Source organism: Salvelinus namaycush, chromosome 34, assembly GCF_016432855.1.
Source record: "Salvelinus namaycush isolate Seneca chromosome 34, SaNama_1.0, whole genome shotgun sequence".
Lineage (NCBI taxonomy): Eukaryota > Metazoa > Chordata > Actinopteri > Salmoniformes > Salmonidae > Salvelinus > Salvelinus namaycush.
In genome coordinates this window covers 9,778,632-9,849,577 of record NC_052340.1, presented here as the reverse complement: position 1 = coordinate 9,849,577, position 70,946 = coordinate 9,778,632, and the positions used below count along the sequence as shown (strand labels likewise).

At 43.6% G+C, this 70,946-nt stretch overlaps 5 protein-coding genes and 2 pseudogenes across 11 annotated transcripts in view; 3 read left to right on the top strand and 4 right to left on the bottom strand.

Moving 5' to 3' along the window:
• The window catches only part of LOC120028901 (rap1 GTPase-activating protein 2-like), an 81,688-nt gene extending 74,000 nt beyond the window's left edge, over positions 1-7,688 (bottom strand). Inside the window, exons 1-2 of the mRNA XM_038974173.1 lie at positions 7,519-7,688; positions 4,241-4,276 (exon numbers count right to left, since the gene is read on the bottom strand). Of these exons, the coding sequence (XP_038830101.1) occupies positions 4,241-4,276; positions 7,519-7,562 (80 nt within the window). The 5' untranslated portion in view covers positions 7,563-7,688. The remainder of the gene's footprint in view (positions 1-4,240; positions 4,277-7,518) is intronic.
• A 12,339-nt stretch (positions 7,689-20,027) lies between these two features.
• Positions 20,028-42,469, bottom strand: LOC120029163 (vacuolar protein sorting-associated protein 4A-like). The gene is made up of 7 exons (XM_038974465.1): positions 42,447-42,469; positions 41,212-41,380; positions 40,997-41,125; positions 40,712-40,809; positions 21,070-21,124; positions 20,874-20,906; positions 20,028-20,090 (listed from the first exon to the last, which is right to left on the bottom strand). The coding sequence occupies exons 1-7, from the start codon at positions 42,467-42,469 to the stop codon at positions 20,028-20,030; spliced, it is 570 nt and encodes a 189-aa protein (XP_038830393.1).
• Positions 42,470-42,545: 76 nt separating this feature from the next.
• Positions 42,546-46,277, top strand: LOC120028831 (XIAP-associated factor 1-like). The gene is made up of 7 exons (XM_038974079.1): positions 42,546-42,688; positions 44,451-44,586; positions 44,704-44,760; positions 44,931-45,135; positions 45,290-45,360; positions 45,541-45,756; positions 45,918-46,277. The coding sequence occupies exons 1-7, from the start codon at positions 42,645-42,647 to the stop codon at positions 45,948-45,950; spliced, it is 762 nt and encodes a 253-aa protein (XP_038830007.1). The 5' UTR covers positions 42,546-42,644; the 3' UTR covers positions 45,951-46,277.
• Positions 46,278-46,868: 591 nt separating this feature from the next.
• LOC120029162 (F-box only protein 39-like) lies at positions 46,869-49,731 on the top strand. Its single transcript, XM_038974464.1, has 3 exons — positions 46,869-48,023; positions 49,046-49,222; positions 49,595-49,731. The coding sequence occupies exons 1-3, from the start codon at positions 46,869-46,871 to the stop codon at positions 49,721-49,723; spliced, it is 1,461 nt and encodes a 486-aa protein (XP_038830392.1). The 3' UTR covers positions 49,724-49,731.
• Positions 49,732-49,959: 228 nt separating this feature from the next.
• Positions 49,960-55,151, bottom strand: LOC120029161 (annotated as a pseudogene).
• A 608-nt stretch (positions 55,152-55,759) lies between these two features.
• LOC120029160 lies at positions 55,760-57,213 on the top strand (annotated as a pseudogene).
• A 688-nt stretch (positions 57,214-57,901) lies between these two features.
• Positions 57,902-70,729, bottom strand: LOC120028326 (inositol polyphosphate 5-phosphatase K-like). Of its 7 annotated transcripts, none has more exons than XM_038973533.1 (14): positions 70,709-70,729; positions 67,342-67,447; positions 64,930-65,034; positions 64,497-64,605; positions 64,067-64,183; positions 63,729-63,904; positions 63,427-63,538; positions 62,990-63,099; positions 62,707-62,733; positions 60,159-60,399; positions 59,688-59,825; positions 59,521-59,604; positions 59,340-59,444; positions 57,902-59,149 (listed from the first exon to the last, which is right to left on the bottom strand). In XM_038973533.1, exons 2-14 carry the CDS (start codon positions 67,434-67,436, stop codon positions 59,087-59,089), a joined length of 1,482 nt encoding a protein of 493 aa, XP_038829461.1. In that variant the 5' UTR covers positions 67,437-67,447; positions 70,709-70,729; the 3' UTR covers positions 57,902-59,086. The 7 variants fall into 7 exon arrangements, with proteins under 7 accessions (XP_038829461.1, XP_038829463.1, XP_038829460.1 ...); XM_038973535.1 differs by lacking the exon at positions 70,709-70,729 and adding an exon at positions 68,544-68,695 and having other exon boundaries at positions 64,497-64,575; XM_038973532.1 differs by lacking the exon at positions 70,709-70,729 and adding an exon at positions 68,544-68,694.
• Positions 70,730-70,946: the final 217 nt, after the last annotated feature.

Below are 70,946 nucleotides of genomic sequence, written 5' to 3'. Positions count from 1 at the left end.
TCCTCCCTATCCCCCCATAAACACACACACACTCTCAGTCCTGATTATGGCGTTATTAATGAGGTGGTGTGCTTTTGGTGCAAATTGAATGCAGAGGGCTCACTTTGTAGTGGCAGGGGAGCGAGGGTGAGAGAAAGGAGGGAGAGAGAGGGGGGAGGGAGTTGTTGCCAGCCTCTCATATCCCCAGGAGCATCGCCCGCTTGGTCCATCAGTAAATCCACACTGACATGCTCTGACATGCAAGTAAGCCAGCGCACACACACACACACACACACACACACACACACACACACACACACACACACACACACACACACACACACACACACACACACACACACACACACACACACACACACACACACACACACACACACAGTACTAAATAGGCTTTGACTGTCCAGAATTTGTTGAATGATTTCAGAGAAATGGGCAAGCGCACAAAAAAACTAATAATTCCACACAAAAACACACACACACACAGGGCTCTAATGAGGGCTGTGAGAGAGGGGGAGAGCTACAGCACTACAGCAGTCTGTGAACAACAGACACCTGCAACCAGCTGCTTTGAAGTTCCCCCTCTCCCTCCCACTCCCTCCACCACGGCCCCCTGTTCTCTCACCAACATGCCCGGTATACGTGACCTCGCTTGGAGGGGCCTTCGACAGACAGACACACACAGACACGCAACCCAGCAGCCCAACAACCCAGCCAGCCAGCTGACCAGCACTAGTCAGTGCCGTTACAGCAGGAGCATGGCCCACAGTCACAGTCACGACTACCTCATTCATATTCAGGCCCACTCCAAACAGCATAATACACTTGGACCGCCACAGACTAAACAGATAGGCAACAGGCCAACCTTATTTAGCATATCCTGTGTGGGGCGGCATGTTAAAATACACCTTGTGTGCGTCCCAAATGGCGCCCTATTCCCTACGTAGTGCACTACTTATAGTGCACTACCACAGCCCTCTGGTCAAAAGTAGTGCACTATGTAGGGAAATAGGGTTCCATTTGGAAGGCAGCCCTTGATTTGGAGGTCTCTAATGGATCACAGAGCAGGGTACACTCCTTTTTAACTCCACCTCCTGTTGCTACTCAACATCAAGGTGACAGAGACAGTGGAAAGGGTAGATGTATAAATGAGAGGACAAGGAGGAGAAAGAGAAGAAGAGAGAAACAAATAATTGATGAGAGTGTTTATTTGTGCGTGGCAGTGAACTCGGTCATCCCAGGGGTGGCTATGAATAGCTATGGGGTTGTGAGGCAGAATCAGGATCCATGTTCTTGTCCAACGGGAGACTAACCCAGACTAACACATCTCTAGCACATCTCTACCGCAAAATGCTCCTCTCATCGCTACGGCAACCTCTATTACAGGGGTGGGCAAACCTTTTGGCTTGAGGGCCACATCGGGATTTCAAAATTCACAGATATTTTGGCACCGATTTGTCTGTCAAAATGAATTGTGGGCCAGAAAGAGGGCAGTTATTTGAAAATATATAGGTCCATTATAATTTATATAAATATATAGGTCCATTATAAGTTATATAAATATATAGGTCCATTATAATTTATATAAATATATAGGTCCATCATCAGATATATAAATATATAGGTCCATTACAATTTATATAAATATATAGGTCCATTATAATTTATATAAATATATAGGTCCATTATAATTTATATAAATATATAGGTCCATTATAATTTATATAAATATATAGGTCCATTAAAATGTATATAAATATACTGTATACTAGTTGCAGATGTTGAAGTGGCCTCAAGTGTTTTTTTTAACCCATAATAATCATTCCCACACAAAAAAGGAATATACAGTATATTATTGACCTTTCTTTAATAAGTCACCATTGAGACCAGCGCGTCTTTTACAAGGGAGCCTTGAATATACAATTTCATAAAACACAAGATACACTCTATATAAACTCAGCAAAAAAAGAAACGTCCCTTTTTCAGGACCGTGTCTTTCAAAGATAATTCATAAAAATCCAAATAACTTCACAGATCTTCATTGTAAAGGGTTTAAAAACGGTTTCCCATGCTTGTTCAATGAACCCTAAACAATTAATGAACATGCACCTGTGGAACAGTCATTAAGACAATAACAGCTTACAGACGGTAGGCAATTAAGGTCACAGTTATGAAAACTTAGGACACTAAAAAGGCCTTTCTACTGACTCTGAAAAACACCCAAAGAAAGATGCCCAGGGTCCCTGCTCATCTGCGTGAATGTGCCTTAGGCATGCTGCAAGGAGGCACGAGGACTGCAGATGTGGCCAGGGCAATAAATTGCAATGTCTGTACTGTGAGACGCCTAAGACAGTGCTACAGGGAGACAGGACGGACAGCTGATCGTCCTCGCAGTGGCAGACCATGTGTAACAACACCTGCACAGGATCGGTACATCCGAACATCACACCTGCGGGACAGGTACAGGATGGCAACAACTGCCCGAGTTACACCAGGAACGCACAATCCCTCCATCAGTGCTCAGGCTGTCCGCAATAGGCTGAGAGAGGCTGGACTGAGGGCTTGTAGGCCTGTTGTAAGACAGGTCCTCACCAGAAATTACCGGCAACAACGTCGCCTATGGGCACAAACCCACCATCGCTGGACCAGACAGGACTGGCAAAAAGTGCTTTTCACGGACGAGTCGCAGTTTTGTCTCACCAGGGGTGATGGTCGGATTCACATTTATTGTTGAAGGATCAAGCGTTACACCGAGGCCTGTACTCTGGAGCAGGATCGATTTGGAGGTGGAGGGTCCGTCATGGTTTGGAGCTGTGTGTCACAGCATCATCGGACTGAGCTTGTTGTCATTGCAGGTAATCTCAATGCTGTGTGTTACAGGGAAGACATCCTCCTCCCTTCCTGCAGGTTCATCCTGACATGACCCTCCATCATGACAATGCCACCAGCCATACTGCTCGTTCTGTGCGTGATTTCCTGCAAGACAGGAATGTCAGTGTTCTGTGTTCTCAATCCCATTGAGCACGTCTGGGACCTGTTGGATCGGTGGGTGAGGGCTAGGGCCATTCCCCCCAGAAATGTCCGGGAACTTGCAGGTGCCTTGGTGGAAGAGTGGGGCAACATCTCACAGCAAGAACTGGCAAATCTGGTGCAGTTCACGAGGAGGAGATGCACTGCAGTACTCAATGCAGCTGGTGGCCACACCAGATACTGACTGTTACTCTTGATTTTGACCCCCGCTTTGTTAAGGTACACATTACTCAATTTCTGTTGGTCACATGTCTGTGGAACTTGTTCAGTTTATGTCTCAGTTGTTGAATCTTATGTTCATACAAATATTTACACATGTTAAGTTTGCTGAAAATAAACGCAGTTGACAGTGAGAGGACGTTTCTTTTTTTGCTGAGTTTATATATAAAAAATGTTACTCAAACCTCCTGCGGCCCGGATTGAATGGGCCACCCATGCCCTATTAGCAAAACTCTCTAAACCAGTCCTCCTCCACTCAGGTAGGCCCATACACACACAGTGGCTCAGTCTGTGTGTGCCTGGCTGCCTGCTATGCTCATCATAACGGGAGAGACGGCTAGGTAAATGGGGAAGTGAGTCAGCAAGTCCGAAATCGCTTCCTACCCCTTTCCCTCAGCACTGTTGGGTCAAGCCCGTATTCCAATATGTGGAGCCAACCGTGGAGGAGGTTGGAACTACTAAGAGCGGAGCTTCACACAGTCCTGAACTCTAACGCTGGGAAAGCACGGCTGTCACTAACCACGCATGGAGTGTGCCAGCATTTCTCCGCCAACCCACGCATTTTTAGGCAAGCATGTGCTATTGCTGCCCAAGCTCTCTCTCTCTTCTTACATTTACATCATTTAACAGACACTCTTATCCAGAAGAGTTCATAAATGTTCATACTTTTTTCATACTGTTGCCCCGTGGGAATCGAACCCACAACCCTGGCGTTGCAAGCGCCATGCTCTACCAACTAAGCCACACGGGACCTTCTTCTCAGCTCTTCTCGCTCTCCTCCTCCTTTTAACGCTCTCTGTGAATGCAGATGTTCTGCGACAGCCCCTGCATCACAGTTTATGAACTCCCACAAGGCAGTCAGCGAAAGGGGGGAAACAGTTGCAAAAAGGGAAGGTAGAATAGATACAGTACATGACTGTGGATAAATACATAGTGTATAGATCAGTGGAGGTTAAATCGGCTCCTCTAATCTCAGTGTCAATGGAACACTTACCGGCCTTTCAGCGCTGCGACGGTAGACTTGTCAATCCTAGAGAGAGAGAAAGAGAGAGAAAAAGAGAAAGAAAGAAAGAAAGAAAAAAGAAGGAGAGAAAGAGAGAGGGTGGGGTTAGGGGAGAGGGGGGAGAGAGAGGGAGGTTACTGGTCATGAAACAAAATATGATGTTGTCCATGTTATCACTTAATTATGTGTCGCTAACAGGCGCAACATGGATGGTACCTTCCAATGTAATAGATTAAATAATTAGTGCTGTAAAAAAAAAAGCATTTTAGATGCATGGAGTTCAAACACGAACACATTTACAGTAAACAAGAATGAACTCTGAGCGGATTCCAATAACAGACATACATAAACCATCCACAACATTTACATCTATATTAGAAAGCTTTTAAAACAGCCATTCACCCCCTACTGCTCACACAGTGACTGTGGCTCTAGTTGTTGGACCTTTTTAAGAGCAGTTGTTATCCTACTTCGTTCACTTCAGTCCCAGACTCCCGTGATTAAAATAGAAATCCACAAAGAAAAAATAAATTTCAACATTTTCTATAAGGAAACACCGAAAAGAAAAAAAAACGATTGAAGGATTTTAATGATGGTTAATGATTTAAAACCACTGCCTGTTACTTTGATCATTCTAAAGGTTGAAAATCACTTTGGTTTTACTTTGTAAAAACAAATAAGATAAATTATATATATTTGGTAGTGATATTGGTGGGCGTTGTGTTTTGTCTGTGTGTGGTGAAGCCTGCATAATGCCATCATAGACATGAGTGGACACCTCTCACAACCATGAATGACCTTCATGACAACTGACCTGAAAATGTCAAGACTCCTAGTACAGTACACCTATGCTCCCTAACTACAAGCCCTATGTCACTTAGCCTAGTAGTATCTATGCATCTCAAATGGTACCCTTGTCCCTACATAGTGCACTACTTTTTACCAGGGCCCTATGGGCCTTGTTCAAAAGTAGTGCACTCTGTAGGTAATCGGATGCCAGTTGATGTCTATTCCAACTTCCTTGTCATCTCAGACATAAACAAATATCAGTTGAATGTTGTCCAGTGCTTTGAATATCATCATCACAATCTTTCTGGATGCTTCTATGAATGGCCTCTCTGTGATCATCATCATCACTGGTCAACAACAACCATAAATCCCCCCCCCCCCCCCCCATGTAAGAGGCATCACAGTGTGGTCATTCTATAGCCTAGTCAGCCTCCCCACCCTCCTCTGCTGTCTCCACCCTGCCAGCCTTACACTGGCTGTGTACCATGAGGCTGAGGGACAATGATGTAGGCTTTATTGGGCTGTATCTCTGGAGGCTTGTATAGTGAGGGGAAGTGGCCCTGCCCTGACCACAAAGCTGATACATACACCAACTCAAGAACATTGACTGATAAGAAGCCTGCACACACCCTGTGACTACATCTCTCCATGTGGTGTGTGTGTGTGTGTGTGTGTGTGTGTGTGTGTGTGTGTGTGTGTGTGTGTGTGTGTGTGTGTGTGTGTGTGTGTGTGTGTGTGTGTGTGTGTGTGTGTGTGTGTGTGTGTGTGTGTGTGTGTGTGTGTGTGTGTGTGTGCGTCTGTGTGTGTGTGTGTGTGTGTGTGTGTGCGTGCAGGCGTGTGCCTTACTATAAATACACAGAGATGCAGTGGAGAGTGGAGGTACTCCTCCATCAAAAACAACATTGTGTCTCAGCACCACAGATGGCATGGATGAATAATGCCATGATATATGCCTCTCCTCCACTAACTCTCCTTATGCTACCTCTTCTTCTCCTCATCCCTCATTACTTTCCCTCTCTCCTTCACCATCTGATGGGCCTGACACCTCCCTCCCTCAGTCTCTAATGTCCAGCCTGATCTTCAGAAATGCCACCACAACAGCAAACTGGCATAGCTGGCATAGACCTGACAGGCCACAGATAACCGTGTTCCCAGCTCTAGAGCAACAGTAGAAAGCTGTAACTTAGCAAAAATCCAAACAGCCATTACTTGATAGTGGATGCAGTAATTCATTTCAGCACCATTCAACCTCTGCTGGGTTTACTGCAGTCAACACTGTGCCTGCTTGGCAGCAGCCAGCCTGTTTCAGCGTGAGGACGTGGTTTGAGTGTATTAAATGATTGACTACATGGTGGGTTAACAGCATCAATACCGTAAAACATTGAGGTGAGCTGTGCGAGGGTAGTTCAAAAGCTGTCTTTCTACGCTGTCTCATGGTCTCTCTACAGCGGTGTTTCCCAACCCTGGTCCTCCGGTTCACCCAACAGTACACATGTCCATTGTAGCCCTGGATAAACACCTAATTTAACTCATTGAGGGCTTGATGATTAGTTGAATCAGGTGTGCTTATCCAGAGGTACAATAAAAATGTGTCCTGTTGGGTGTACCAGTGTTGGGAAGAAACACTGCTTTTACAGCATCAGTAACACACAAAATGCATGCGTGCGTGTGCGTGCGTTTGTGTTCGTGTGTACCTGAAGCTAAGCTCCATTCACCACACGTTGTCAGCCTTTCTCTCTTCTGAGGCGATTGCCTTTTCAGTTCTCACAGAGAAATATCCAGACAAAAAACTAACTCTCACACATGAAAAGCTCATACGGGCCTTGCAAACTGAGATCATACATGCATTCATGAGCTGACACAAGTAGTGTAACAAATTCACTTAAAAGTGGCAATCTGGTATTTACTTTTTAATTAATATTACTTAGAAATTCCTCATGAGCTTAGTTCAACTGTCTTCCCCAAAATATGAGTTTGTTTGACACAAACAATATAATTATAAACCAAAACTGTTTAGCTTAGAAACATTTGATCATTTGGATCTCATGGATGGTCCCATTCCTCAGCTGTTTACCAAAAAAGTGACAGGGTGTCTGCTTTGTGTCATTAGACATAAAGCTATCACATTTTCTGCATTCCAGACGTAAATATCGAGATTAAAAAAACGACACTGGAGAAACACAAACAGAGTTCTACAGATGAGAGGACAATAACACAAAGCAACTCATTGACAACCGTCTGTGATCATTCCCCCTGGTAGAGACCGCACCGAGACAGAACAGCAGCCTGTCAAAGTGCTGCAGAAGTGTTGCACACACACACACACACACAAAGTGGAACAGACAAAGCCCTCCACCCATCCTTCCTTTCAAAACACATTCAGCTCTAGTCTGAACAGCGGCAGCCTGCTCAATTCACACACCCACGTTCACATACACACACCGCCAGCCACCAGCCGTACGAGAGTTAAGGTAACGTACCAGCCAAATCCTCCAAAGGATACACTCCTCTTCCTTCTCAGCATTCTGACAGGGGCACTGGGATTGTCACTCTCACTGTCTTTTGTCTCGCTCCTCTCTCTTTCACTCTCTCGGTCTTTGAAGAAGTCTAGGCAGTCCTGCTCTGTTCCCTCCTCCCTCACCTGTCCTGCCGCTGCACACAGTTTGGCACTTCAGCTTCTCAGCACACAACTCAACTCCACTCCACACAGAGGGGAGGAGAGAGCCTGGGGCTGGGAGGGGCCAGGCGAAGGGTAAGACTTTCTCATCTGTTGTGTGTGTCTCTCTATCTCCTCTTTCTCTTTCACCCTCACAATTAGCCACACTGGACTCCACCCTCACACTTACTTACACAGATTCCAACACACACACACCACATATGCCTACGTACCCACACACATCCATACTGACTTCACACTCTGTGTATTCATTTGTTGTGTAACTATCAGTCTTTTATATTTGATTTTTAGCACTGCATTGTTGGAAAAAGACGCGTCAGGTTCACTATTAGTCTACACCTGTTGTCTACGAAGCTGTGAGAAAGAACTGAACTGAAATCTCTCTCACACCCACATCTCACACATTCCCTCCTCTCGGAGCCACCCAACCTGCCCACAAGAAGGAAGGAAGTGTTGCCACAGCCGGTGTCACTTCCTCTGTTCTGGACTTACCAGAGCTGTCTTCATCAGGGAACTACTATATTTATTTATATCAATGTGGTCCTTGCCAATACAGTCACATACAATGATACACACCGCGAATATGTACCGTACATTCAAATGTACTGTTTATTCATTGCTTCAGACATATCTGAATAATGGATGTACTGTCGATTTTGCATTTTAAAAGGAAGCCTGGTCTGGTCTGATTCACGGTCTGGTCTGATGAAGCCAAGACAGAACTATTTTGGCCTGAACACCAAGCGTCACATCTGGAGGAAACCTGGTACCATCCCTACGGTGAAGCATGGTGGTGGCAGCATCATGCTGGGCAGATGTTTTTCAGCGGCAGGGACTGAGAGACTAGTCAGGATCGAGGTAAAGATGAACGGAGCAAAGTACAGAGAGATCCTTGATGAAAACCTGCTCTAGAGCGCTAAGGACCTCAGACTGGGGTGAAGGTTCAACTTCCAACAGGACAACAACCCTAAGCACACAGCCAAGACAATGCAGGAGTGGCTTCGGGACAAGTCTCTGAATGTTCTTGAGTGGCCCAGTCAGAGCCCGGACTTAAACCCGATCGAACATCTCTGGAGAGGCCTGAAAATAGCTGTGAGCGACGCTTCCCATCCAGCCTGACAGAGCTTGAGAGGATCTTCAGAGAAGAATGGGAGAAAATCCCCAAGTACAGGTGTGCCATGCTTGTAGCGTCATACCCAAGAAGACTCGAGGCTGTAATTACTGCCAAAGGTGCTTCAACAAAGTACTGAGTAAAGCGTCTGAATACTTATGTAAAAGTTCATTATAAATTAGCAAACATTTATAAAATCCTGTTTTTGCTTTTTCATTATGGGGTATTGTGTGTAGATTGATGAGGGAAAAAACTATTTAATACATTTTAGAATAAGGCTGTAACGTAACAAAATGTGGAAAAAGTCAAGTGGTCTGAATAGTTTCCGAAGGCTCTGTATATATATATATATATATATATATATATATATATATATATATATATATATATATATATATATATATATATATATATATATGTAACCATCTACATACAGTACATACTGTAGGAGGTGCAAGGTTGCCGCTCTGAATGAACCAGGACCAGTGAGACAGCCAGGACGCGTAAAAAATGGCACCCTACTCGCTATATATTGCACTACTGTATATAGGGAATAGGTTGCCATTTGGAACACAGCTCCAATGTGACTGTGAACAAAAGGAGGGTCCTTCCTGCTCCAGCTCTGCCACATTCTTAGGACTAAAATAAACAACTATGATTATTACTTGTTTTCTTTGTATTGAAATAAAGGGTTTTTCCAATATTCAACACAAGAAACACTGCAGCCAGTAGCCTTATCCACACTGTCTAGTATCTGGTATCACTGTAAACCCTAATTTTATTTTTAACTCAGTCAATGAAATGTCTTTATTACTTTAAATATTTATGTGGTACTGACTCAAAACTAAATTAGAAGTTTTTAAAAATGTTATGATGCAAATTAACTTTTTTAATTGGTACAACTTTGTCACAGCAAGTTCAAACAACTTGATTGTAAAGTTTAAACCGTTTAAACACAAAACTTGTTTTATTGTCTATTGAACATTAACCTATTAAGTATTTCTAACTCAAAACCTGTCAGGACAACTAGGTACTCGCATTATTTTGGTAATATCACATAGAAATTATACTTTGTTTAAGCAGAGGTTAGTCAAGTCATTGTTTACGTTAATTTAAGAAGAACGAACTATCATATTTTCCAGCATGCTCTACTTCATGTAGATTTTTAAATCGTTTTTAATATCTGTGTTTTTGCATATACAGTGCATTCGGAAAGTATTGAAACCCCTGGACTTTTTCAACATTTTGTTTCGTTACAGCATTTGGTAGTTGTTTGACATTCATACTATACTTGGTGAGGGATACATCAGAGGTAGCCTATACATGAGGGGGATACACTGTACATTGATTGATTGATTCGTCTTATACTACACAAAGATAAATATCATTAAACTATTCCAATCAGTTAGTTAGATTTTTTTTCACCCGCTTCTGAAACGGCTGTTCTATTTTAAATGGCTTAGGTAGTCTCGTCACAATGTTCCTAACCCTGGCAATCATTATGAATGCAGGTTGCGGTTGAATAAAAATTCCAACTGTTGGATATGGTTTTGCAAAATTCCGGGAAAATTTTCCAAATTTGACCAGAAATACCGGTCATTTGATTCCTGGAAACGAGAGGGAATAAGCAGGAAATCCTTCAACCAGGATTTTGTGAAAATCTTGGAATTGTGAGAAAGTTACTTGAATTTTGCAACCCTACTTGCAGGCCTGATGTGGCCTGTAAAACTAGGCCTCAAAATAAGGCCTTATGAGATATGTAATGTATGGTCATATAAAGTTTACAAAAGAGTATTCTAAGTGCAATCAACTTCATATAAAACATTTCTTAACATCTGTTTAGAGTTCAAACCACTGATAACTTTTGTATTTAATTAACAATGAGCTTAAAGTTAAATGTATCTCCAGCCATTTTTGACTTACTCAAACATTTAAAGCTGATACAACTCAAATCTGGACCCCCTACATGGTCACAGTGACTCTATCGGTTTGAGTAATGACTACAAAATCGCATTTAGGAACAACTTTTCCCTCAACGTCAGCAAGACAAAGGAGCTGATCATGGACTACAGGAAACTGAGTGCCGAGCATGTCCCCGTCCACATCGACGGGGCTGAAGTGGAGCGGGTCGAGAGCTTCATGTTCCTCTGTGTCCACATCACTAAGGAATGAACATGGTCCACACAAACCAACACAGTCGTAAAGAAGGAACAACAACGCCTCTTCCCCCTCAGGAGGCTGAAAAGATTTGGCACGGGCCCTCAGATCCTCAAAAAGTTATACAGCTGCACCATTGAGAGCATCTTGACTGGCTGCATCACCGCTAGGTATGGCAACTGCTCGGCATCCGATCACAAGGCCCTACAGAGGGTAGTGCATACAGCCCAGTACATCACTGGGGCTGAGCTCCCTGCCATCCAGGACCTCTATACCAGGCGGTGTCAGAGGAAGATCAATTAAATGAGATGAGCATCACTTGAACTCCAATCTGCAGCGCTCCCAGTGAAACAGTGCTCTGTCTGTCTGTCTTTCTGTGTTTTAGATGAGCCAGATTGGGTGCCCGGTGCCTATTCACATTATGACATGATTCACCATCTCCATCAGGAAAACAGCTCTCATTGAAACCCAATACGATGCTCAAGTAGATTGTTATTGTCTAGTGGACGGCCATGAGCTGTGTCAAAAAATAAATGAGGCAGATAAACTCAAATGTGTTGTGTCACAACTTGTGTCAAATGTGTTGTGTGTCAGTTGTACAACCCGAGGCCCACTTTCCATCCGTAATGTCATTTCCGCTTGAGCCGACATATTATGCAGTGTTTACCATGAATGCCATCTCCGCAGCTGAGGGAACGCTGCTTAAGGCGCATTATCAGTTGTACAGTATAGCACGCCTTGCATTGAATCCCGACTTTAGTCCCCCCAGTAAACCTTCACATGAAGGAGACCAGGCAAGCTCTGACCTGATGACACATACTAATGTGTGTATACTGTACAATACTGGCAGGAGGCAGCTCCTTATCACAAGCTACTTTTACAGTATAGCAGCCCCACACACTTCAGCATTATTTACAGAAGAATGGCCTTTTCAGTTCCTTGACACACATGCTTCAGATATATGATCAGAAACACCCTGAGGTTACAGTGTAACCAGCAACACCATCAGCCCGTTCACGAAACTGACCCAATGTTTTATCCCAAATGTACATTTTCTAACTGTAGATTTTGTGCTCAATGTGGCCTTCTGCCCCAATTGGAATGAAGAAGTATTTGGTGCTTTCTTTTTCCTCGGTAGAAATACCTTCTTTGATGTGAAAGAACGGGACTCAGCCACTGTCATGCAATTCCTCTTGTCCTAACTGGCATCCTATTCCCTTTATTGTGCTGGTCAGAATTAGTGGACTATGAAGAGAACAGGGTGCCATTTGGAACTGTCACGTCTATGCCCCCTCCCCCTCTATACTAACCACCAGTCCTGGCAACCCTTCATTAGGCACACCTGGACTTCATCACGTCCCTGATTACTTCCCCTTTATTTAGCCGTCTGTTGTCATGAGTCCTTAGGTGCTATTGGTTTGTAGAGTTCAGTACGCGGAAAGTTCAGTACGCGGCTCTTGTGTATCTGTTCAGTATTAAAACGCACCTTCTGCACCCGCTTTCTGAGTCCCGGCGTGTACTTTACAGGAACACACACAGTATAAAGCGAGTACGTTACACCATGTTCATGTAATCATCCCACAGAGGGTACAAAGTGCCCGAAGTACGTTGAAGTCCTAAATCAATTAGTTGCAGTAATGGATTAACATTAGAGTTTCTAATATCTCCCCAGTGGTGTGTGTCCTCGCACATTACTAAAGAATATAAAGACATGTGACACGTGGTCAAATAGAATTGTATTTCTTTGCACATGGCAGCACGTGCAAGACGGGATACATTGTTCAAGGCAATATGAAAGTGCTTTTCCACTCCAATCCTGTGTCTCATTATTTGGGCCAGGAGTTTTTCCTGAGCACATGACCTGACCAGAAACAACATCACAAATTAGCTTCACAATGCCAAATAGCCAACGTCAGAATACCCTGACACCCGACAGAGAGCCATCAATAAACCTTTGTTCCAATGTCAACGCCATCAGACACTCAGCCTGATGCCTGCCTGCTCTGTAGGAGTGAGTGACAGTGACAATGCTCAGTACCGATGTTTCAGACTGTTTATTGTCATGGTGTCTTTTTGTCTAGCTTAGGTAAGCAGCTTTATCAAGGCTCTATCAGTCTCTCAACCAGAGTTTTACCCCACCTCCTGCCACTAGAGATTTAAGAGTCATGGGGGGGCAAGCAATACAGAGCAGGGGGGGGGGGCTGAGGGAGAGAGAGAAACAGAGAGAAAACCAATAGATAGAGAGAAAGAAAAAGAGAATCGGGCAAGGGCCAGGCGGCACTGTTGCAATGCACACAAAGTGAAGTGGGTGAAGGGAGGAAGAGAGGGAGAGGGGGACAGACGGAGGAGTGCCGGAGATTAGACTTTAAATCGGGCAAATAATATGTTTCATGAGAGAGCAGTGAAACCCTCATTGACACACATGGGCCAAACCGTTAAATACACAGTTGGACATTAATTAAACCAGCTTTAACATGTCCATAATGACGTTGCACCTGAATATATACTGGAGGCAGTATGTATGGTTATGCCAATACGCTTGGAGCTAAATGGACTGCGGGCTTGCAGTGCTGAATAGGGTGTTGTGTTGATGTCTGGCGGATTGATGGCCTTGCCTTTCTCTCTCTCTCTCGCTCCCTCCCCTCTCTCTTGTTTCTCTCTCTCACACACAAACAGACACACTCGCTCTCTCTCCCTCCCCTCTATTTATCTCTGTTATCCTCCTCCCTCCCCGCTCTCTCTCTCACACACACACACACACACACTCCTCTCTCACACACACACTCCCTCCCCCAATACTGGTCCCCCCCCCCATACTGGTCCCCCCAATACTGGACCCCCAATACTGGACCCCCATCCCACCTCTCTTCTTTCCTGCCACCTCATCCCCCTTTTCACCACCTCATCCTCACCCTTTCATTCTCATCGCTCTTTTTCCTTTATTTCATGCTAATCTACATTTCTTTATCTTAAATCGCCTTCCACCCCCTCCAACCCAATACTGAACCCTTACAAAAAAGGGTTCGCAAAGAGTTCTTTGTGGAGGGTATATAGTGTTCCATGGAACCTTTTTGGTAGAACCTTTTTGGTTCAAGGTAGCACCTATTTTTCCTAAGAATGTTGTCTGACAACTCTCCTCCTTTCTCCCTCATGCCGACCTTACTTCCCATTTCACCCTTGCTCTTTCCTCTCCCCTTTTCCCTCCTTTCATGTGTTGATCCTCTCGTTACCCGTGTTGATCCTCTCGTTACCCGTGTTGATCCTCTCGTTACCCGTGTTGATCCTCTCGTTACCCGTGTTGATCCTCTCGTTACCCGTGTTGATCCTCTCGTTACCCGTGTTGATCCTCTCGTTACCCGTGTTGATCCTCTCGTTACCCATGTTGATCCTCTCGTTACCCGTTTGCGCATAGAGCCCAGTGATTTTCTCCACTGATCTTTCATAAGGCCCAACCATACGCCCACACAAACTGCCTCTGTACCAACCACACGCACCACCATGTCACTTTCTACTGAGCCTTCTGATGCTCATCTGGCATTCATTCTCCCAGACAGAACGCACTGATGAGAGGAGAAAAAAACGACCTTTAACCCATTCAATAAGCAGTTTTGCTGTTTTTCGTCATTATAGCAAGCTGGGTGGGAACGCAGTGCCCCCCCGCCGCTCCAAACACACACACACACACACACACACACACATACACAGCACACACACACTATGTGCTGGATAGCCACATATTATGTGAACGATGAACTTGAGATTTGGAGAGACAACTGCCCTGTGACTCATCTGACAGCTTATCAAAGTTTGCAAGAGAGAGAGGGGGGGGGGATGTGAAGGAGGGAGAAGAGAAGAAGGAGACATTCAGGGTGAAACTACGATAAAGGACAGGGCGAGGTGAAAGGAGAGAGATACAGCGAAAGAGAGACAGAGCGACAGTCAGAGAGAGAATTGAACGAGGGAAAAAGGAAATGAGAGATCCTGAGATTGAATGGAGGCCAATTAATTAGGGGAGGGAATGACAAGCAGGGCGGTGAGGTGGAAAACGGAGCTAGCGGATGATGAGAGGTTAGAGAGAGAGAGAAAGAGATGAGGATGACAGATGGAATTAATGAAAAGAAGAGAGGATCACACGTAGAAGAGAACGAGTTCACTCCAAATGGAACTTTAGACATCCAGGTACAGTGGATTGGGAAAGTATTCAGACCTCTTTACTTTTTCCACATTTCGTTACGTTACAGCCTTATTCTAAAATTGATTCAATAACAAAAAAATCATCATCAATCTACACACAATAACCCATAATGACAAAGCGAAAACAGGTTTTTAGAAATATTTGCAAATGTATAAAAAAAATGAACTTTGTTATGACAATTGAAATTGTGCTCAGGTGCATCCTGTTTCCATTGATCATCCTTAAGATGTTTCTACAACTTCATTGGAGTCCACCTGCGGTAAATTCAATTGATTGGACATGATTGGGAAAGGCACACACCTGTCTATTTAACGTCCCACAGTTGACAGTGCATGTCAGAGTAAAAACCAAGCCATGAGGTCCAAGGAATTGTCCGTAGAGCTCTGAGACAGGATTGTGTCGAGGCACAGATCTGGGGAAGGGTACCAAAAAATGTCTGCAGCATTGAAGGTCCCCAAGAACACAGTGGCCTCCATCATTCTTAAATTATAGAAGTTTGGAAGGACCAAGGCTCTTCCAAGAGCTGGCCGCCCGGCCAAACTATGTAATCTGGGGAGAAGGGCCATGTCAGGGAGGTGACCAAGAACCTGATTGTCACTCTGACAGAGCTCCAGAGTTCCTCTGTGGAGATGGGAGAACCTGCCAGAAAACATCCATCTCTGCATCACTCCACCAATCAGGCCTTTCTGGTAGAGTGGCCAGACGGAAGCCACTCCTCAGTAAAAGGCGCATGACAGCCCGCTTGGAGTTTGCCAAAAGGCACCTAAAGAACTCTCAAACCATTAGAAACAAGACTCTCAAGTCTGATGAAACTCTTTGGCCTGAATGCCAAGCGTCACGTCTGGAGGAAACCTGGCACCATCCCTACGGTGAAGCATGATGGTGACAACATCATGATGTGGGAATGTTTTTCAGCGGCAGGAACTGGGAGACTAGTCAAGATTGACGGAAAGATGAACAGAGTAAAGTATAGAGAGATCCTTGATGAAAACCTGCTCCAGAGTGCTCAGGACCTCAGACTGGGGCGAAGGTTCACCTTCCAACAGGACATAGGCCCTAAGCACACAGCCAAGACAGTGCAGGAGTGGCTTCAGGACAAGTCTCTGAATGTCCTTGAGTGGCCCAGCCAGAACCCGGACTTGAACCCGATCGAACATCTCTGGAGAGACCTGAAAATAGCTGTGCAGCAACGCTCCCCATCCAACCTGACAGAGCTTGAGAGGATCTGCAGAGAAGAATGGGAGAAACTCCCCAAATACAGGTGTGCCAAGCTTGTAGCGTCATACCCAAGAAGACTCGAGGCTGGAATCTCTGCCAAAGGTCCTTCAACAAAGTACTGAGTAAAGTGTCTGAATACTTATGTAAATGTAATTTAAAAAAAAATGCTTTGTCATTATGGAGTATTGTGTGTAGATTGATCAGAGACATTTTTTTGATGTTATCAATTTCTGAAAAAGGCTGTAACGTAACAAAATGTGGGAAAAGTAGGGGTCTGAATACTTTCCAAATGCACTGTACAAATGAAAGGGGGAGAGGGGCTTTATATATAGACTTGTCCCAGATCTGTTTGTGCTACCTTGTCAACTGAAAGACCATAGGAGTTGGCAAGGCAGCACAAACAGACCTGGGACCAGGCTAGGCTGTACAGGCCTACATCAAGTATCAAAGTCTCATCTGCTGTGATTTATAGAAACATGATGCCTGCTTAGAAACAGCCAACACTTTACCAAACGTCTAAATGAATCTCTGGAGCGTATTCCTTATCTATGCCAGTGGAGGCTGGTGGGATGAGCGATCGGAGGACAAGCTCATTGTAAATGCTGGAATGGAATAAATGGAACGATATCAAACACATCAAAAACATATGGATAACACGTTAGACTCCTTTTCATGTATTCCAATTAGAGGTCGACCGATTATGATTTTTCAACGCCGATACCGATACCGATTATTGGAGGCCCAAAAAAAAGCCGATACCGATTAATCTGCCGATTTTATTTATTTATTTGTAATAATGACAATTACAACAATACTGAATGGACACTTATTTTAACTTAATATATTACATCAATAAAATCAATTTAGCCTCAAATAAATAATGAAACATGTTCAATTTGGTTTAAATAATGCAAAAACAAAGTGTTGGAGAAGAAAGTAAAAGTGCAATATGTGCCATGTAAGAAAGCTAACGTTTAAGTTCCTTGCTCAGAACATGAGAACATATGAAAGCTGGTGGTTCCTTTTAACATGAGTCTTTAATATTCCCAGGTAAGAAGTTTTAGGTTGTAGTTATTATAGGAATTATAGGACTATTTCTCTCTCTATACGATTTGTATTTCATATACCTTTGACTATTGGATGTTCTTATAGGCACTTTAGTATTGCCAGTGTAACAGTATAGCTTCCATCCCTCTCCTCGCCGCTACCTGGGCTCGAACCAGGAACACATCAACAACAGCCACCCTCGAAGCAGCGTTACCCATGCAGAGCAAGGGGAACAACTACTCCAAGTCTCCGAGCGAGTGACGTTTGAAACGCTATTAGAGCGCACCCCGCTAACTAGCTAGCCATTTCACATCAGTTACACCAGCCTAATCTCGGGAGTTGATAGGCTTGAAGTCATAAACAGCTCAATGCTTGAAGCATTGCGAAGAGCTGCTGGCAAAACACACGAAAGTGCTGTTTGAATGAATACTTACGAGCCTGCTGGTGCCTACCATCGCTCAGTCAGACTGCTCTATCAAATCATAGACTTAATTATAACATAATAACACACAGAAATACGAGCCTTATGTCATTAATATTGTAATGAAACAGGCAGGGAGCAGGTCTCGAACCCTCGACCTTCTAGCCCGAGGTCCGGCGCGCTATTGACTGTGCCGCAAAAGCATGCTCGTGTGGCAGAGTCGATTTCCGCGCTTATAAACCCAGGGTCGTTACACTATGGTCGAATCTGGAAACTATCATCTCGAAAACAAAATTTTTATTCTTTCAGTGAAATACGGAACCGTTCCGTATTTTATCTAACGGGTGGCATCCATAAGTCTAAATATTCCTGTTACATTGCACAACCTTCAATGTTTGTCATAATTACGTAAAATTCTGGCAAATTAGTTCGACCCAAACTGTTGCATATACCCTGACTCTGCGTGCAATGAACGCAAGAGAAGTGACACAATTTCACCTGGTTAATATTGCCTGCTAACCTGGATTTCTTTTAGCTAAATATGCATGTTTAAAAATATATACTTCTCTGTATTGATTTTAAGAAAGGCATTGATGTTTATGGTTAGGTACACGTTGGAGCAACGACAGTCCTTTTTCGCGAATGCGCACTGCATCGATTATATGCAACGCAGGACACGCTAGATAAACTAGTAATATCATCAACCATGTGTAGTTAACTAGTGATTATGATTGATTGATTGATTGTTTTTTATAAGATAAGTTTAATGCTAGCTAGCAACTTACCTTGGCTTCTTACTGCATTCACGTAACAGGCGGGCTCCTCGTGAGGCAGGTGGTTAGAGCGTTGGACTAGTTAACCGTAAGGTTGCAAGATTGAATCCCTGAGCTGACAAGGTAAAAATCTGTCGTTCTGCCCCTGAACAAGGCAGTTAACCCACCGTTCCTAGGTCGTCATTGAAAATAATAATGTGTTCTTTAACCTCTTGACGCTAGGGGTCAGATTATTATTATTTTTTTTAAATAACGTTCCCAAGGCAAACGGACTATTTCTCAGGTCCAGATCGTAGAATATGCATATAATTTACAGATTAGGATAGAAAACACTCAAATGTTTCCAAAACTGTCAAAATATTGTCTGTGAGTATAACAAAACTGATTCTGCAGGCGAAAACCTGAGGAAATCTAACCCGGAAGTGATTTATTTTTTAAATCTGTGTTTCCTGGCCCGTCTTTCTTCCATTTAAAGGGGTATGAACCAGATTCCTTTATCAATGGCTTCCTCAGGCTGTGACCAGGCTTTAGACATAGTTTCAGGCTTTTAGTTTGAAAAATGAGCGAGATTTTTCAAAACTAGTCAGGTGTCCTCTGATTAGTTCCTGCGCGCGAGAGGGGTAGCTCTCCAATATTTCAACCGGTTACGGTCCGGTTGAAATATTATCGATTACGTTTGTTAAAAACAACCTGAGGATTGATTATAAAAAACATTTGGCATGTTTCTACGAACATTACAGATACTTTTTGGAATTTTCGTCGAACGGAACGAGACTTTGGTTTTCTGAACATAACGCGCAACCCAAATGGCGTTTTTTTGTTATAAAAGTAATATTTATCGAACAAAAAGAACATTTATTGTGTAACTGGGAGTCTCGTGAGTGCAAACATCCGAAGATTATCAAAGGTAAGCGATTAATTTGATTGCTTTTCTGACTTTCGTGACCATGCTAATTTGGGGCTAGCTGTTGTAGCATTGATTGATACACTCACAAAAGCTTGGATTGCTTTCGCTGCAAAGCATATTTTCAAAATCTGACACGATAGGTGGATTAACAACAAGCTAAGCTGTGTTTTGCTATATTTCACTGGTGATTGCATGATTATAAATATTTGTAGTAATATTTTGCGCCCTGCAATTCAGTGGTTGTTTAGGAAAATGATCCCGTAAAAGGGATCCGTAGCGCAGAGAAGTTAACTGACTTGCCTGGTTAAATAAAGGTGTAAAAAAATATATATTATTACCGATTTCCGATTGTTATGAAAACTTGAAATAGGCCCTAATTAATCGGCCATTCCGATTAATCGGTCGACCTCTAATTCCAATCCAGCCATTACAATGAGCCTGTCCTCCTATAGCTCCTCCCACCAGCCTCCACTGATCTACGTATCACCTCTCATAGCTGGAGCCTGGCTGGCTGGCTGGCTGGCTGGCTGGCTGGCTGGCAGAGATCTGAGAGGCAGCAGTACACCTGAGAAGATCCCAATATAGGTCTATTTCCAGCTGTCACCAAGAGGATGACGAGAAAGAAACCAAGACGTTGCAGAACATTACAATGGGAGATTTGCATCTACAGTATCACAGACACAGTGACACACACACACACACACACACACACACACACACACACACACACACACACACGTACAGTGATACACACACGCACAGAGACACACACACAGTGACAGACACATACGCACAGTGACACACACACACACACAGTGATGCACGCGCACGCACAGTGACACACACACACACACACGCACAGTGACACACACACACACGCACAGTGACACACACGCACAGTGACACACATGCACGTGACACACTCACGCACATTCTCTCTTTAGATGAATGACTGGGTGTATATATTAGACAGAGGAAGCTCAATCTGCACTTGATGTACCGGAACGTGGCTAATGTTGTTCATTTCCATTTCCAGAGATGAATCTGTGAACCATCAATCAGGCACTTTATTTATATGGGCTGGCTTTCAAAAGCTAAGAACACTTTATTCCCTCTGTGTCAATGGAAGCTTCTGAGGGAGTGTGCTCATCAAGACACACACACAAGCGTGTGCATGGAATCACACGCACAATCATACACACAGATGAACACACACACGCACACACACACACAAGTAAATACTTCTGCACAGCCAGCGCCTTTGATATGACTGGCAGCTAAGCGGACCCACGTTCTCTCTCTCTCTCTCTCTTTCCATCTCTCTCTCACAGCAGCCAGGCTGCAGCTGGCGGTGCTCTCACACTGACGAACACACAGCAACAGTTTAACACGGTCTCTCATACGCACTCATGCCACCTTCCACTGTCTTCTTGTCACAGCAGTCAGAGAAAACAAAACAGGAATATAGTGTGTATGACACGACTTCTATACTACTGTCCTCCTCAAGGTTCATGTGAAAGCTTACCTTGACTCGCCCACGGATCCCTTGCATGCTGTAGAGAACATGTCTTAGCGAGTGGCTGGTCCAACATTAGCGGATGGAATGGCAGAGCATGAGAGGACAGGGGAGATTGACTGAGTGCGTGAGTGAGTGAGAGAGAGAGAGAGAGAGAGAGAGCGTGAGAGAGAGAGAGAAGAGTGAGAGAGTGAGGGAGAGAGAGAGCGAGAGAGTGAGGGAGAGAGAGAGCGAGAGAGACACACACAAGAGGAGAGTGTGTCAGAATGCAGGATGCGTGGGAAGATGTTGTTGCCATGGTGAGGGATACGCCTAAGCTCTTCCCTGGTTGCACAGACACTCACACACCCCCAGGCACGCACGCACCCACACTCCACGCACACGCCTCACAGCCAAATGAGACTGCACAAAGAAGGGGGGGGGGGGGGGGGGGGGAAGCAGCATTGAAATCAGCGACACCAAAAAAATACACACACTCTTACATCCACACCCTTCCACATACACAGACACACACATACAGAAACAAATACATACGCAGGCACATGCACCCTGGCACACACGCAAACAGGGGACCCATGAAACCAGCTATTTCAACAAAGTTGCCTCTTGCCTGCCTCAGTACATGTATGCCCAAAGAGCAGACCAGCCACAGCAGTGTCCTATCAATACTCTAAACAGAGTTCACACATATCAGCTAGTCTAAACTATTTGCTATTGGTTTTCCCTTTGGCGTTGTAAGAGCTCTCTGGTAATAACAGAGCATGAACCCTGATAAGGTAGTGTGTGTGCGTGCGTGTGTCACACAGTGAGCGGAACAAAGCCTTCGGGACATGTTTAATCAAATCTACTCCCCAAACAGACGTCACATACACACACACACACACACAGTCAGTCAGTTTTTCTGTTTGTTTAATGCTGTGTTCTTTCGGTTGATCTTCCTTCCTCTCTAATCTCCAGGCAGTTTAGTGTTGGGGAGAGCCTTTGTGAGTTCTAATTGGTGCAGGTTCTGGGGTTGCCTTGGAAACCCTTTTGATAGGGTTCTCTGGAGGTCCACCAAAGGTTTGGTTATTGTATAGTATAACAAAACCACAAACACTATACACAATGTGACCTTATTATACAGTACACGATGTGACCTTACTGTCTGTCACCACACTCAAGGTTTCAAAGTGGAGAGACATGTAAATGAACCAAGCCATCAAACTGACGATAAAGTGCAGCACTGCTTTGTCACAGCCATGATGATGTAACTAATGGCCAGTAGTGTGCAACGTTTTTGGAATGCAACACGAGTCGATCCACCCAAATGAGAGATACTATGGCCAGTAGAACAACCTCAACTACATGACTGGCTATAGTGGCGCAGTGGTCTAAGACACTGCATCTCAGTGCACGAGAAGTTACATAGCTGATTTGAAATGACTACAATTCAAATGATATGACTGGAGGAAGGATTTGTTGTTGAAACCTTTCCAGAATACTGAAGCGTTTTGCCTATGCATACTGTATGCCATTAGCTATCAGCAGTGAAGGGCGAAATGATATACAGCACAGCTGTCTGGCTGTGTCGTAAATGTAAGTACTAGTAAAATGAGATTCATCAAGGTTGAACTGTGTGCTTTTAATAAGGTTATGTCAATTGTGGTAGAACCATAAAAGAGCTCCTGTGTGCACAGTACTGGCTGTAATATAGAGAGGTCCATCCCATCCTGGCCTTTAACCTTTACTAAGGGGAGTGGAGATGAGAGGGAGATGAGAGATGGTTGTAAGACAGGAATACTGGAGTCTATGAAACAGGCACATTGAATTGGAAAACGGGTAGAGGACATGAATACACTAGAAAATACAATCACCCATTATTGTAGAGACAATCAATCCCCTCCTGGATAAAGATCCCTGCTGCCTTCATTGGTTTTGTGTGTCAAGTCATTCAGTTTTTTTTGTTGTTGAAAGAAATGGCGCCCTATGTGTGCACTGCCGCTAATACCGTATCCCCCAGTATGGTACAGGGATGGTATGAAAATATGACTACCGTCCTACCCTTTCTCTGTGACTGTGAGAGTTGAGTAGAGCTCTACCCTTTCTCTGTGACTGAGAGAGTTGAGTAGAGCTCTACCCTTTCTCTGTGACTGTGAGGGTAGAGTCCTACCCTTTCTCTGTGACTGTGAGAGTTGAGTAGAGCTCTACCCTTTCTCTGTGACTGAGAGAGTTGAGTAGAGCTCTACCCTTTCTCTGTGACTGTGAGGGTAGAGTCCTACCCTTTCTCTGTGACTGTGAGAGTTGAGTAGAGCTCTACCCTTTTTCTGTGACTGTGAGGCTAGAGTCCTTCCCTTTCTCTGGGACTGTAAGAGTAGAGCTCTACCCTTTCTCTGTGACTGTGAGGGTAGAGTAGATTCCTATCCTGTTTCTGTGACTGTGAGGGTAGAGTAGAGTCCTACCCTTTCTCTGTGACTGTGAGAGTAGAGTAGAGCCCCACCCTTTCTCTGTGACTGTGAGAGTAGAGCCCCACCCTATCTCTGTGACTGTGAGAGTAGAGTAGAGCCCCACCCTTTCTCTGTGACTGTGAGAGTAGAGCCCCACCCTTTCTCTGTGACTGTGAGAGTAGAGCCCCACCCTATCTCTGTGACTGTGAGAGTAGAGTAGAGCCCCACCCTTTCTCTGTGACTGTGAGAGTAGAGTAGAGCCCCACCCTATCTCTGTGACTGTGAGGGTAGAGTAGAGCCCCACCCTATCTCTGTGACTGTGAGGGTAGAGCTAACAGTTGATTACTGAGGCTGAATTAGGAAATGAACCAGCCTGCCACACGTTGATTCACCTACGGCGTCTGTCTGAAGAATATAAATAAGAAAAGTAATACCATTATCAACATAACCTTGGTTGACACGACACACTCAGGCTACATCCTAATCGGCACCCTGTTCACTATTTAGTGCGCTAGTTTTGACCAGGGCACTACGGGCTCTCCATCTCACTGACATGTGCACTGCACTGTCTGGGGTCAATCACCCTCATAACATAATGTTTACTAGACAGGCAAATGGGGGCATGGACATCAATACTGTCATAGCGTCATACATCAACGGAATACTAAACAGCTCTCTCTCTCTCTCTCACACACACACCCACACAGACATGCATGCACGCACCAATAGTCTCGGAAATCCCTAACCTATATTGTTAACATTGTGGGAGCCAACCCCTCTGCCTAGGGAGGCACCAATGCAGGCACACACACACACACACACACACACACACACACACACACACACACACACACACACACACACACACACACACACACACACACATATATATACACGCTTAAAGGTCCAGAACAGTGAAAATCATGTTTTTCATGAAATCGGATGATATTTAGACGAAACCAATTCAAAGTAGGGTGACTCAAGTACGAAAATCAATCAATCAATCAATCAATCAAGTTTATTTTATATAGCCCTTCGTACATCAGCTAATATCTCGAAGTGCTGTACAGAAACCCAGCCTAAAACCCCAAACAGCAAGCAATGCAGGTGTAGAAGCACGGTGGCTAGGAAAAACTCCCTAGAAAGGCCAAAACCTAGGAAGAAACCTAGAGAGGAACCAGGCTATGAGGGGTGGCCAGTCCTCTTCTGGCTGTGCCGGGTGGAGATTATAACAGAACTATGCCAAGATGTTCAAAATGTTCATAAGTGACAAGCATGGTCAAATAATAATCATGAATAATTTTCAGTTGGCTTTTCATAGCCGATCATTAAGAGTTGAAAACAGCAGGTCTGGGACAGGTGGCGGTTCCATAACCGCAGGCAGAACAATTGAAACTGGAATAGCAGCAAGGCCAGGTGGACTGGGGACAGCAAGGAGTCAACATGCCCGGTAGTCCTGACGTATGGTCCTAGGGCTCAGGTCCTCCGAGAGAGAGAAAGAAAGAGAGAAGGAGAAAATTAGAGAGAGCCAAGATTTTCAAAATGTTCATAAATGACAAGCATGGTCAAATAATAAATCAGGAATAAATGTCAGTTGGCTTTTCATAGACGATCATTAAGAGTTGAAAACAGCAGGTCTGGGACAGGTAGGGGTTCCGTAACCGCAGGCAGAACAGTTGAAACTGGAATAGCAGCAAGGCCAGGTGGACTGGGGACAGCAAGGAGTCATCATGCCCGGTAGTCCTGACGTATGGTCCTAGGGCTCAGGTCCTCCGAGAGAGAGAAAGAAAGAGAGAAGGAGAGAATTAGAGAGAGCCAAGATTTTCAAAATGTTCATAAATGACAAGCATGGTCAAATAATAATCAGGAATAAAAGTCAGTTGGCTTTTCATAGCCGATCATTAAGAGTTGAAAGCAGCAGGTCTGGGACAGGTAGGGGTTCCATAACCGCAGGCAGAGCAGTTGAAACTGGAACAGCAGCAAGGCCAGATGGACTGACTGTAGCTGCTAAATAGAAAAATTACTGGTAAAGTTACTCCCCAGGGTTACCTCCCCTGTGTTAAACACTTGGGTTCAGGAGGCATGCATTACCAAGGATTTACTTGCGGCCTTATGCAACGTCACATAAAGCCAGAAATGTTATACACCAATGGTAGCGTCTTATCATCTTTATTTATTTCAATGTATACCGCATCGCATGTGCGCCTACGCCTTGTTTTGGCTTTGTTTACAAATCTTAAGCTAGCTACTAGTAACTAGCTCAAGCAGAAAGTACTAGCAAAGACACTGGTAACCTTTCATTTGTGGTGTGACTGTTACTGTTAGCTAGCGAGCTTCTTACCAGCATGCTTGTGTTGTGACTGGATGCCATATTGTACATTTAACGTTACACTATTTTCCGAAGAACGACGACATCCGAGAGCAGTGGCTGCTTCTCATTTCGGGTGGATGCGTGGCTTTTTATCTTTTTTTATAGATTCTCTTTTAGGAACCTTAACTTTTGAAAGTCAATCCTTGTGATTCTTTTTTTAATATTTTTTTTTTTTACTTTTAATGCTATTTTATGTTTATTCAGAAAAAATATACATGTCGTGATGTCTTATGTTTGTATTGTATTGTAATTTGAAATGTTATATCAATTCAAAATAAAATAGTACCCGCAACAGTGAAGAGGCGACTCCGGGATGCTGGCCTTCTAGGCAGAGTTGCAAAGACAAAGCCATTTCTCAGACTGGCCAATAAAAAGAAAAGATTAAGATGGGCAAAAGAACACCGACACTGGACAGAGGAACTCTGCCTAGAAGGCCAGCATCCCGGGGTTGCCTCTTCACTGTTGACGTTGAGACTGGTGTTTTGCGGGTACTATTCAATGAAGCTGCCAGTTGAGGACTTGTGAGGTGTCTGTTTCTCAAACTAGACACTCTAATGTACTTGTCTTCTTGCTCAGTTGTACACTGGGTCCTCCCACTCCTCTTTCTATTCTGGTTAGGGCCAGTTTGCTCTGTTCTGTGAAGGGAGTAGGACACAGCGTTGTACGACATCTCAGTTTCTTCCATTTCTGACTGACGAGTTTCAGAAGAAAGTTATTTGTTTCTGGCCATTTTGAGCCTGTAATCGAACCCACAAATGCTGATGCTCCAGATACACAAATAGTCTAAAGAAGGCCAGTTTTATTGCTTCTTTATTCAGAACAACAGTTTTCAGCTATGCTAATATAATTGCAAAAGGGTTTTCTAATGATCAATTAGCCTTTTAAAATGATAAACTTGGATTTACTAACACAACGTGCCATTGGAACACAGGAGTGATGGTTGCTGATAATGGGCCTCTGTACGCCTATGTAGATATTCCATAAAAAATCTGCCGTTTCCAGCTACAATAGTAATTTACAACATTAACAATGTCTACACTGTATTTCTGATCAATCTGATGTTATTTTAATGGACCAAAAAATTGCTTTTCTTTCAAAAACATGGACATTTCTAAGTGACCCCAAACTTTTGAACGGCAGTGTAAATATATATATATATTTTTTAATTGGGTGGACGGGCTGCACCGAAAATTACAATCATGTCACGCGTGTGCAGTGCACATTTTGAGAGAAGTTGCTATACCTTTTAAAGGGAGAACATTCGATAAGTATCGCCAGGGAGGAAATTCTAAAGACGGATGCTATAGCGTCATTGACTATTGATCTTACAAGCGCTAACCATAATCTACGTTTCAGAGTTTGATGAGTCAGACACGGTAGCCAACATTTCGGGGAGATCGGGGGGGGTTGTGAAAAAACATTGAGTCAAATAGTTGCACAGATACCGGAACTTGTGAATTCAATTTAGACTTTATTACAAACGTAACATAGCCGAGCCCTTCCATGGAAAATACAAAATTCTCATATTACAGAGTCCTGCCTTTATAGTATGCTGTCTTTGCATAATGTATAGAGTCCCCTCCCTCTATATGAAAATAGCTTCTTTTGACCTTTCTCCACCATTATCTTTCCATCTCAGTTCTTGCTTGTTAACGCCCACATCTGACAGCTGTATAGGTTATAATGGTAGCAGGGCCCTGGTCCTATATGTTCCATTCCTTATATAGCCATTCTGTCTCAGCTCTTCAAAGTGGACAGTCTAAACACTGCCTGCTAATATTGGAGTCATGAGTTTTGCATGAGTTTTGCTACCACAGAGGGGCTAATGTTAATTAATGCAACTGTGGCTGTGGCTGCTTTGACTTGTTAAAAGTACATTTTCTGTAACACACCTGTAAGTCACTGTACAGTTTTTGTTCTTCCATCCCCAAGCCCCCTACATTGAGTCTGAGATGAAGGAATGTTGTCCACAAAAGGAGTTGCGGTGTGTAAAACGTTAGGATTTGTAAAATGCCCTTCAAGTGTGTGGGTTGTGTTCTTACAGTTGATGTAGCTTGTGTCATTGGGGCTAATCACTATCCCTCTCCTTGTGTCTTTCCACTATCATCACGCAGTAATGATAGACATTTTAGAAAATTCAACATCTACTCTGTCTGCACGGCTTCCCAGGCAACCACCGCAGCAGGAGCAATGTGATACAAAACCAGCTTTCCATAAAGGTAAAGAAGCCTGTGATGTGAAGCCTGTGAAGACAAACCCAACCTACTGTAAGTCATATTTATTATCATTTGATCATTAAAAGGCACACAAACTTTTCCAAATACAAACATAGAAAAGTTTAACAAATAAAATGCACAACCAAATACTGCATATTTCAAATTGAGTACTTCGAAAATACCGTAAAACACATTGTAAAATCACTACATCAATTAATTGATAGCGTAGTAAGGAAATTAAATTCACTATCCACTTAAAAAACATTTCCCTTTTCAAAAACATTACAGGCTGCGTAGACAGGGGTGACCTCCTCTTCAGCGAGGTCACCCTTGGTCCACAACCGTATGTGGGGAAGCTGTGTGAGCTGTCCATCCCAGGACCCCTGTCTGCCCAGTGTGAGAGGACCCCTGTCTGCCCAGTGTGAGAGGACCCCTGTCTGCCCAGTGTGAGAGGACCCCTGTCTGCCCAGTGTGAGAGGACCCCTGTCTGCCCAGTGTGAGACGCCTGACAAGGAGGAGGCTATAGCTGGATTTGTCTCCCACTTCAATCTTGGGGGATGACTGAAGCCAAGTGGTTGACTGAAGGCTGTTTGATTGAAGCGGGGGTACATGGGTCCTCTTCCTCTCCCGCTTCCCTCCCCATCAATCTCTGTAGTTGGTTGATTTTCCTAAAGCCTAACACCTGGATCACACCGACAGCTTAATTCAGCAAAATGGAACGCAGCATCAGCTGGATAAGTGTGCAATAAAAGAAAAACATTCCCCTTCTGCTACCATTTCTGTCAAGCCGTCTACGCAGACAGTTTGACGTTTACGTTCGATAGATCCAACGTATGCACCACACAGAACGCACTGCAACTGCCTCTGCAACGCAATGCTTCAAGGCAAACAAAGCATTCCATTGGAATTAAATGTACTTCTGGTGTATCAAAACGCAATGACGCTGTCAGTGTGATCAAGGCGTAAGTAATCCACTTTTACGTGATCTGACATCACATTTTGTTACTTTGCATAGTTTTTTTCAAGCATTCGATGGGACATGAGTGTTACAAATTGTAAGAATCAATGGGTCCTGCACACTGTAGGGTGGCCGGGGGCCTATATCAGGCTTACGGCTCTAATTCTTATATTTACAGAAATTGTGTACAGATTCTTGCGAAATGGGGCCGAGCATTATTATGCTGAAACATGAGGTGATGGCGGCAGATGAATGGCACGACAATGGGCCTCAGGGTCTCGTAAAGTTCTCTGTGCATTCAAATTGCCATCGGTAAAATGCAATTGTGTCCACTGTCCGTAGCTTATGCCTGCCCATACCATAACCCCACCGCCACCATGGGGTACTCTGATCACAACTTTGACATCAGCAAACCGCCCACACGACGCCATACTCGTGGGTCTGCGGTTGTGAGGCCAGTTGGACGTACTGCCAAATTCTCTAAAACGATATTGGAGACGGCTTATGGTAGAAAAATGTACATTTAATTATCTGGCAACAGATCTGGTGGACATTCCTGCAGTCAGCTCCCTCAACACTTGAGACATCTGTGGCATTGTGTTGTGTGACAAAACTTCATATTTTAGTGGCCTTTTATTGTCCCCAGCACAAGGTGCACCTGTGTAATGATTTAATCAGCTTCTTGACATGCCACACCTGTCAGGTGAATTGATTATCTTGGCAAAGGAGAAATGCTCACTAACAGGGATGCAAACAAATGTGTGCATGAAGTTTGAGAGAAATAAGCTTTTTGTGCATATGGAACATTTCTGGGATCTTTTATTTCAGCTCATGAAACATGGACCAACACTTTACATGTTCCGTTTTATATTTTAGTTCAGTGTAGTTACAAAACAATAGAAATGCAATTGTGTATTACTGCTGTTTGTCTGATATCCAGCACATGATCAGCTCTGTTGACCATGAGAGTATTTTGCAGAGAAAATGGGTTGAGGCAAACTACTTAGTCAATGGTTTCCCTTTGTTGGTTATTGGGGTCAGTTAGGACTGGGCCTGAGAAGAAAGATAATCAGATAGGTAGGGCCGGGCTATCCCTACCCACTAAAAAGGGCCATGCATGCACAGTAAAACAACACAGCATCACATTTCAAATTATACCTGGTTTGGATGCACTTGAACATAAGTAGAAAATGTGTTCATTTCCATGTAACGATGTTGGGTAGCACTGCAATGGCACCCCTAAATTACGTTATTACCGTAATTGCCTCGCAACAGGTTCACCAATGACGGGTTATTATAGACGATTTGGTGACGCGCCTCTCACAGCTGCGGAGGAATGGAGAGGGGGAGTCATGGAGTCGATCCTTTCGGTTTCTATTACGATGAACAGGCAAGTGAAACTCCGACTTTATTCACAATCTGTACTTCCCATAGCTCCGTGAAATCAGCGACATTAACGGGTCCAAATGGCGCGAATAGCTTCAAAATAAAAGTCGTCTTATTTTGAACACAATATCACAAATTGTAGGTAGTAGTCTATATTTTGCCTGTTTCGCGATGCAGAGCTTGAAATATTTTCAAAAAGCAGACATTGAATATCACTTTGAGCATGGTCAAGTTATGAATTCAATGTTGGATGGTGTATCAATACAGAGGAAGGAAACCGCTCAGGAAATTCACCAGGAGGCCAATGGTGACTGAAACAGTTAGAGTTTAAAGGCTGTGATAGGAGAAAACATTATAGTTACTCCACAATACTAGCCTAATTGACAGACTAAATAGAAGGAAGCCTGTACAGAATTAAAAATATTCCAAAGCATGCATCCATTTTGCAACATGGCACTAAAGTAATATTGCAAAAAATGTTTCAAAGCAATAAACTTTTTGTCCTGTATACAAAGTATTATATTACTGAGTAACTACCACATTTTCAAACATAGTGGTGGCTGCATCATGTTTTGGGTAAGCTTGTAATCGTTAAGGACTGGGGAGTTTTTCAGGATAAAAAAAAGAAACGGAGGCCTCCCGAGTGGCGCAGCAGTCTAAGGCACTGCATCGTAGTGTTGCGGCGTCACTACAGCCTGGGGTTTGATCCCAGGCTGTAGTGACGCCGTGTCATTACCGGCCGTGACCGGGAGTCCCATAGTGCAGCACACAATTGGCTCAGCGTCGTCCGGGTTAGGGGAGGGTTTGGCCGGGGGGACTTTACTTGGCTCATCGCGCTCTAGCAACTTCTTGTGGCGGGCAGGGTGCCTGGAGGCTGACTTTGGTCGTCGGTTGAATGCCGTTTCCTCCGACACATTGGTGAGGCTGGATTCCAGGTTAAGCGAGCGGGTGTTAAGAACCGCGGTTTGGCGGGTCATGTTTCGGAGGACGCATGACCCGACCTTCACCTCTCCCGAGCCCGTTGGGGAGTTGCAGCGATGAGACAAGTTCGTAATCATGAAATTGGGGAAAGAAATATTTTAAAAAACAAAAATGGAGCTAAGCACAGGCAAAATCCTAGAGGAAAACCTAGTTCAGTCTGCTTTCCACCAGACACTGGGAGATGAATTCACCTTTCAACAGAACAATAACCTAAAACACAAGGCCAAATCTACACTGGAGTTGGTTATCAAGACGACAGTGAATGTTCCACAGTGGCTGAGTTAAAATTTTGACTTAAATCTGCTAGAAAATCTATACCAAGCACTGGTGATTTTAGCATGTAAATCTTGGTGGGGTAAAAAATTACATATCATTATGCATGCCGGCAAAGCCACTACACAACACATGAATTGCACTAACGGTGACTGTTAGGGCCTACATAAGGTCTGATGTAGCTGTCCAACAGCAGAGTCCCAACAGCAGTACCAACACCTTACCACTGCCACACCTGGCTATCAGCGGAGCCTTGTCTGGCAGCGAAACATTTCATTCAGCGTCATTTACTGCCTTTTTGAAAAACATATGTGGTTTCTGACAATTTAGATATACAAACTATGGCATAAGGGAACGACGAGTGGATAAGAGGCATACCGTAATTTTGATTAAGACATTAATGAGTGAGCTAGGATGGACACTAGGACGGAGCGAGCTAGGACGGACGTCAATATAACTATTTGTTCAGCACTTTTAAAATGTACAGCGACAGAATTCAGAACATGGGCCGTTCTTACATTATTCTCCCTGTACAGCAAGTCAGAACCGTAGGATAAATAGCGGTGCATATAAGCAGACAATGAAATCAAATCAAATCAAGTTTATTTTATATAGCCCTTCGTACATCAGCTAATATCTCGAAGTGCTGTACAGAAACCCAGCCTAAAACCCCAAACAGCAAGCAATGCAGGTGTAGAAGCACGGTGGCTAGGAAAAACTCCCTAGAAAGGCCAAAACCTAGGAAGAAACCTAGAGAGGAACCAGGCTATGAGGGGTGGCCAGTCCTCTTCTGGCTGTGCCGGGTGGAGATTATAACAGAACATGGCCAAGATGTTCAAAATGTTCATAAGTGACAAGCATGGTCAAATAATAATCAGGAATAAATGTCAGTTGGCTTTTCATAGCCGATCATTAAGAGTTGAAAACAGCAGGTCTGGGACAGGTAGGGGTTCCATAACCGCAGGCAGAACAGTTGAAACTGGAATAGCAGCAAGGCCAGGTGGACTGGGGACAGCAAGGAGTCATCATGCCCGGTAGTCCTGACGTATGGTCCTAGGGCTCAGGTCCTCCGAGAGAAAGAAAGAGAGGAGAGAATTAGAGAGAGCCAAGATTTTCAAAATGTTCATAAATGACAAGCATGGTCAAATAATAATCAGGAATAAATGTCAGTTGGCTTTTCATAGCCGATCATTAAGAGTTGAAAACAGCAGGTCTGGGACAGGTAGGGGTTCCATAACCGCAGGCAGAACAGTTGAAACTGGAATAGCAGCAAGGCCAGGTGGACTGGGGACAGCAAGGAGTCATCATGCCCGGTAGTCCTGACGTATGGTCCTAGGGCTCAGGTCCTCCGAGAGAGAGAAAGAAAGAGAGAAGGAGAGAATTAGAGAGAGCCAAGATTTTCAAAATATTCATAAATCACAAGCATGGTCAAATAATAATCAGGAATAAATGTCAGTTGGCTTTTCATAGCCGATCATTAAGAGTTGAAAGCAGCAGGTCTGGGACAGGTAGGGGTTCCATAACCGCAGGCAGAACAGTTGAAACTGGAACAGCAGCAAGGCCAGGTGGACTGGGGACAGCAAGGAGTCATCATGCCCGGTAGTCCTGACGTATGGTCCTAGGGCTCAGGTCCTCCGAGAGAGAGAAAGAAAGAGAGAAGGAGAGAATTAGAGAGCGCATACTTAAATTCACACAGGACACCGGATAAGACAGGAGAAGTACTCCAGATATAACAAACTGACCCTAGCCCCCCGACACATAAACTACTGCAGCATAAATACTGGAGGCTGAGACAGGAGGGGTCAGGAGACACTGTGGCCCCATCCGATGATACCCCCGGACAGGGCCAAACAGGAAGGATATAACCCCACCCACTTTGCCAAAGCACAGCCCCCGCACCACTAGAGGGATATCTTCAACCACCAACTTACAATCCTGAGACAAGGCCGAGTATAGCCCACAAAGATCTCCACCACAGCACAAACCAAGGGGGGGCGCCAACCCAGACAGGAAGATCACGTCAGTAACTCAACCCACTCAAGTGACGCACCCCTCCTAGGGACGGCATGAAAGAGCACCAGTAAGCCAGTGACTCAGCCCCTGTAATAGGGTTAGAGGCAGAGAATCCCAGTGGAGAGAGGGGAACCGGCCAGGCAGAGACAGCAAGGGCGGTTCGTTGCTCCAGAGCCTTTCCGTTCACCTTCACACTCCTGGGCCAGACTACACTCAATCATATGACCTACTGAAGAGATAAGTCTTCAGTAAAGACTTAAAGGTTGAGACCGAGTCTGCGTCTCTCACATGGGTAGGCAGACCGTTCCATAAAAATGGAGATCTATAGGAGAAAGCCCTGCCTCCAGCTGTTTGCTTAGAAATTCTAGGGACAATTAGGAGGCCTGCGTCTTGTGACCGTAGCGTACGTGTAGGTATGTACGGCAGGACCAACTCGGAAAGATAGGTAGGAGCAAGCCCATGTAACGCTTTATAGGTTAACAGTAAAACCTTGAAATCAGCCCTTGCCTTAACAGGAAGCCAGTGTAGGGAAGCTAGCACTGGAGTAATATGATCAAATTTCTTGGTTCTAGTCAGGATTCTAGCAGCCGTATTTAGCACTAACTGAAGTTTATTTAGTGCTTTATCCGGGTAGCCGGAAAGTAGAGCATTGCAGTAGTCTAACCTAGAAGTAACAAATGCATGGATTAATTTTTCTGCATCATTTTTGGACAGAAAATTTCAGATTTTTGCAATGTTACGTAGATGGAAAAAAGCTGTCCTTGAAACAGTCTTGATATGTTCGTCAAAAGAGAGATCAGGGTCAAGAGTAACGCCGAGGTTCTTCACAGTTTTATTTGAGACGACTTTACAACCATCAAGATTAATTGTCAGATTTAACAGAAGATCTCTTTGTTTCTTGGGACCTAGAACAAGCATCTCTGTTTTGTCCGAGTTTAAAAGTAGAACGTTTTCAGCCATCCACTTCCTTATGTCTGAAACACAGGCTTCTAGCGGGGGGAATTTTGGGGCTTCACCATGTTTCATTGAAATGTACAGCTGTGTGTCATCCGCATAGCAGTGAAAGTTAACATTATGTTTTCGAATAACATCCCCAAGAGGTAAAATATATAGTGAAAACAATAGTGGTCCTAAAACGGAACCTTGAGGAACACCGAAATGTACAGTTGATTTGTCAGAGGACAAACCATTCACAGAGACAAACTGATATCTTTCCGACAGATAAGATCTAAACCAGGCCAGAACTTGTCCGTGTAGGCCAATTTGGGTTTCCAGTCTCTCCAAAAGAATGTGGTGATCGATGGTGTCAAAGGCAGCACTAAGGTCTAGTAGCACGAGGACAGATGCAGAGCCTCGGTCTGACGCCATTAAAAGGTCCTTTACCACCTTCACAAGTGCAGTCTCAGTGCTATGATGGGGTCTAAAACCAGACTGAAGCATTTCGTATACATTGTTTGTCTTCAGGAAGGCAGTCCGTTGCTGCCAAACAGCTTTTTCTAAAAATTTTGAGAGGAATGGAAGATTCGATATAGGCCGATAGTTTTTTATATTTTCCGGGTCAAGGTTTGGCTTTTTCAAGAGAGGCTTTATTACTGCCACTTTTAGTGAGTTTGGTACACATCCGGTGGATAGAGAGCCGTTTATTATGTTCAACATAGGAGGGCCAAGCACATGAAGCAGCTCTTTCAGTAGTTTAGTTGGAATAGGATCCAGTATGCAGCTTGAAGGTTTAGAGGCCATGATTATTTTCATCATTGTGTCAAGAGATATAGTACTAAAACACTTAAGTGTCTCTCCCGATCCCAGGCCCTGGCAGAGCTGTGCAGATCCAGGACAGCTAAGCCCTGGAGGAATACGCAGATTTAAAGAGGAGTCCGTAATTTGCTTTCTAATGATCATGATCTTTTCCTCAAAGAAGTTCATGAATTTATTACTGCTGAAGTGAAAGCCATCCTCTCTTGGGGAATGCTGCTTTTTAGTTAGCTTTGCAACAGTATCAAAAAGAAATTTTGGATTGTTCTTATTTTCCTCAATTAAGTTGGAAAAGTAGGATGATCGAGCAGCAGTGAGGGCTCTTCGATACTGCACGGTACTGTCTTTCCAAGCTAGTCGGAAGACTTCCAGTTTGGTGTGGCGCCATTTCCGTTCCAATTTTCTGGAAGCTTGCTTCAGAGCTCGGGTATTTTCTGTATACCAGGGAGCTAGTTTCTTATGACAAATGTTTTTCGTTTTTAGGGGTGCAACTGCATCTAGGGTATTGCGCAAGGTTAAATTGAGTTCCTCAGTTAGGTGGTTAACTGATTTTTGTCCTCTGACGTCCTTGGGTAGGCAGAAGGAGTCTGGAAGGGCATCAAGGAATTTTTGTGTTGTCTGAGAATTTATAGCACGACTTTTGATGCTCCTTGGTTGGGGTCTGAGCAGATTATTTGTTGCGATTGCAAACGTAATAAAATGGTGGTCCGATAGTCCAGGATTATGAGGAAAAACATTAAGATCTACAACATTTATTCCATGGGACAAAACTAGGTCCAGAGTATGACTGTGGCAGTGAGTAGGTCCAGAGACATGTTGGACAAAACCCACTGAGTCGATGATGGCTCCGAAAGCCTTTTGGAGTGGGTCTGTGGACTTCTCCATATGAATATTAAAATCACCAAAAATTAGAATATGATCTGCTATGACTACAAGGTCCGATAGGAATTCAGGGAACTCAGAGAGGAACGCTGTATATGGCCCAGGAGGCCTGTAAACAGTAGCTATAAAAAGTGATTGAGTAGGCTGCATAGATTTCATGACTAGAAGCTCAAAAGACGAAAACGTCATTTTTTTTTGTTGTAAATTGACATTTGCTATCGTAAATGTTAGCAACACCTCCGCCTTTGCGGGATGCACGGGGGATATGGTCACTAGTGTAAGCTCTGAAATAAAATGCAAATGAATTATTTAAAAATCAAACAATGTGATTTTCTGGATTTTTGTTTTAGATTCCGTCTCTCACAGTTGAAGTGTACCTATGATAAAAATTACAGACCTCTACATGCTTTGTAAGTAGGAAAACCTGCAAAATCGGCAGTGTATCAAATACTTGTTCTCCCCACTGTATGTGCATGTGCACCACCAATTTAGAACAGTAGGCAAAATTAAGAGGGAAAAAGGGACGAAATTACTAGCGTGAGGCACATGGGCTACTAACAGCTTACTACACAACATACACTTAGTATTACTTGCTTAGCTACAGTATACCTACAGTAGTGCAAAAGTTTTAGGTAGGTGTGAAAAAAATGCTGTAAAGTAAGAATGCTTTCAAAATAAATATTTATAAATTAACTAAACGCAAAGTGAGTGAACAGAAGAAAAATCTACATCAAATCCATATTTGGTGTGACCACCCTTGCCTCCAAAACAGCATAAATTCTTCTAATACACTTGCACAAAGTCAGGGATTTTGTAGGAACATAGTCAGGTGTATGATTAAACAATTATACCAAACTGGTGCTAATATTCATCAAGTCAATATTTAGGTTGAAACACAATCATTAACTGAAACAGAAACAGCTGTGTTGGAGGAAGAAAACTGGGTGAGGAACAGCCAAACTCAGTTAACAAGGAGAGGTTGCTGAAGACAGTTTACTGTCAAAAGTCATACAGCATGGCAAGACTGAGCACAGAAACAAGACACACGGTAGTTCTACTGCATCAGCAAGGTCTCTCCCAGACATACATTTCAAGGCAGATATGGGTTTCCAAATTTGCAGTCTAAGTTCTTTTGAAGAAGCACAAAGAAACAGGCAACGTTGAGGAGCGTAGACGAAAGGAAACTTACTGCAGCAGATGAAAGACACATCATGCTTACTTCCCTTCACAAATGGAAGATGTCCTGCAGTGACATCAGCTCAGAATTTGCAGAAAACCGTGGGATCCTGGTACAACCATCTACTGTCTGGAGAAGTCTGGTAAGAAGTGACCTTCACGGAAGACTTGCGGCCAAAAAGCCATACCTCTGATGTGGAAACAAGTCCAATTTAAATGCATTCCAGGTGACTACCTCATGAAGCTGGTTGAGAGAATGCCAAGAGTGTGCAAAGCTGTCATCAAGTCAAAGGGTGGCTATTTGAAGAATCTCAAATATAACATCTATTTTGATTTGTTTAACACTTTTTTGGTTACTACGTGATTCCATATGTGTTATTTCATAGTTTTGATGTCTTCACTATTATTCTACAATGTAGAAAATAGTAAAAAATAAAGAAAAACCCTTGAATGAGTAGGTGTTATAAAACTTCTGACAGGTAGTGGATGTTGCATTTGCTATAGGCCTATTGTTAACCTTTTTGTTGGTGACACTTTGATATCTTGATGATAATATGCAGCTGTTTAAAGGGCAAATCCAGAGTTAAAACAATAACAAAACGGACACCCCACCTCTGTTTTGGTAAAAATCTGAGGGAAGGGCCTGAAGAAATGTAACCTCTCAGATTAATATTATTTGAACCGTGTTATGAGACTATACTTTGTTTGTTTACATTTACGATGTTTACAAACATTGGAGAAAAACAAGCTTATATTTTGGGTTCTCATGGAGTGTAACAGCTAATATAAGCTCATGAGGCATTTCTAAGTTATATTATATATATACATCCATTGATTCTTAAAGAATATAACGTATAAATGCCTCATGAGTTTATATTAACTGTCACAATTTATAAATCCAAAAATTGGATTTAACAACTACAGATTGCCCCTTTATGTATATCAAAAGTGTGCGAGTTTGAGCATGTGTCCATTAGGCCTATCGAGAGAGAAAAAATGTATCAGCATGAATTAGATTGAGCAATAAAAGCCCCACTTTTATTCGATAGGCTGGGATCCGCACTATGCAGCTGTTGCAGTATCGCATTATTCACTGGCTGTCCACTAGTTTAAAAAACAATGATTGATAGGCAGTTTAAACCTCTTGAATTTAACCATTATTGGGTTCAAATACACATTTGGACTTGTGAACAGCCATCCACAACAACCACAATCCCTAGGCGCAAATAGCTAAATGAGAGCAGCAGTGTGATTCACATCAGTTCGCTATGTAGATATCAATAATACGTGATCGCCGTAGACTACATCACTGCTGTCATCCTTACCTCCAAGCGTTTATTCAAATTGGATAATCTTTGGATGCCGACAGCAGTCGCACCATTGGAAGACATAGCTTGGACTGTAGCCTACACCTATTCCTGCTCTTTTCCCGCGATCCATCAAACACATTTGGTGTGTCATCATAGTGGTCTGATTTGTAGTCAGACTCGTTTAGGTGGAACAAACTTCAATTTGCGCCTTTTTTCAATGGTGATTTGAATGTAATTGAGAAAACAGAAGTGTCAAATGTTTTTTCTCTCGCAAACATCCTTTCTGAATTTAAAAGTAATCCTCGAAGTGACCATCTAGTTTTTCAAAAGTATCTGTAATCTGATTACAATATTTTTGTTGGTAATGTAACGGATTACAGTTACCGTTTTCTGGTAATCCGTTACTCCCCAACCCTGCTGACGCGTTAGTTATATTAGCTATGCTGACTATGACGTTACTTTAGCTAATATCAGTCCCTCCAGGATTCCGCGATCGCATAATTCAATGCAAAATCAACCAATCGAGCGCATATTATGCGAGAGCTCGTAATGTTGACCAATTGCCGCACTTTTAGCGCATAAAGGGTCCAATCGAAAGCGGGTTCGTAATTTTGATCATTTACTGCACTGTTACGGTGGAAAATGGCCCAATCCAACCACACGTCAACAAAGTTTTTTCTCCTGGCCTGTCAGTGTATTCACTTGCGAATATGATGGATGATTGTTGATGGCTGACAGGCAGTACAATGAATAGAAATCAATCTCATTTGCCAACAAAAATAACGTGCGAAACAATTTCCAACTGTTTTTGGAAACAAGAGAAAGTCGACATTAAACAGTAACTTCGAATCAGCAAAGCATATGAGAATGTCAGAACAGTTCCCACAGTAGCGCAGATCACCATGACTGAAGTGGTAGCAGGGAAGACTGTGTGGCAAGCGCTGAAAGAATCATGGTGAGTGGCGTTTTACTCAAACGTTTAATCCTCTAACCTTGGTTTTAGTAGGGTGGTCGGCACTCTGCTCTCCCAGTCTGTCTATGGAGAGCGCTGCTCAAAGCACGGAGTGCAATTTATCACCTTTGCCGTTTTAAACTGTGTAAAACTTAATACGGATCACGAACGCACAATCTTTCTGGATTTTTAAAAATTGTAATACTGTTTTAAAAGTACATATCAACCACAATACACCAAGTTTTCTTTTCTTTTTTTTTTTTAAATCTCCCTTACGACCCTTTCAGAAAAAATCACAATCAAGTATTTTGAAGACAATTTATTGGAAAGAAATATCGATCCTCAAATGGAAAGCGATTGATCAGCTTTGAATCTATTCGGGGTTTTTTAGAGAGAGTGTGAGTGAGAATGGGAGGTGCATCTCGTGTTGATAGCAAGCCCCAAGCCTGATGGAGAGGAATGTGTGAGTGGATTATGACAGAGCTGTTTGTTCAGGAAAATAAACTAAATTCAGCACTTTAGATGTTTCTAATTGTTTTTGTATTATGTGTTCTGCTTAAAATCGTCCTAAAACTGAGCACATATGACTTTTTTTATTGCTTTATATGAAATTAACGTGAAAAAAAACATTGCGAAATGTATCGCAGAATTTCAGAAAAGCTGCCGCAAAATCAAGCATTTTTAGCCGCTACTGTTCGTTCTGAAGGCACTGTAAATGGATCCGAGGCTCCCACGCGTAGGCTTCTTTCTGTCCCTAACACTAAAACTGAAATAAAATCATATAAAAACGAAATAGTTTTTTTATAAAATCTAGTAAAGTGGATCTGAAAACTAACTGAAATTAAACTGATTTCCAAATCAAAGTCGTACAAAGAATAGAAATAAAAACACCTTGATACGAATTGGCCTTGAGAGGAGAGACATTGTAAGGAGTAGTGAAGCCCCGGCTAACCAGTACCTCTCAGCCCCAAGTCCTCTGAACTTCCTGACCTTGAACAAGTCCTCCATTTTGACTGTGGGTTGTGTAGTGGTGGATAGTGAGTGCAGAATGTCAGACTGGAGGACAGAGGGACCCACAAAGAAGACAAAAATCATGAGCATGGTTCAGCAATTACACAAATGTGAGAGTCAGTTTGCAATGCCTGGAGGTGTATGTTGAAACGGCATGTTCCAGTATGTTTGTGAGCAGTGAATGTCAGTGAACATAGGGAGTATGTCTGTGCTGTGAATGTGTGTTTCTCACCATGCAGATGATGGGCTCCAGCAGCTTGTTGCCAGGCACATCCATCCAGGTCAATTCTATGGATGGCAAACACGGGGTAAGAAGGTAATCCACCGTCAATTGACTGTTGGCACAGGATGGCCCTCGCACCTATAGTACCATCACAAACAAAAAAAAGATATCTCCTCAGTAGTAGAGAAAAAACAAACACTTACTATATCACGTGTATAAGTGACCTTTTTGAAGTGTGTGGCCGACTGTACTCTCCTGACAGGCTGCATGAGGGCATCTCGTACGATTATGCTAATGTCGGCCCCAGAGTAGCCTTCTGTCTTTTTGGCGAGCTTATGCAGGTCTGCGTCACTCAGGCTGTGAGTCGTGTTGCCCAGGTGCAGCCGGGAACATCTGCAGTCAATGTGCTTGAAGAAGTTATTCCAGATGAAGGAATGGTAGCTCTCTGGGTGATTCCCAGGAATACTTGCATAGTTTGTTTAGAATGTGAACGCTCGTCAGCGGTGACAGTACATTTTGGCCGAAAAAAGTATCTTAGGCGGTCAATCTATGGTGTGACACTGGAAAATTAGGAGAGGTTCTGAGGATACTAAAATACCCCCCTTTTATGATGACAACTTCTATAGATTAAAAGGTAGAGTAGCAAACAGCTGTATAGGGCTGTAATGAGGACCTGTGTTTTAGTCAGCAGTGACAGTAGATTTCTGCCCGAAAAAGCATCTTACGCTGTCAATCTCAACGGTATTTTACTGGATGTTATTAGAAGAGGTTCTGAGGATACTAAAATGCCCCTCTTGTATGGTGACAACTTCCCCACAAAAGGGCTTTATTACAGACAGGAAGACAACTCAGTTTCATCAGCTGTCTGGGTGGCTGGTCTCAGACGATTCCGCAGGTGAAGAAGCCGGATGTGGAGGTCCTGAGCTGGTCTGGTTACACGTGGTCTGCGGTTGTGAGGCTGGTTGGACATACTGCCAAATTCTCTAAAATGACGTTGGCGGCGGCTTATGGTAGAGAAATGAACATTCAATTCTCTGGTGGAAATTCCTACAGTCAGCGTGTCAATTGCACGCTCCCTCAAAACTTGAGACATCTGTGGCATTGTGGTGTGTCAAAACTGCACATTTTAGTGTCCTTTTATTTTCCCCACCACAAGGTGCACCTGTGTAATGCTGTTTAAATCAGCTTCTTGATATGCCACACCTGTCAGGTGAATGGATTATCTTGGCAAAGGAGAAATGCTCACTAACAGGGATGCAAACAAATTTGTGAGAGAAATAAGCTTTTTGTGCATATGGAAAATTTCAGGGATCTTTTATTTCAGCTCATGAAACATGGGACCAACACTTTACATGTCCGTTTATATTTTCGTTCCGTATATATAGATTATTTTTACAATAAATGTATGTTTATGTAACTTTAAACAATATTTGTTTTGTGATTTTTAAATCAGAAAAACGTTCTGTAACAGCCAAGTAACATTTCGTCAGGTGGACTTTTATTTAGAAAATTTGCCGTATGATCACATGACCTCAATGTTGCTAAATTCACAATGCTATTTACCATGTCACCAGTTGGGCTTAATGAATTTGGTTTCAAATGCTAGGTTGGGCGTTGCAACTTCTATTTTGGGGTCAGAATTTACACCTATTCCGCGATGGCAGACAAGGAAGAAGACACAACCCGTATCTGTGACCAGTGGTGAGACAATTAAAACATTTGAATATTTAAAAAAGTGTTTTAAAAGTTCAAAACAAACTATCAAAGTAGTGGATATTCTTCAGCATGAATTTGAAGGATATACATCGGCTACTAATTTTCCTAAAGACATAGTTTGTTGAGAGAGACTGTTCACTTCATAATAAGATACATTGTCAATAATATTGACTGGGCTACCATAATTTCAGGTTGAGAGGCATTTCTAGAATCTTTGAAAGTGAAAATGCTTGAACAGATCACAGTAGAGCTGGCCTTGACATTCTCTTCAGCTCTATGTTCAGTTTGTTCAGACCATACATCAAACACACACAACACAAAAGTACCACATTTTCATACTTGAGTAAAATTAAAGGTACCAAGGTAGAAAATGACTCAAGTAAAAGTGAAAGTCACTCAGTAAAATACTACTTGAGTAAAAGTATTAGGTTTTACATATACTTAAGTATCAAAAGTAAATATAATTGCAAAAATTTTAAGGGAAAGGGTTATACCTAACGTAAACTCACCCCATTCCGTACAAATGTGCGCAACCGCAACATTCAAACGAGGCTACAAAGAAAACTAATGGGACTGTAGCGAATGTGTTGACTTCAAAATCGGGGGTGTGAACTAGGTTTCTATTCAAGCGTTGATCGACATGGTAATGGCTCTATAGTATTTGAGAAAAGTTGAAAAAACGGACCCTCCGTTACATCTAGACGTGTCATGTCGTAACGTACAGCATGCATAAAGCAACTATTTCTGTCTTACAATCTCTCTCCACCAGGTGTAGCACTTCTCTCATCGTTTAAAAACAAGAAATGGACAGTGACGGGGGTAAGGGGGGGATACCTAGTCATTTTTTGCGTCATCATTGCATGCGATCATCATTCTCAAAGCCGCTGTTTACTTCTAAGATCACTTTAGCACCGCCCTAAAAACCCGACTCAAATTCGACACAAATCTTCAAATAGGTATGTAATGACACATTATATAAACTCTTTATAGTGTTTTATTTACATTTTAGAGGCGGTAAGGTGATAAGTAGGACAGATCGAGTGAAAAAAAGCAATTTTCCCACACAACATCTCTCCTTCTCACTATCACGCATTAGTTTCGCTTCCCCACCCGCCATTTTTAAAAAGACCCGACGGGGCTCATTGCCTGCTTGAATTATGCAGAAACGGGCAGCGTTTAGGTCATGTAATTGATCATGTTGGAAAGGGGAGAAATTGTGCTTTACAATGGTATTGACATTACAGTTGATCTGGAAGTATTACGTTTTTGGGGCGCTAAAATAAGGGCAAGCGGACCAAGGCGATGTACGAGATTATAAATCATTTAAAATTCCTTATACCTTATAAAGCAAACTAGATGGCATCATTTTCTGGACATGCATGTTGGACATCATTTACAAACGAAGCATGTGTTTAGTGAGTCCGCCAGGTCAGAGGCATGTGGGAATGACCAGGGATGTTCTGTTGATAAGTGTGTGAATTAGACAATTTTCCTGTCCTGCTAAGCATTCAAAATGTAACAAGTACTTTTGGGTGTCAGGGAAAATGTATGGAGTAAAAAGTACATTTTATTTAGGAATGAAGTGAAAGTAAAAGTTGTCAAAAATAGAAATAGTCAAGTAAAGTACAGATGCCCAAAACAACTACTTTCAAGTATTTTTACTTAAGTACTTTAAACCACTGCACACACAGGTCTGTGGTCTTGTGGCGCCTCTAACACTTCTCCTGTGCTCATGTCCAACTGTCAGTCACAAGGAGGTGGCTGTGTCCAACTTTGCCTTGCACGAGTCCCACTGCCAGCGGTTCCTATGCCTGTGTCCAGACTGTGATGAGCCGGTTCCCAGAGAGCTATTGGAGCAGCACCATCAGAACCAGCACAGCCAGGTAAACCACTGCTGTAATGAAACCAGGATCACTTCCAAATACCTGAGTAGATGTTGAGAGATCAAGGCCCCCGATTTTGTTTATTTTCAATATATTGTCGCTCTGTCACTCCCACAGGTGAAGTGCACCAAGTGCGACAAAAAGGTGGAGAGTTGCCAGCTCCTGGACCATGAGGTGAGACTATTCAACGGTCACCGGCATTGCCACACATACACCATGACGATGCCGTTTCAGTGAAAGGAGTTAGTTCCTCTACATGATCGTCATAGTCAAACTGTAATTGATACAGGTGTATAATAACGACTGTTATACAGAATGAATCACTCCTCTCTCTGTCGGACTAGTGTAAGGCAAGGCTGCAGCGCTGTGAGTTCTGCCCGGTGGAGCTGCCGCTGTCGGCCATGGCGGAGCACAGCCTGGCGTGTGGCAGGCGCACCGAGCGCTGCTCCGACTGCGGACGCTACGTCACTCTGAGGGACCAGCCGGAGCATGCCCAGATCTGCCCTGACCTCTATGTTCCCGATAACCCCTCCCCACCATCCTCCAACAGTGAGGCTAACCCCTACACTTCAGTTTAAGTTGATTTGCCATATGTAATATTCAACACATTGGAAAATGGAAATCATAATCACTATAGAGTCAGATGAGATTGATACTATGGTGTTCAATGTTATGTTATATTCAAACTGTTTTCTGGATGCAGGCAGGCGAACAGCAGTGGTTTGCAGGAGCTGTATGAGGTCTTTCCCATTGGAGGAGATGGCGGAGCATCAGGTATGTTCTTATTCAACAGCTTGAACCCAAGTCGTCGTCAGATCATCCCTCCTCGTTTTGTCTACTTCCGGTGCCTATATTAAGCCTACTTCCGGACAAGCAAGTATTCTCAATGCAGATTCTCCATGGAAAGAGGTTAGTGTTTAAATCACTTGTTCCATTCTCTTCCCCCACTGCTAGCTGGAGTGTGACCACACATCAGAGGAGTCTAAAGGTGATGATGATGAGGAAAATGGCAGCCACAAACAGGAGCAGGCCAGTCCTCGTTTGACCAGTTCTATGAAGTCTGCATTGTTCTCAGCCCAAGGCAGGAGGCAGGAGCGGGAAGTTGACCAGATCAGCACCTGTCCCCACTGTCACCTGGCTCTCCCCGTAGTCACACTACGATGGCATGAGGTACAGCTCTGTGCCAAAAACACATTACCCTTCTGGGTTGGGTCAATTCCATTTCACTTCAGTCTCCAACCCTGGAATTGACCCAAACCCTGGTCCCCTTTTTTAATAATTTGGAGTGATGAAAAAGAGAGAAACTAACTATCTTTTTTTTCTCCTTTCAGGTCAAATGTCAGATCCATGTCAACTTGAAATGAGAAACATGCTCAGAACTTCTGAAGGAACACTCCATGGTGAATTGGCGTAGTGGATGACAACTTAGTGATGACGTTATTTATTTCAGCAAATTGCAAGTTATTTTTAGCAGAAAATCTGTATTTGAGGCAGTTGAGTTATTTCTGGTGATTGGACAGGTTGGGTAATAGTAAGAGATTATGACTTATTACATTAGTCAGGATTCTTCTCTCTACAAGAGGATAAGAATCCTATTTTACGATTGTTGTATAATTAAGCAATAAGGCCCGAGGAGGTGTGGTAAATGGCCAATATACCACAGCTAAGGGCATATATCACAAAACCCTGAGGTGCCTTGTTGCTATTATAAACTGGTTACCAACGTAATTAGTGCAGTCAAGATAAATGTTTTGTCATACCTGTGGTGTACATTCTGATATACCACGGCTGTCAGTCAATCAGCATTCAGGGCTCGAACCACCCAGTTTTATACATTGCTTACAACAGAAATACAGTATGTTCTGAAAATGGGAATGTTTTCTCCATCATTAAAGTTGTCAAAAGTTGTACATTTTAATATTGGTTTACAAATGTACATAACTGATTTACCAAAAAAAATATTTTTTCATAATAGGTCCAAATGCTGTGAGCGTTTTATCTTCTCCTATTGTGATGTCACAAGGTGTCCCTTTGGATTCATGGTGACAACAATAAAAGCTATCAAGGTTCCAGAGCTTCAGTTTTGGTGTCTAGTCATTTCTAGGTGACAAGTGGGACACATTGATGGCGACCCAACAGACACAAGCATGTGTCCTCTGCTTCTCTGTAGTCCAAGTTAACTCCAGAGTCACATAGTATACATTTCAGACGACAGGCATCTTTACATTTGGTGGATGAATATTGAGAGACGTTAGTGGTTTGGCAACACTTCTTCCCTGTAAATGGATTACCCCGAGGATCCAGAGGAACAGTTCTCGGAGAACAAGAACGTAGAAGAAGAGGGGGATGATAAAGGAATAGAGATAATGGATGAGGATGAGGAAGAAGGCGAGGTGGAGGAAGATAAAAAGCCTAAACTGGGCTGGGCTAATCTCCCGGACGTGTGTCTGCGGCAGGTGTTCTGGTGGCTGCGGGACCGCGACCGTGTCAAGGCGGCCCTGGTGTGTCACCATTGGCACCATGTTATGCGCTCTCCCTCCCTCTGGAGGGTTCGAAACTTCAACTTCTCCGGCCGCATCTCCAGGACCCGCCGCTCGGAGCTGGAGACGGCCGTGTGTTACGTCAAGACCTACGGCTCTTACCTGGAGAACCTGGAGATCCGCTTCTCCCACCCCCTCAACTCTCTGGTGTCCCGGCGCTTCCAGCAGACGCTGAGGACCTTCCTCGCCTCGCTGCGTAAAACCGGCGGCCGACTACGCCGCCTAACTGTCAACCACATGGAGCTGGACCGCGCCGCCTGGTGCCGCAGTGTACGCAAGGCGCTGGTGCGCAGCCTCACCTTCTACCTGCGCCGCGAGGGCTCCCGCCTGGGCTACCTGAGCCTGCGGGGGGCCCGCCTTAACCTGCCCCAGGGCCTGGAGGTGCTGGAAGCCGTGGCTGCAGCTCAGCAGCACACCCACCTGGGCCGCCGGCCCGGCATCACCCACCTCAACCTGGAGGACTTCTTCTCACAGCCGCTGGCCGTCTTCGTCAACCCTGCCTTCCCCCAGGTCATGAACCGCTTCCAGGGCCTCTGTACCCTTACCCTCAACTACAGCTGTGTATCGGACGAGCTGCTGGCGGCCCTGTCCGCGGCGTGTAGGAGCCTGGGCGGGGGAGGGTCCCTGCAGACGTTCACCATACGATGCCATATCCACGAGCCCCACATCCAGGTGGTCTGGGGGGATGCCTGGTCCCATCTGGCTCAGCATTGTCCTGACCTTCGCGTGCAGATCACAGTGGAGCGGATCCTCGACGTGGACAAGCTGGGGAGGATTCTGCTCAGAGAGATCCCGCTGCGCTTGCTCAGTCTCACCAGCTGCTACTTCAGTGAACAGGACTGGAGTGCCAAGCCTGCTCTTACCAACCTAGTTCCCTGCTACAGGAGCTGTTTACAGGTGAGGATTGGTTGCTCTACCCATTGTTGGGTTCTAAATTAACCTTATAAAATTCATGGATGATTAGTAAAGCTTAAACCAAGTTTATTCACCCATTGAGTCAATACAGCTGCATCAGACAAAAATATATTTCCACCAGTGGTAATATATATATATATATATATACCCCAATTTGGACGGAGTCGCCTCCTCTCTAAACATTACATCTTTATTGCTAGGCAGGAAGTTAAGTGATACTGGCAATAAACGGTTCCTTCTCCCTTAATGTGACCTGACCTCGACCCCCTTCATCACTAATCTATGGCTCTCCACCCTTATCAGTGCCTGCCACGTGATCGTTTCCCCTGCACTCAGTACATTCCAAGCTTAATTGCACCCACCATATACATTCCTCCTACATATAACCACTAACTTCTGGTGTAAACCCTCGACTATGGCACCCCTCATGTCTCTAGCATAACTAATGATTCATATTTAAAGTTCAGAAATCCGAACCCATCACCATCAATACACGGTAGTAGTCTGTTATGGAGCAATGATGGCACCGGTTTGTGTGGCGATAAAGTATGTGCAGTATATCAACAGTGTTTATTCATGTACCAACGTTGCCTTTTTATATCCATGCAGTTCAGACTAAGCCGAGTCCTGGAATAAGTGATTCTCCATTGAGAATGTGTTTTATTCCAGGACTAGGCTTAATCTATGTCAGGGAAACCGGCCCCAAGAGACATGACTCTAAGGGCTGGATTCAATCCGTATCGCAGAAGTATCACCGAAAATCCGTGTTACAGCTCGATTTAAAATGAAAGGCAATGTTCCCGCGTTACTGCATCCACAGTAAAACGTTGCATATGTCCTCTCAATTGGAAACAATCTTCACATTTTCACGCGGCTCTTCCGCGATATGGATTGAATCCAGCCCTAAATTGTCAATAGGAAGTCAGTGGCACTCAATCCTTTAACAACATGAATCCATGTTGAAGTGTTGTGAATCTGTCTCCCACCTCAATTCCTTGGTGTAGAAATTGACCCTGGACCTGAACAACAGCCACGAGTCTGTGGACGAGGAGCTGCTGGAGGTGGTGCTGCTGTGCAGCCGGCTGGTCTTCCTGAAGGTCTGGGCCTTCCTGGACATCAGCTTCCTGGACCGGCTGTTGCAGAAACGCCTGGAAAAGAAGACCATCCTCAGGACCATCAAGGTGAGCCAGAGCTCTGGGAACTAGGATAAGGCCATACAGGCCTAGGCCTACACACCTGCGTACCAATCTATGTCCTGGCATTGAAGAGATTTACTAACACAGACCCACACTAGCCTGCTGTGTTCTCCTGCCCAGTGAACTGGGATATTGAAGGCATTATAAAGTTTGTTTGGGTCGTTAAAGAAACAGCCATCAAGCTGGGCAGTCATCTTTGTCCGTTCTTAAAGAGCCCGGTCACATTTCCTTCCTTCTACTTCTTTAAAAGCTACTGATGACACCTCACGTGTTGCACCTAGCTATAGCAATGTGCGTGACTGTATTATGTGAGCAATATACTGTGTGGTTTATAAGCTGCTTGTGTTTGTGTCCCAGGTGCGCATCTACACCAACAAAAATGAGACTCAGGACGAGGATGAGCAGCTGGAGGAGGTGTACTCTCGCTACAGACAACTCATCAACTCAGAGCTCCACTACTTCGCCATCTCCTACCCCATGCTCTGACTCCTGCCTGACAGACACATGGGCCCAAATAGACAGCTTTTAAAAATGATATATATATAATAACACCATTTAAAGTAAGAGGAAGGAAACTTCAATTTGATACACAATCATGATGGGTCTGGCAAATACAGCACACACACGACGCTATCACTGTAGATAAACACGCTCCACAATCTGATCCTCCTTTTCTTCAAACCCAAATATTGTATTAAAATTGCTGCAAACAATATAAGCACTCCAGCTTTCCATCATAATGTATACCTCATATTTTATTCATCAGTGAAAATGCTAGCCCGGGTATGTCAGCATAAGCTAAAGAGCCCCACTATAAAGTCAGTGTGGCCATGGTCTAGGCTTGTCCCAGATCTGTTGATGCAAGTCAGCACAAACAGATCAGGGACCAGGCTTGTCATGGTGGGAGTGGTATTCAGAAGCTGTTGGTGGAGATGTGCTGGCGGAGCTGGGTGCAGATGACCTCGTCGATGTAGAGAGAACGGGACTTGACCTGGATCTCCTCTTCCAGGATCAGCTGTGAGCGGGTCAGGGCCTGCACCTCCATCTCCGACTGGGCCTGGGCGTCTTGTAGTCTGGGGGGGAGGGTCACAGGGTTGATACAGAGCAATGGGAGGCTACTACAACTCATGGCAAAAAGGCAAAACATTAAATATGTCATTCACATAATACATTTAGAAGAGTCTCTTAACCAGAGATGGGTGAACAAAAAAGACTTGAAATGAAAGCTGTGATATCCTGTTTGTGTAACAAAATCATGAGTATGGTGAATCTCTAATCAGTGGGTTGTTAGGATAACTAATCTTATAATTCATACAGAGCTAAAACATGACTGTAAACTACTATAAAATAGCTTGAGTTGTAATGGAAGTGAAAATAGTGGTCAGAGACCCTAGACAAGTAGGAAGAGTTAGGTACAGTAGACAGGAAGGTGGGGTGCATTGTCACCTCTTGATGTGTGCAGTGAGCTACTGGACCTCGGAGAGCAGGCGGACCTGGACCGGGTCATGGTAGAGCTCGATGCTGGGTCTCTGGCTGCGAGCGGACAGCCGTGTCTGAGCCACCTTCAGGGGACCTGCTTTGTCTTTGATGGCATGCATGGTCTTCGCAGGGCCTCCAGGTTCCACTCCTGGCTAGCCACCTCTGACAGAACCTTTTTAGTTTTTAGGGAGAAAGGAGGGGAATCATTCCAGTAACTAATCATGGGGGGATTAATTTCAGTAACACAGTGCGACAGGTAGCCTTCGGCCAGTAACCGAAAGGATTAGTGCGACAGGATCACTAAACCCTAATTGCCCCTGTAAGTCATTCTGGATAAGAGCGTCTGCTACATGATGAAAAAAGAATCACGGGAATGGCCTGGGTTATGCATATAAAGTACGTTTCTCTTCACATTGCTGCTGACCTTTGCCAGGTGGTCCTCCAGTTGTCCTTTGGCTGTCTTGGTCTCCTGGACCTGCAGCCGGAGGGCATTGCCCGTAGCGTTGTGCTGCCTGCACATGTCAGCAGCTGTCTGCTCCAGGAGGCTGTCCACCAGAGCCCTCAGAGACAGGGAGTTGTTCTCGTGCTCTGCTTTGAGGATGTTGATGTTGGAGAAGGTCTCCTACTCCTCTGGTGTCACAGTGGTACTAGGATTGGAGGGATTAAATGTTGTCATTTTTTTTGTTCAGTGTGTCATGAAAGGGAGGCAGGTTAACCTGTAGAAAAGGTTTAGATACACCTTAGCCAAATACATTTCAACTCAGTTTTTCACAATTCCTGACATTTAATCCTAGTAAAATTCCCTGTCTTAGGTCAGTTAGGATCACCACTTTATTTTAAGAATGTGAAATGTCAGAATAATAGTAGAGAGAATGATTTATTTCTGTCACGTTCCTGACCGGTTTTCTGTTATTTTGTATGTGTTTGACGGTCAGGGCGTGAGTTTGGGTGGGTAGTCTATGTTATGTGTTTCTATGTTGGTTAAAGGGTGACCTGATATGGCTCTCAATTAGAGGCAGGTGGTTTTCATTTCCTCTGATTGAGAGCCATATTAAGGTAGGTGTTTTCACATTGATTGTTGTGGGTGGTTGTCTCCTGTGTCTGTGTTTGTCGCGCCACACGGGACTGTCTCGGTTTGTTTGTTCGTTCGGTTTATGTAGTCTGTTCCTGTTTCATGCGTTCTTCGTGTCATGTAAGTTCTTATGTTCAGGTTCGTCTACGTCGTTTATTGTTTTGTAGTTTGTTAAAGTGTTTTCGTGTTTTTCCGTTTTGTTAATAAATATCATGTCATATAACCACGCTGCATTTTGGTCGAATCACTACTCCTCCTTTTCGGATGAAGAGGAGGAGGAACGCCGTTACAATTTCAGCTTTTATTTACTTCATCACATTCCCAGAAGTTTACATACACTCAATTGGTATTTTGTAGCATTGCCTTCAAATTGTTTAACTTGGGTCAAACGTTTCGGGTAGCCTTCCACAAGCTTCCCACAACAAGTTGGGTGAATTTTGGCCCATTCCTCCTGACAGAGCTGGTGTAACTGAGTCAGGTTTGTAGGCCTCCTAGATCGCGCACGCTTTTTTAGTTCTGCCCACAATTTTTCTATGGGATTGAGGTTAGGGCTTTGTGATGGCCACTCCAACAACTTGACTTTGTTGTCCTTAAGCCATTTTGCCACAACTTTGGAAGTATGCTTGGGGTCATTGTCCATTTGGAAGACCCATTTGTGACCAAGCTTTAACTTCCTGACTGATGTCTTGAGATGTTGCTTCAATATATCCACATACTTTTCCTTCCTCATGGTGTCATCTATTTTGTGAAGTGCACCAGTCCCTCCTGCAGCAAAGCACCCCCACAGCATGATCCTGCCACCACCGTGCTTCACGGTTGGGATGGTGTTTTTCAGCTTGCAAGCCTCCCCCTTTACCCTCCAAACATAACAATGGTCATTATGGCCAAACAGTTCTATTTTTGTTTCATCAGACCAGAGGACATTTCTCCAAAAAGTACAATCTTTATCCCCATGTGCAGTTGCAAACCGTAATCTGGCTTTTTTATGGCGGTTTTGGGGCAGTGGCTTCTTCCTTGCTGACCGGCCTTTCAGGTTATGTCAATATTGAACTCGTTTTACTGTGGATATAGATACTTTTGTACCCGTTTCCTCCAGCATCTTCACAAGGTCATTTGCTGTTGTTCTGGGATTGACTTGCAATTTTAGCACCAAAGAACGCGTCTCCTTCCTGAGCGGTATGACGGCTGCGTGGTCCCATGGTGTTTATACTTGCATGCTATTGTTTGTACAGATGAACGTGGTACCTTCAGGCATTTGGAAATTGCTCTCAAGGATGAACCAGACTTGTGGAGTTCTACAAAAAAAATTCTGAAGTCTTGGCTGATTTCTTTAGATTTTCCCATGATGTCAAGCAAAGCACTGAGTTTGAAGGTAGGCCTTGAAATACATTCACAGGTAGACCTTCAATTGACTCAAATTATGTCAATTAGCCTATAAGAAGCTTCTAAAGCCATTACATCATTTTCTGGAATTTTCAAAGCTGTTTAAAGGCACAGTCAACTTAGTGTATGTAAACATGTATGGAATTGTGATACAGTGAATTTATCTGTCTGTAAACAATTGTTGTAAAAATGACTTGTGTCATGCACAAAGTAGATGTCCTAACCGACTTGCCAAAACTATAGTTTGTTAACAAGAAATTTGTGGAGTGGTTGAAAAACGAGTTTTAATGACTCCAACCTAAGTGTATGTAAACTTCCGACTTCAACTGTAAGTAGGGTGGTTAGAGGAGGTATTACACTGATCTCTGCTGGCTGAAGGGAATAATGCTTCTAATGGACCTACTGTATGCAGAATGCACCGACTGTCCATCACAAGGCACTGTGACAGGCCTTCTATTTCTATGTGTAGAATAATGACGTTTGCTGCAGGTCAAACTGCATGCTGGGTGAAGAGAAGGGATTATCTTTAGTTTGAAATAATGACATTTCCTTCATTGAATTTCCTACTGCCCCACATTACACAAAGAGAAAGTGCCATCGTTTTAACCTGGTACTGCGAGGTCTGTCTGACTAGTCACGTTGTCAATATTCGGGGAGGTGTTTGTGAGGATGGAGCAGAAACCATCAATCTGCTCTGCTTGGAACTTGTCCCGTAGGTCCTTCTCTAGGTAGTACTTTGCTGAGCGGTTCAGTCTCCAGAACAGAAACATGCATTAGAAGCATTGTAGAGATCGTGAGACTTGATCGTGTGTGCGTGTGGCGAACCACTTCCTCCCCTCACCCACCTGATCTGTTCATTGGTCTGCTCCAGGGTGCGGTTCAGCAGTGATGCCACTCCCTCGATCACCTCCCTCTCCTTCATCAGTTCCCGCTCCACCTCCTCATGTACCAGGTCAATGGAAACACGCCTCTGCCTGAAACACACATGTTGATGGAGTATATACAATCACTTCCTAAAGGTTGCAAGTTTGAATCTGATGGCGGACAACTTTAGCATTTTAGCAAGTTTTCAACTACTTACTACTTTTTAGCTACTTTGCAACTACTTAGCATGTTAGCTAACCCTTCCCCTAACCTTAAACCTTTTAGCTAACCCTTGTAATTCGTAACATATCATACTAAATGCAGTGTCCTGGATTTACGTACAGAATAATAAGAAATGCTCTGAGGTTGCACTGAAGGATCTCCTTATCTGTTGGTCTTAGTCTGGTGACTCTAGGTCCCTGTTTTCTCCTCCATATATTTACTTAGATTTGTGTGTATTAGGTAGTTGTGGAATTGTTAGATTACATGTTAGATATTGCTGCACTGTCAGAACTAGAAGCACAAGCATTTTGCTACACTCGCAATAACATCTGCTAACCACGTGTATGTGAACAATACAATTTGATTTGTTGGAACAGTGAGCAGACTCCTTCCCACCTAATTGTGTATCACTGCATTTTCCAACTGACTGATTGGGAGTTTACTTCTCACCTCTCAGTCAGGCACTGCAGGGCGACTCTGAGGGGCTCGGCACACCTCTCCACCCGGCTCTTACAGGTTATCAGCACCTTAATCTCCTGACAATCTCCTCCAGCTTCTGGTCCAGGTCTGACTTCCAAAACTTGATGTCATAGATTCTCTGCTCTGAACACAGAGATAGGATGGTATGAATGACATGTGGTTGGGTATTATGAGGGGTGGTAATGTGCTATTATAAAGTGGAACAGACAGACCATTCAGTTGCAGTGATGAATCAACCACTACGTTGACAGGAACGGATTATGTTATAATCTCTATTTATTGATGTCGCTTTACGCAGTCTCTTGTTGGCATCCTGTTGCATGCGTTTGGCTGCCATGCCACTCTCCTCTATCCGCCTCTTACTCTCAGCCGTGAGTCGTTCAGAGCGTGAACGCTCAGCCTCCGCACTCCCATAATGTATTTGGTTTGCAAGCCTCCATTCTGGTAGGAACTTGGGCTGAGGATCCATCAGCCTAGACATTTCTCCACTGCAATTCTTTCAGCCTTAAAAAAAATAATCTTTCCTTTCAATAAAGACACAACAACACAAATGTCACATAAATAGCCTACCAAAGTACCAACTAAATAGCAATTGGTAACAGTAGTTAACTAGTATCAACAGAAAATGGATCTACACAACAGTAACGTTAGCAAGATAGCTAGTTGTCATTTAAAAAAAACGTTAGTAAACTAGCTAACAAACGGGGCTTGCAAGATGCCACTGAAATATAATTAGTGAACCAAACCTCTCTTCTTACCATACCTTTACTGTGCGGTGTGAAACACTGGTTCGTGTTAAAAGTTGCAACAATGTTGCCTGTCTTGTCTGCAATGAAGGAACTCAAGGACAGGTTGTAAACAAACGGTTGCTAGATCAACGCAACACATTGCAATCTTGGCGGGGCCATCAACCGCGGGAAATGTAAAAGGTCAGCGAAGTGTACATTTGGATTCTAACAACATCTGTGCGAGGCAATTTACTAACGTTAGATAGCTAGCCAACGTTAGCTATCTTAGCAACGATGTCATCCAGCAACAAAAACAACTTCGCCGACAAAATAGGCGGAAGGCTGTGTTGCTCTAGTAAGAATATGGAGATCAGTAAACTCAGAAAGGAGAATGCATATCTCAGGAAATCATTGGATGAGCTGTCTCGTCAGAAAGAAGAACCACCAGATTCTGAAAATAACAAGCTTTTATTAGCGAAAATCCTGTCAATGGAGACTACGGGAGAAGAACGCTCAGCAGCTACTGGCCAGGGACCAGGAAATCTGCTCTCTTTGCCAGCAGCCACATGTGGCAGGGGGTGAGACAGTGGCCGGTCTTCAGGCCCAGATAGACCACTATGTCAGGGAGGCGGAGCAGAGAAAAAGACTCTTCCAGTCACTCCAAGCCGAGACAGAGGATGTTAAGAACAAGCTGGTGTCCATGTCTGCTAAGTGGCAGGAGCTGGAGAGTAGTAGAGCTGGCGGTGGGTTGCAGAGCTGCCCATCAGATGGACAGGTGTCCACCACCAGTACTGCAATGAGCCATGACCACCTCAGAGATGCCCTGGAAAAGAACCAGTAGTGGCTGGCCTACGACCAGCAGAGAGAGGCCTATGTGAAGGTGGTGTTGGCCTGGGTGTTTGGGCTGGAACAGCAGCTGAACCAGGCCAAGCAGGCCCTCGCACAGCAGCATAAAGACACCCATTCAGAAGAGAGGTCAGTGCAGATACAGAAGCACTATGAGATATTGTTAATGACGACCAAGAAAGAGCTGGAAACTCAGAGAGAGCAGGTCAATACAGCCCAGAGACAACTGTCTGAGCTGCAGTGTAGGTATGACGAGAAGCAGAGAGAGGTGGGAGAGGTGAGGCAGCAGTTCCAGGCGGAGAGGCTGAGTATCCGGCAGTGTCCAGAAGGAGAAGCGCCGCTCTGGGGACAGAGAGGGCCGTCTGTGGGCTGAGATGGAGGAGCTCCAGGCCCGACTAGAGGAAAAGGAGATCAGGTGTGCTGAGCTCCTAGTAGAGGTGAATCTACTGCAGAAATCCCTACTGAGCCTGCATGAGGAGCAGCAACGCATCACAATTCTGAAGCAGCGGATCCAGGTGTCCGCCAAAGACCTGGAGGATGAGAAGCGAGACTGTCAGTATTTACAACAACAGCTCCACAAGGTGTTGAAGGAGTTACGCAAGGCAAAGGACCACTTCGCCAAACTCGAGTCAGAGAAGGGGCAGAGGGAGTTGTCCTGCCTGTACGATGCCAGCGCTCACAGCAGACCCCCAGCACCCCTGAAGCCGTCCAAAGAGAGCTTCACCTCCCCCTCTCAGGTCGTCAACCAGCTGGACGAGAGCTTCTTAGTGTCCCAGTTGCCGAGCCCAGTACCCCACCAGCACCACCGAGAGCTGCTGGCCCACCTCGAGCACTGTCTGGGCTGTACAGGAGCTGGGAGCATAGAAGTAGGCCTAGATCTATCCTATCTATTTAGATTCTAGTCCTATTTTTATGGCTGGGAGTACCCACCCCAATAAGTAGTACTCTGGAATAGGCTAGAGGTGACATATTACTATTCTAAAACGCACTAAATGTAACTTCCCATTTAAAAATGTTATAGGTGGTGCAAACGCAAGCTGAAATGTCAATGTCACTGCGTCTGTGTGTTTAGAAAAGTAAAACGTCAACCTGTATGTCTATGTACCTTGATTGCTTCTGGACTGGTTTGGCGATCAAACTGGAAATGGCGCTTACTGTATACTGTAAGGAACATTGCTTCAAGCCAATGAGTTGATCAATCAATTTATTTTATAAAGCCCTTCATAACTGTTGGAACTATTTGCTTTTATATTTTTCTCTCTTTGACTTAAGTGTAAATCAGTTGACTGGTTTCAAATACTTGATCATTTTGATGTTCAGAGACTGTTGTGAATTGTTGTTCCTAATGTCCGTTATTATTATTATCATCCTAGCATAAATCTTCCAAATACCCGTTAATAAAATGTTTTAAAAAAGCTTTCTTTTTATATTAAATGTATAGTTCTTGTTTCCAGCTAAGACGATAGTTTGTAGATTAAAGTAAACAATCTTATTACAATAACATAAAAACAGTGTAGACTACATTGTATCAAAGGTTTAAAAATGACTTATTGTATTTCTATTCCAGACTAGTGATAAATGACAGGCATCATCATTTAGAATTTTTTATTTAAGCTTTAAATAGGTTACAGTATAACATTTGTTTTCATTCATTTACCACGTTACTGAGAAAATAGAGCACTCCTAATTTTCACTATACTGTAAAAACAGAATGAAGTGGCTTGAGTAATCTTTACAAGTCAATGTACAAGCGTTTTCAATAAGCAAATAAAGACATTTGAACAGGTCTCGCTTATGCTGAAATTGGTCAAAGAAAAGTACAAGAAGTTCTATAGATTAAATGTTGATGCGTACAGAACAAGAAAGACGTGCATATTTTTTAAGAATAAGAGCAATATAATCCTTTTCAAACGCACCAATAAATAATCAAATAGGAATTCCATTAGTTTTGTACCAAAGCATCTATTGAACAGTTATCTACTGTTGTTAACATTGAGGCACTTGTTGAATCCACTGTTTTCTTAGATAACTTTCCATCCCCAATCACACTTACTTGAACCAAAATTACTTCAATAAATACCTAAACCAGTAACGCACATCTATAAAAAGGGCATGGTCATGAATGTGAACAAGAACAAATTGTGCAATATTTTTCTCGGAATGGCATAGCACAGCATAGCACAAAGCGTTTTCTTAGCAGCGGACTAAGTTGCAAAGGGAAAATGTAAATGTATGAACCATTATTTAAAACAATGTCATATTCATGTATTAACGATACCATTATATGATTGGTCAAATTTTCAAGTGAAACAGCCACGACTCTGAAGTTAATGTTCAACTTCTGTACAACCTACCTGGAACATCTGACAATGTCCAATGAGTTCTGTATCAATCCAGAGACAAAACACACACAAAAAGCATAAATACACGGAACAAAAACACAAGCTTTCCTAAAACGACGCTGCCAATCTCTCTCTGCGACTGATTTTAAAAGCGGGATCAACATCTGAACAGAACTGAAATAACCACTAGGCTACTGTTGCCGCCACAACTGGCAGTGGAGAACAAGACAGAAACAGTTATGATTCATTAAAAACAAAGTGCACTGGCCTATAGTTAAGTAACATTCCATGACTTCAGCAGCACCACAGCTTGCAGACAGGCCACCAAAGGTCAAATGTGTAACAGCATAGACGGACAGACAGTGTTAGCGGGCATGTTTGGTCCAGCAATAAAGTCTGGTCCACTCACAGGTCCTAACTCGCTGTGGCCTTTTCAAGGCCGTCGATGTTCTCCGGTGCTAGACCTTCCCTCAACGGCCACTTTGGACTCTTGTACCTAAAATCAGACGGAGACATTTCTACATTCAAACGGAGAATCTCCAATATTTTTAGTCCAGGAGTTATAGGACTAGGCTGAAGTTGCATCCAGAAAACTGGCCCAAAATGTATGTGAATGCATGAGTGTGCGTATGTATATTCTCTATGTCTGGACTGTTCTTGGTGGCTTACGGTAAACCTGCACTTACCTTAAAGGGTGAGCTAATACCCACAATGCATTGGAGCGTACTGCAGTAATAGCAGAGCACGCACTCCCCTCCCAGCAGCGGAATCTCATCCTTGCTCACATAGACCTGGGTAAACACAGAAACATATTCAAGCATCTCCATGTCATCAAACACAAAAGACACACGCACGCAGTCATATTACCTGGGCGAGCTCGTCATTAAACGAGACCTCGTCATCCTTCACCCAGGTGTAGGTAATGTAGTCCGAAACACTCGTGAATCCCACCTGGAACACAAACCTGTAAAAACGACACATCGACTATACTTCTATGATTCAAAAGAACATCAGAGGGTTAAGTCGACTCTGACCTTGTAGAGGCCTATCCAGTCCCAGGCGCTAGAAGGGAAGGGCTGAAGGGGGCTGTAGATCACTATGGCGTCAAAGTCGGCGCTCCATTCACCCTCGGCACACACGCGCACCAACGGCGTCTCGTACATCTTCCTCAACTACAGTGTGGGGATAGACAGGAGGGAACGACAGAAAATATGGAGGGAAGAGGTAGTCAGGATTGGCTAGAGGGTGAAGGAGTATAAAGCAGTATATTTGCATCATACGGTATCGTTATAAAGAGTCACATTGGAAAAGCAGTCCAGGGCCAGTATTCAAAAAGCGCCTCAGAGTAGGAGTACTGATCTTGGGTCGGTGAGTGTCGCCTCTTAGATCATAATGAATAACATTATATGGACAGGAAGGAACTGATTTTAGATCAGCACTACTACTCTTAAGACTGTTCATATGGTCTCAGATGCGGGAATTGGAAATGCTGCCGTCTCAGTCACCTCCAAGGTAAAGATGCCGATGACAGGCTTGTGGTCGCTGACGCCATACTCCATGTTGCTGGTGTACGAGTCCTGCTTGAGTTTCAGAGGGAACTCTTCCTCCTCCTCCTGCTTCTTCTTGGTGTTCTTCTCGTCCAGAACAGAGTCCCTGTCCTCGTCCTTCTCCTCCTCTGGGGGTGGCTCTTTAGGCTTCACCCGCCACAGGATCCGGTCTGTCCAGGCTGGCTTACGCATCTTACCACTGGGCAGACAGACAGACGGGCGGACGAGAGAAGAGACACGGATTTAGTGAGAGAGCGAGAGAAAGAATGATTAAGTCAGAATGGGAGAGATGGAGAGGAACCGGCAAACGGACAAGCGAAGGGATTTAGCGAGAGACAAACAAGATGTGGAGAAACAGAAAGACTGAGTTCCAAATGAACTAGTATATCACTTAGAATGCATGCCCAATACATTGAATCATTCTAGTAGTCTGCTAGTATGGATATTTGAACAAAGCCTGTGAGAGAATGACATGAGAGAGTGTGTTAGAGATGGAGAAAGTATGATGAGGTATCTCATAAGGTAGCTGGATTTCTTTAGCGTTTCCTCCATCTCCGTGTTATTTCAGTCTGCTCGACATGATGGATCAGATTCCGCAGTGCTTGCTTTGTATCCTCTCATATTCCTCATTAGTAGTCTCTCATAGCGGATTAGTTTTCCATTCGGTCTCACTGGGTGACTCATACAGTGAGTGCCCTCTCTATTGTACTGATTAGTGCACAGCGGTGGAGACCGTAAGTAACGACACTGAAACACACAAACGCAAGGTGATGCACACACAAACACATGCACCCATACAGGAATACATACTGTACAGCTACAGTGCATTGGAAAGTATTCAGACCCCTTTACTTTTGACACACTTTGTTACGTTACAGCCTTATTCTAAAATTGATCAAATGTATCGTTTTCCTCATGAATATACACACACAATACCCCATTATGACAAAGCGAAAACAGGGTTTTAGACATTTTTGCAAATGTATAAAAAAATTAAAACAGAAATACCTTGTTTAAATAAGTATTCAGACCCTTTGCTATGAGACTCAAAATTGATCTCAGGTGCATCCTGTTTCCATTGATCATCCTTGAGATGTTTCTACAACTTGATTGGAGTCCACCTGTGGTAAATTCAATTGATTGGACATGATTTGGAAAGGCTCACACCTGTCTATATAAAGGTCCCACAGTTTGGTGGCAGCATGTCTATATAAAGGTCCCATGAAGCATGGTGGCAGCATCATGCTGTGGTGATGTTTTTCAGCGGTAGGGACTGGGAGACTAGTCAGGATCGAGGGAAAGATGAATGGTGCAAAGTACAGAGAGATCCTTGATGAAAACCTGATCCAGAGCGCTCAGGACCTCAGACTGGGGCGAAGGTTCACCTTCCAATAGGACAATGACCCTAAGCACACAGCCAAGACAATGCAGGAGTGGCTTCAGGACAAGTCTCTGAATGTCCTTGAGTGGCCCAGCCAGAGCCCGATCGAACATCTCTGGAGAGACCTGAAAATAGCTGTGCAGCAACGCTCCCCATCCAACCTGACAGAGCTTGAGAAGATCTGCAGAGAATAATGGGAGAAACTCCCCAAATACAGGTGTGCCAAGCTTGTAGCGTCATACCCAAGAAGAGTCAAGGCTGTAATCTCTGCCAAAGGTGCTTCAACAAAGTACTGAGTAAAGGATCTGAATACTTATGTAAATGTGATATCCATTTTTATTATTTTATAAATTTGCTAAAATTTCTAAAAAACTGTTTTTGCTTTGTCATTATGGGGTATTGTGTGTAGATTGATGAGGGGGAAAAAAACGAATGAATCAATTTTAGAATAAGGCTGTAACGTAACAAAATGTGGAAAAAGTCAAGGGGTCTGAATACTTTTCCGAATGCTCTGCATATAGCGATGCATTACAACTATATAGTGAACAATCCAAGCAGCAGGAAAGGAGGTTGTGCTGTATATAGCTAGTAACCATGCTTGTTAGAAACTGACAGCTGCTTACGCCCACACAGAGCCAACGGTACAGTCGGCTAGCAAAGCTCCTCTCTCTCCGTATGAGTGCAAATGGTATTGTGGGAGTTAAATGAATTAGGCTTAACAAATCCAGAACACTGTGTCCACTGAGAATGGCAGCCACCTCCGCACCATGCTGATACGCTTCAATGGAATTTTCCACCGGCTTCATATGCAGAATAAAGCGACTTTGATATACCGTATGTACTGTTAGACACAACTGTGTTAGCTGTAGACAACTATGGTATTTATCACACAGCATTCACATCAGCAGAAACCCCAGAAGCGCATACACACACACAAAGAGAGAGCAAGGTCTGGGGTTCTGTAGGCACCATTTTGTGGGAGAGAGAGGCATTTTGACTTTCCATTGCAAAAATCTTTCCGTCACTGCCTTGCAACCGTTTTAGTGGGCTTATTGTGCAGGAGCAGAATACTGCTTAAGGGGGATTAGGGGGGGCATTAAGAGAGGGGTGTTTTGAGCAGCTTACTGGAAACCAAGCCATGTCCCGTGGGGCCTGTGAAGTCGAAAGAGAGCAGAGTTGAGCATTTGAAAAAATGGTGTCTTGTAAGGAGAGCAGGAGTCAGCTCAGTAAAAGCAAGCAGAAAAGATGACACAAAAGTGACAAATCTGAAAGAGTGATGCTTTATAGAGCCAAAGAGTAATACACATCAGGAGAGAAAGTGTGTGTGTCAGTGACTGTGTTTGTGCACGCATAACTCGATATGTGTGCGAGTGTTCCCATACGCCTATGACTGCACGTCAGCCATTACCTGCTGTCATAGCAGTCAGAGAACCTGTCGAATTTGTAGGTTGGTTGAAAGTCCAGAGGTCCTTCGTCAAACTCCTGCAGGAGAGCCTCCGTCTTCTTCATCATGGTCAGCTGATACAGCCACACGGAATGACAACAAAAGCATTACATTCAACATCCTCAGGAAATACGATGGCGGCATCCCGAATAGCACCCTATTCCCTTTATAGTGCACTACTTGCACTTCTTTTGGATCAGAGCCCTATGGGCCCTGGTCAAAAGTAGTGCACAATGAAGTGAACAGGGTGCCATTTGTACATCCCATGTCGTACATGCATGAAAACAAGACAACTAACTGTACGTGTGTAAAATGAAAAGCCACGGTCCCTTCTCCAATCTATGTATAGTACTGTATTGTCCAAGATAGAGCAAAACAAATGCATCCCTCATGAGTCTGACCTGGTCTTTGCTCCACAGCAAGTTGAACTTATGGCTGGTGATGCAGTTGCGCAAAAAATGCATGCCGTGATCTTGGATGCGGAAGTTCAAATCCCCAAACCAAAAGACCAGCCTGAGAGAGAGAGAGAGCGAGAGAGAGAGAGAGAGAGAGAGGCCAATGTGAACATTCAACACAGAGAGAGCACAGTAGTACTTAAAATCATATTACAAACAGATGTCAAGCTCCTCCATTTATAATACCGAAGCAGCAACTGTGTGAATATAGGAAAACACACACTCAACTGCGTTTAATGTATACTGACTTGTGGTCGAGGATTTGCGGTGTCTTTTTGGGGTCGAAGGTCTGCGTGTCCAGGATGTACTCGAACTCGTCGACGCGCTGCGAGGCGTACTGCATGTGTGCCGCCAGGTGACAGTTGAGGAAGCAGAGCATGTGGCCGTAGAAAGACAGGCGGATGGACACCCCGCCTTTATTCCCCTGTTGGGCACAAGGTCAATCAATCAAATTTATGAAAAGCCCTTTTTTACGTGAGGCTCACACACAATGCCTTATAGGTGCATTTATGACACTTTTAGTGCATTATAACACTCGCTATAAGCTGTCATAATAACTAATAACATCCCCTGAGCCTGATCTTACCCAGTAGCCGGAGATGCCTGTGCGAGAGTAGGTGTCCTGGATGTCTCTAATGAATGGAACGTGGGCCAGTTTGGAGAAGAACAGCAGTAGGAGGCCCTGCATGCGGATGGAGGACACCTGCAACACAACAAGATAGCAGACACCCTGAGATCGCTTCATCTAAACCTGGCCTATTTTCAGGCTCTTTAAGTATCCTGGAGAAAGACAAAAAGGCAGAATCAGAAGTGTGGAAGCAGAGTGGCACATAACAAGCAAATGATATTACTTTGAAAGACAAGGAGGTGAAAATAAACTGAGGACAAACTATGTTGGGAGCACATTCTTCTGTTGCCTCAGACTAAGGTTGGTGGCATGAAACTAGTTAAAACCGGTCTATGGTGCTGGAGTGGTATTATTAGTGTTATGAAGTCATATTGTCCCAGTGTTGTACCTTCAGGTAGCCTCGTGGTGCCAGGCTGGACATGAAGAGATGGCTCCAGGAGTCCTCAACGGCCATGTCTATGATGAACCTGTGAGGAGCAGAGTACACCTCCTGGAGACTATAAAACACACACACACACACACACACACACACACACACACACACACACACACACACACACACACACACACACACACACACACACACACACACACACACACACCACACACACACACACACCACACACACACACACACACACACACACACACACACACACACACACACACACAATTGTTGCCTGTAACATTAGTATTATACAAATAAACTTACTGAAGCATTTTCACCATACCACTTAGAAAAAAATATATATTTTCCTGTCATGCCATTGTACTGTGTCTTAATCAATATCCAATCAGCATGCAGTAGCTCCGCAACCCCACCCAATCACGTAGAGGTCTGGGGTCTTTGGGGAGTTCAGGTGAAGCAAGGAGCTGATGTCATCTGGAGGATCAGCTGTAGCAACATTCCACGTGACCATGTGAAGCCTGGAGGGATCGAGAGAGAGAGAAAGAGAGGGAGTGGTTAGAGAGGGGGCGATGGAAAGCAAGAGAGAGGAAAAGAAAGAGGGAGCAAGAAAGGGAGAGGGAGCGAGAGAGTACAGCAGATCATGATTCACTTGCACAGCAGTTTTCCACAAAACTCATTTGAGCAAAAGCCTGACAAATGGGACTGCAACTTTCAGAAGCTTATTTAGTTACACAACAACATCATGTTTAGCCAGTCTTGAATGGACAGTGGTGGTTGATGAAGCCTATTCATATCTCTAACCGTAGCCTATATCAATTCAGATACTGTGAATGAAGAACACTTCTCAACGAGAAACTAAGCCAATCCCTTTCCATGTCCTAAGCACAGGATAAATTGAACACTGAACATTGACTTATGATCTCTATGGTTCTAACATCATAACCTTTCAGTTCTGTTAACAAAAGGGCATTTTGTGTTATCAAATCCAAAAAAAGATAAGCATGCCAGAGATTACGATCCAGAACGGAAGAGACCGCCACACACTGCCTGCTCTGAGCTCAAGAGGCTGATCAAACAAGGGTCCACTCCAAAGCCTTAAAATCAAGACATGAAAAACATGTCTAACTTCTCCACCAACTCAGACCCTCTGCACTCAGATAAAGACAGACAAAATTGGACTAAAATGGAGAAGTCATTGCTGTACATTTTAGTCAAGAAGAATCATTAGTATCTAGTCTTACGATACTTTGTGTTCATCAACTAAACCCTTGCAACGAAGAACCATATGCAATGCATTTTGATTAAAAACAAATCATATGATGTTATAAAGACAGAGAAAGTGGAAGTCAAGTTGAAATAAGGCCAAAGAGAACAGAAAAGAGGAACCCTGCAAAGCCTATCATGTCCACCTGAAGTTCTCTTTCTTGAGCCGGTTGGCCCTTTTACCACAGATGAGGAAGGTGTTGTCAAAGCTGCCTACCATCTGCTCTTGGAGCTGGGGCGAGGGGTCCAGGTCATCCACGCAGGTCATGAGCTGGGCGAGGCGCTGGCGCAGCAGCAGGCGGCTGCCCGAGGACAGGTTGGCAGAGCCTCCGGGCGAACCGAACACCCGGCGGATCTCATCCATTGTGGGTGATCTTCTGGAAGGAATCTCAGTGTCGGGAAGAGAGGAGGAAAATATGGAGAACTAAACTGTTGCGATGAGCAGTTCAGAAAGGCAGGTGATTCTTCCTTGTTTACAAGGGGAACATTTCACTGCAGATCATTAGTTTGTCCTTTAATGGAGATTTGGATACTTGAATATTTGCAGAGATCATAGGCAGGGTCTTCTACAGTGGTCTAACTGCAGATGTATGTCCTTGGTGATTCTTTCTTGTTCCAAGATCCATCAAAGGGAGACCCTCATCACAGCACTTCCCCTTGGCATCATGTGAGAGTCTGAATTTGATATGAAAGACCATACCGAACTCCTGCTGTCACAAAAGCACAGAAATGGCTACAGATTCACCAAAGGTCCTGTCTTGGAATTCCTTACGGTATACCAGGTGGAAGAAGAGCAGCTAGGACATATCTAAAGACTAATGTATACTTTAGACGGAGCAATGATGCCTTACATAAAATCCAGCCTCTGGAAGTGAATGAGAGACATGAGAATATTTTTGGAGGGTCTGAAGTAGACTGAGAAGGATTACGGGCTAAGCAGAATCAAGAAGGGGCCACATGAGACCCACTATGTGAAAACAACCCCTTAATGTTAACTTAGTCTGTAATAATTTGCTTAACACCAGTCCACAATGACAAAAACTTTGAGCAAGGCTTAAAGAGAAACACAAAGTGGCAGTGGTAGACTTTGGGGCCCAATCATCTGCTATACTGAACTTTCCTCTGATTTGGAAAGAGTGACGTGGAATATTTCTCTAATATGTGTGGGAATGCAATGCACTGCCAAACCTAATCACAATAATACTAATGTATTATGCTCTCAGCTTTGTATTGGGTGCTGGCACTGGCAGACAATGTGAGGTTAAACTGTGTTCTGTCTGGGGGAATACAGACCTAATAAGGAAATAGTATGCCTGTGTGCATGCACTAGAATGACATTTTTGAATTGCCTGCACAGATATCAGATAACTAACAATCCAACCATGTGCAGTTCTTTGTCAGTTCAAATGCAATGCTGCCTGCATTGCTGAATATGACTCTGGGTGTGCAGTGTCCATTGACCATAAACAAATTAAATGTGCAGTGTCTCCTTAAGCACAAAACATGTTCTCTAATCAAAGTTGTTAGCCGGAGCTCATATGACCACAAGGAGACATTCAAACCTGAAAGTGTCTTCGTTGCAGCAGTTCTTCTCCATGCTGACTGAGTTCTTGACTTGTGACTGGGGGTCTTCTTTGGTATCATCGTTATTCTCCATAATCTCACCAGCTGCAAAATCATGGAATTATGATAACATTACAAACAACAAACTCATGGAATCATGATAACGTTACAAACAACAAACTCATGATATGAAAGCACAGCAATATGTTGTCTGAATAAAATAAAAAAGTATTGAATGTCAAGACAGGAACCCTAGCTTGCTAGCTAGTGTGAAATAGGGTCCACTGCTCATGACGTCATTTCTAGTGGTGTAAAGTACTTAAGTAAAAATACTTTAAAAAGTACTACTTAAGAAGTTTTGGGGGGTATCTGTACTTTACTATTTATATTTTTGACAACTTTTACTTCACTACAATCCTAATGACAATATTGTACTTTTTACTCCATATATTTCCCTGATACCCAAAAGTACTCGTTACATTTTGAATGCTTAGCAGGAGAGGAAAAAGATCAAATTCACACACTTATCAAGAGAACATCCCTAGGTCATCCCTAGTACTGCTTCTGATCTGGAGGACTCACTAAACACAAATGCTTCATTTGTAAATTAATGTCTGAGTGTTGGAGATAGCCTCAGGCTATCCGTAACTTTAAAAATAAAAGAAAATGGTGCTGTCTGGTTTGCTTAATATACGGAATTTGACATTATTTATACTTTTACTAGTACTTTTGATACTTAAGAATATTTCAAAACAGATACTTTTAGACTTTTACTCAAGTAGTATTTTACTGGGTGACTTTCACTTTTACTTGAGTCATTTTCTATTAAGGTATCTTTACTTTTACTCTAGTATGACAATTGGGTACTTTTTTCCACCACTGGTAATTTCGGATATCAATATTTGCTAACCTAACTCCCCTGCTAACTAGCTTGATCGTTACAGTATATAGTAGTTGCATGCAAACAACACTCTGAATTGCAAACGTTCAACGTTACATTGTGTTCTCTGAATTGACATTTCGGAATGTTAGGAATGTTTTTACACATTAGATGAGAAGTTAGCTACCCCAGTTATTAGCTAGCAATTAACGTAGTTCCTTTAAATTAGCTAGCTAACGTTAGCTAGCTATTGTATCTGTGTTTAGGATTACAACCGATTAAAATATAGAACAAATAATACATTTACAATGTTCTTACTACCTGGTAATGCCTGTTGTTTTGTCGTAGCCTACTCTCATTCGGATTACAGACATTTGCACGAAAAATGGAAATTGGGTGAGATTACGCAACACACTTTGTTTACGTTTTGCACATGCACTTCCTCAAAGAAGATAGCCGAGTGGCCGCGCTTCTTCTTCTACTTCTATGGTGTTATGGCAGCCCGCAAACAAGCATTAGAGGTGAATGCCCCCACCTACTGTATGGATGGTAAACTATATAAAAACATATTCATTATAGGAGAGGGATAAAAACGACCTCATACAAAAATAAACACATTCCAATTCGAGTCACATCCCGACACAGGCTCAGGGGCCTGTGAGGGCAGAACATCCTTTGACAGGATTTTATGCAACGCCTTGGCTGAGTCCCAAAAAACATTCTGCTGCACTCACAATGATTCCAATTTTCTCTGATTTCTTCTTTGTTTGTGCTGTGAAGTTTATGACCATTGCAATAAACGCTACGAAGTCCACCTTTTTCACAAGTAATATATCAGGAGCCCTTGATTGCCGAGAAACATTCACTGGTGCAGTCTCCACAGTTGCAGCATATAACCTCATCTGACATTTGATATTCTTCCCATCTGCATACACTTGATACATGCCCAAATCTTTGTAGGGGCTTGTGCACATAAGCGCTTACATGGTATGTCATAAAGCTTTACATGAGAAGGGAGAGACTTATCAAAAACAATAATTTGGATGAAGTGGGTTTCCTTACTCCATCCACCATACATGTCAGTCGGCCTGCACCAATCACTTCACCTACTTCCTCAGGTATATTATCTGCATCCCAAGAGATAACCCCCTTGACCGGCGCCCTGCTTTGGAAATACATATACAAAACATTCCATTCAAAAATCTTTTGGAGGCAGAATGCAAGCTTCTTCCGTTCCGCGGACACACAGAAAATCTGAATAAGATCAGCTCTTGTGACTCTCACATATGCCACCTCACTCTACGCATCCATGATACGTTACTCTTCGTGACTTCAAACGGATCCCCCAGGTAATATTGATCCAAGACTCCTACTATAAACAAATCTAGGAATATCTTAGTTTCTATCACAACTTCACTTGTGATAGTTTCCTTTCTTTTTCACGATTGTAGCCCATTCGTTCTCACGCTCATCTTTACCCACCCGCCATCACTTTCAAACAGAACATACATTTCCGTCAAGTCAAATCAAAGTTTATTTGTCACGTGCGCCGAATACAACAGGTACACCTTACAGTGAAATGCTTACTTACAGGCTCTAAACAATAGTGCGAAAAAAAGGCATGTGTGTTTTTTTTGTGAGTGTGTGTGTGTAGGTAAGTAAAGAAATAAAACAACAGTAAAAAGACATTTGAAAATAACAGTAGCAAGGCTATATACAGACACCGGTTAGTCAGGCTTATTGAGGTAGTATGTACATGTAGGTATGGTTAAAGTGACTATGCATATATGATGAACAGAAAGTAGCAGTAGCGTAAAAAGAGGGGTTGGCGGGTGGTGGGACACAACGCAGATAGCCCGGTTGGCCAATGTGCGGGAGCACTGGTTGGTCGAGCCAATTGAGGTAGTATGTACATGAATGTATAGTTAAAGTGACTATGCATATAAGATAAACAGTCATCTTCCCTACAGTACTTCCTCAATGAGTGAGGGTAAGTGAGGTCAGGTCAGAGGGACCATTCTAGCCAATGAGAGGGCAGGTACGCGTGTGAACAACAGGCACAACAAAGTCGTTTTTCTCAAAGTTGACAAAATGCCACATGCAACCTCTTATATCAGTACATTTTTAACTGACTAAACATTACAAAACCTATACTCTATCAAATAATTTAACACTCTCGCATAGACCTCCATACAAAAAAGGGCTTATCTCACATAGACAGATTTTGGGCGGAGTAAATCCTCTCACTTCGCCTCTTCCTCAACTCCGTCAGTGCCACAATTCTTGAATAAACGCTATGGAGCCAGATAGCTGCCAAAAGGTTGAACGTACGTATTGTTAGGATCGTAAGAAAATCCATACGTAAATTGTTAGGATCGTAAGAAAAACCATTGTGAAACATGAAACGGAACTGTTCAATTAGATCTGTAAAACGTACAAACCTTATGTTACGACTATGAATGAACATTTACAAGATAAATTCTTACTTTATGTCTCCCTTTACTCGGTTACAGATCTTTTTTATACATACAAACTTTTGTCAGGAATGTGGCATCTGCAAAGGACATGAACCGAACGTAGCTAGTTGAAGTTAGCTAGTCAACCAAGCACTTCTAGCCCTGACGTTAGAGTTGCTTTACAGCTTCCGGTTTCATTTCCAAAATAACAGTTTAGAGCTTGTGTTAGAACGGCATTCGATAACAACGTTATATCAGTAGAGAATTA

Bases quoted from the DNA above. Each gene is read 5' to 3' on its own strand.
- LOC120029162 (XM_038974464.1), top strand. From the start codon at position 46,869: ATGGATTACCCCGAGGATCCAGAGGAACAGTTCTCGGAGAACAAGAAC. The intron at 48,024-49,045 runs GTGAGGATTGGT...TCCTTGGTGTAG, and splicing joins GCTACAGGAGCTGTTTACAG to AAATTGACCCTGGACCTGAA. The intron at 49,223-49,594 runs GTGAGCCAGAGC...TTTGTGTCCCAG, and splicing joins CCATCCTCAGGACCATCAAG to GTGCGCATCTACACCAACAA.
- LOC120028326 (XM_038973533.1), bottom strand. From the start codon at position 67,436: ATGGAGAATAACGATGATACCAAAGAAGACCCCCAGTCACAAGTCAAG. The intron at 64,606-64,929 runs GTGGGGTTGCGG...TGTGTTTTATAG, and splicing joins CCAGACCTCTACGTGATTGG to TCTCCAGGAGGTGTACTCTG. The intron at 64,184-64,496 runs GTACAACACTGG...GTTGTGTTGCAG, and splicing joins CACCACGAGGCTACCTGAAG to GTGTCCTCCATCCGCATGCA.
- LOC120028831 (XM_038974079.1), top strand. From the start codon at position 42,645: ATGGCAGACAAGGAAGAAGACACAACCCGTATCTGTGACCAGTG. The intron at 44,761-44,930 runs GTGAGACTATTC...CTGTCGGACTAG, and splicing joins GCCAGCTCCTGGACCATGAG to TGTAAGGCAAGGCTGCAGCG. The intron at 45,361-45,540 runs GTATGTTCTTAT...CCCCACTGCTAG, and splicing joins AGGAGATGGCGGAGCATCAG to CTGGAGTGTGACCACACATC.
- LOC120029163 (XM_038974465.1), bottom strand. From the start codon at position 42,469: ATGTTACTTGGCTGTTACAGAAC. The intron at 40,810-40,996 runs GTGAGAAACACA...TCTGTCCTCCAG, and splicing joins TGGAGCCCATCATCTGCATG to TCTGACATTCTGCACTCACT. The intron at 21,125-40,711 runs GTACTGGTTAGC...ATGTTGGACCAG, and splicing joins AGAGGACTTGGGGCTGAGAG to CCACTCGCTAAGACATGTTC.